At 33.5% G+C, this 72089-nt stretch overlaps 1 protein-coding gene across 2 annotated transcripts; it reads left to right on the plus strand.

Moving 5' to 3' along the window:
• The first annotated feature begins 24099 nt into the window (after positions 1 to 24099).
• Positions 24100 to 38228, plus strand: LOC107874325. 2 transcript variants are annotated; one of them, XM_047414743.1, is made up of 13 exons: positions 24100 to 25996; positions 26319 to 26451; positions 30873 to 30946; positions 31035 to 31068; positions 32077 to 32135; positions 32264 to 32378; positions 32482 to 32519; positions 32667 to 32764; positions 32844 to 33498; positions 33593 to 34391; positions 34497 to 34568; positions 34806 to 34884; positions 38076 to 38228. In XM_047414743.1, the coding sequence occupies exons 2-9, from the start codon at positions 26401 to 26403 to the stop codon at positions 32906 to 32908; spliced, it is 534 nt and encodes a 177-aa protein (XP_047270699.1). In that variant the 5' UTR covers positions 24100 to 25996; positions 26319 to 26400; the 3' UTR covers positions 32909 to 33498; positions 33593 to 34391; positions 34497 to 34568; positions 34806 to 34884; positions 38076 to 38228. The 2 variants fall into 2 exon arrangements, with proteins under 2 accessions (XP_047270699.1, XP_047270698.1); XM_047414742.1 differs by having other exon boundaries at positions 32844 to 34391.
• The last annotated feature ends 33861 nt before the right edge of the window (positions 38229 to 72089 follow it).

The raw sequence follows: 72089 nt of genomic DNA on the forward strand, positions 1-72089 counted from the left end.
AACTGAGCCTTTAGATCCCCTAATGTAGCCGGAGTCATTCTATAGGGAGGAATAGAAATAGGACAAGTACCTATCTCTTGATCAATATAAAATCAATGTCACAGTCTGATGGCATACCAGAAAAATCTACAGGAAAAAACTCTTGGAACTCACACACCATAGGAACTAACTCAATAGATGGGAACTTTGCATAAGTGTCCCAAAGATATGCTAGGAAGGCCAAACAATCTCTCCCAATTAACCTCATTGCATGTGATGAGGGGTGATTTTTCCACCCATTCTCACTAAATATTTGTGCACATTACCTTGTTTTAAATAAATGAATGAGACAAATTAGTGATAAAATTCACTAATATCAACTCTTTTCAAGCATAGAATTGAGGAGATCGAAAGATATAGATTGGGGCTAAAAATGATAAAAAGAGAGCAAACAAGAGTGCAACTGAAGACCTGGACTACATCAGCCTCAATTATCGCGACCACGATTCTTAATCTGCAATCGCGGTCAGTCAAGACGGTCAACACAATGCGGTTGCAGCATACGACCATGGTCGTATGGATACGGTCGCGGACAGTCACGCGCAATTGCGGCTCAGCGGGAATGTGCCTAGCGGAAGATCTATAAAAGTATAGAAGAATCCCAAGCCATATATAAGCAAAAACCCTTTCTTCTTTGGGAATTGCTTACCTCATAACTATTTTTTATTTGAAAGAAGGAAACCCTAATTAGGTAAGTGTGTACCTACTCTTGGAGGCTTAATTTCTTAGTGGTTTTGTGAAGAATGGATGTTTTGAGAAATCCCCATGGTATATTTCTCTTTATTTTCTTCATGAGTAGCTAAGTAATTTAGTCTTGGGATTATGTTGAACTAAAGTATAATTATGTGTGGTTGTTGTGTTTGTATGATTTTAGTTGTTGAGTATGGATTCCACTATTGCTTGAGCTTACTAGTTGGAATTTGATGCGTGAAAACTCCAAACTCTAGAAACCCTTTATCATCCTTGAAAGAGGGATGAAGGTGAATATTAGGTAACCTATAACATCCTTGAGAGAGGGTTATAGGGGATAAGGCAATGGTGGACAATTAAGTTTATGGTTTGCTACCTTTTGCAATCTTAGAAATAAATGTGATTGAAGTGTAAGCCATGTCAATAGCATCATCCTAGAAATAGGGATGTTTGATTGAGGTTTTGGGTGATTACGAATTGTACACTTGTTAGGTACTCGAAAGAGCCAATGGGTGAAATTGTTGTAGTTTTATTGAAAGATTGACTACAATGACTTTCAACCTAGCCTATCATTTGATCAACAACTAAAACTCATGCCAAGATGTCATTAACCCACACACTTTACTTTTAGGTAGACATGATCCCAAGACCCTCTCTATTCTTGATCTTAAAATCAAATGTATTGCATCCGTGTTTTTTTTGTTGACAAATCACCTCCAAGTCAAAATCCCCAATTTTATTTTACATGTCTTGTTTATTATCATTTAGGGTAAACGTGTAGTAATTTGAGCATCCATAGGGTTTGAAGTCTATAATTTACTCTTTGAGATTTGACCCCAATTCAAATTGGACTTGATAACGACCGTCTCACCCTTAAATTATGGGAGTGAGTTGAGTGTTATCAGCATGTAGAAAGGCAATAAGTTACACTAGCTCAGGACTATAATCACCCTCCCACTCAAGTCTATCCATTCCCGCCATAGCTACGATTACTGTCTTAGCATGACTGTCCACTATAGCATGATATTGAGACAACCAACTCATAGTCAAGATTATATCAAAATCTACCATGTCTAGAATCACTAAATTTGCCTAAGTTTGATACCCATAAACGTAACACAACAAGAATGATATACCCTATCAACAATAATAGAATCACCAATAGGAGTAGACACGTGAATTGGAAAGTCAAGTAATTCACACACCATGTCCAATCCCACAACAAAATTAGCAAATACAAATAAAAAAGTAAAGCAAGGATCAAATAATACAGTGGCCATCCGGTCACAGACAAGAATAGTACTTGTAATAACCGCGTTCGATGTCTCTACCTCGAGCCTTCCTAGAAAGACATAATATAGGCCCTACAACTAGTCTAAACATCACCCCTGCCAAGCTAAGAACTACCTCGATGGGGCTGATTACCACCCCTATCTTCCGTATGACTACCACGACCACCCTATAGATGACCTCTACCATTACCACCACCTCCCCTACCTGCTGGAATTAGATCTCTATAAGCCTGTTGCTAGCTAGACTGACCAAACTATATCACATTAGGACAAAACCTCTTGATGTAACCAACTCTGCTGCACTCATAACATATACAATCCAAGGTAGGTCGATGAGCTGACAAATATGAAGTGAGGTAACCACCAAAGTCTAAAAATGGTTTCCTAGCTCCTGATGGACCACCAACAGACACCTGCATCGCTGACTGAATAGGGCGGGCAGGCTATCCCTATGAACTCTGCCCCTAGAATTAAAACCACTGAAACTGCCTCCTCTGCGAGTCTTCTTTTCTGATGCCTTGGCATAACCCTCTTGCCTTACTTCCTCCACCTTCTTGACAAAATTAACCATTTCTTAGAAAAAACTACCTGAAAATATCATCTGAAGAGCAGAAAGCTGGATACTTGTATTCAAACCCTTCATAAAAAGACGGATCCTCTCCTCCTCAATTTTCATCAAATGAGATGTGAATCGAGACAATGAATGAAATTTGGCCTCATAGGCCACAACTAACATATTCTCCTGCTTAAGATTAGTAAACTCATCCCCTTTTCTATCTCTCAAAGTCTGAGGCACGTACTTCTTTAGAAAAACTGAGTCTAAGACAACAGAGGCAAACCTGCATCCCTACAATCTACATAAGCTCTCCACCACATCTAAGCATTTCCCTAAAACTGAAAAGTAGCCATTTCTACACCATACCTCTCAACCACACCCATCTTGTGAAGCCTCTCATGACAGTTAATAATAAAGTCATAGGCATACTCAGACTCAGTTCTATGAAAAATAGGAGGCTTCATCTTAATGAACTTACAGAATAAATCATACTCATCTAGAGTCATCACCGAACCTGCTACCTATCTCAAAAAATATCTGACCCTGTCACCTCTTCCATTCGAGAAGCTACTGTAAAAGCATGTTATAACCCTGGATGCTAAACTACGAGTGTTGTGGGCATAGTCCCTGTTCCTGCGAAACTATTTAGAAAACTTAGAACCTACTGAATCACAGCGAAAGACATCTGAATTAGAGTTGCACCTCCTTGAACTGGCGTAACCCCATCATGAACCGACATTCTCTCATTCGGTACTAGCATGGCTCTATTCCCTGTCATCCCAAGCATATCTTTATGTGAGGGAGGAGATACTGGCCTCTCTCTAGCTGGTCTCGCAGCCTGACCTCTGCCACTGTTGGGTGCAGCTCTTCATCCTATCCCTCGTCCTTCACTTGCCTGTTCTCTAACCCAAACTGCAGCCTCAGTAGTCGGTTCAGCCACCTCAACTCTTGCTTTATTCTTTCGTGTTCTTACTATTTGTGATAATAAGAGTGAAAAAACTCAGATACCAATTGGAATCGTCAGATACCAATTAGAATCGTCAGATACCAATTGAAATCAAGTAATAGCACGTAAAAAGGAAGAATCTGAATTTTCCTAGTGTCCTATATCCTCTCAAAGAAACGTACAAACATCTTTGTACCATTCTGCAAGGCTCTACTAGACATGTTCTTGTACGATGAGATCAACGAACCTAGCGCTCTGATACCAACTTTGTCATGACCCAAATGGCCATGAGTAGCACCCACCCAAATCTTTCTGTGGAGAACCATCTAAATTAAACCATTACCCAATCACTTAGTCAATATTAAAACAATATTATCATAAGACCATCTTAATAACAATAATCTGGAGCTAATCATTATTAATGCAAAATTTAAAAAAACTACTCACTGAAATCCCGAAGACCCAAAAGTCATAACTCCTGACATAAATCATGTCTAAAAGAGATATCCAGAAATAAAGTAAATAAAGAATGTTTCATTGTCCAAAAGATAGACAAGAACAAATAGGATGACCCATGGTATCCTGGAGACGGAGTGCTCACCCTTAGATTAAGATCTGCTATCAAACTCTAGAGGTGAGGTCATCTCTGAGCCTCAGAAACACTTTCTGTACTCAACAAAAGAAGATTACAGGGTAGTATCAGTACAAACCACTATATACTGGTAGGTATCATAGGCCAACTCAATTTAATAGCATGTACACAACACAAATCAAATAACAAGTAGATAGATATCATCACATAACGAATATCCAATGAATCAACAATACAAAAACAACAGGCAAACAGTGCTCACAAATAAGCCACATAACCATCAAGAGTATCAACCATATTGTAAACATCCACAAAATTAATAACAATACCATAATTAGCAACTACATACTAATAAAACTCATAATTAGAACACCATTAGCTCGTTATCTGCTTAATAACCTGTACAACCTCTTAAATTCAACACAAATATGTACACACATGCTATGGCACTTATTTTTGCTGAAATAGTCATGGCCTACAGGGAACAATATATGTTCATGTACTATACTGGCGTGGTACCCGATCCTCAATAACAAGTAATATCAATATCATATTCGTACGATGTGGTACCCGATCCTCCATAAACAAGTAACATCAATATTATATTCGTACCGGCATGGTACCCGATCCTCTATAAACAAGTAATATCAATATACATATTCGTACTGATGCCGTACCCGATCCTCCATAAAAAAATAATATCAATATACATATCCGTACCAGCATAGTATTTGATCCTCCATAAATAAGTAATATCAATATACATATCCATACCGATGTGATACCTGATCCTCTATAAACAAGTAATATCAATATCATATCCATATTGCCGCAGTACTAGAGCCTCCATAACCATATTAGGTATGTTTTATCAAATTCACGCTACCCCTTAGGATACAATACAATGTACTAAGTTTACAAGTATACTTAAAGTCATAAGACAATTCCATCAAGTAAATTTTCAATAATTATTTGTACAAATCTCAGCAATTCAAATATCATCAATTTCAAGCATGTCTGAATACCAATCAACAATCATTCAATTTAGGAGCATACACACAATTAATCGAGTCTAAACTCCAACCATAACCAACCTCAACCAACGAATCCAAAAGTAGTTAGTCCACAGGCGCCCTACCCTTCCTCAAAGTTTTAGAATGTTCAAAATCTGTTCCAACATAACATATACTCCCCATAAAAATACGAATCTAATAACACCCATTTATAAATTCTTATTCTAAAAATCCTAAACCTAAACTTCAATTTCACTAATCCCACAAATTACAAAAATTAAATAAACATATATAATAATTCGTAAACCAGTGGCTTTCATAATAACATAGAAAACTTATATAGAACGTAGAACATAAATAAATCATTTTTGTATAATGCCAATAATTGGCTTATTATGATTTTCACCTAATTTTGCTCACCTGTACACATGCACCAGCAACTATAGCGTATACTATTAATTTAATATTAAAATATGAAAGAAACTGATTAAAGTTTATTAAGCACTACTGTCGTATCCATTTTCAATTGACCCCCGCCCCATTAATTCATAACCTTGTCAGTTGTAATATACCAGTGAACACAGTTAGTACTATTTTTTTTTAATTAACCTGAGGTATCGTGATCTTTCCTGCAATAGCGACAACAAACTGTTAATCTTCGTGTTCTCTCTTGTTGCCCTAATATCTTATGTTGCGATTATTATTATTGATAACTTTTATGTGCTTAAATATGTTTTATGTTTTTAATTGAACACACAAGTCAATAAATTATGACTTGGACCCATTAATTTCCTAATTAAATTCATTATTTAAAATACCCAAGACTTTGAATAGATCATCGAAATTTATCGAGACCTTGAGAAAATAATCCAAATAATGACTCAAATCACTTTCGTACATCTCAAAAATTGATACTATTCATATTGTGGATCATAAATTCACGTATATAAACTATGTGGAGAGCTAAAATAGGAAAATGAGAAAATTTTACAAACGGCGGGGTGGGTCGTTACACAAAGGTGTCACGATCGCGAAAAGGGTATCGTGATCATGACACTCTATCTGCAGTTCCAATCTCAATTGCGATAGGAATGTCATGATCGTGGGTGCACCAGCAGAGTGGTGCACCAGGTGGGGGCCTGGTGCATTCCAAGTCTCCACGGCTCCCTTGGGATTTATCTAAAATCTCAAATAAACTGTAACGCCTTAAAAATCTGTCCCGAAACGTCACACGGTGCTTAGGACCACAAGTGATCCTAAGTTAACCCTTCTACTAGCATAACTCATAATCAACTGAATGATATGCATAAAACGACTGAGTTTACTGCACGAAAACATAATAATGATGGAATCTGGAAAAAATACAATATCAATACAACTTTTACATTCTGATAAAGTCTGAAAGAGGGAATGAAAATACACAACTGACTCTAACTGACATCTGTGAAGCCTCTACTATACTGACTATAGATAGCTGGGACATGACCCCCAACTATCCCAAATCAATATGACTAAATAAATAAAATAAAATACTACTCAAGCTATATGACTGACTCGAGCCCTTGAATCAAGAGGACTCATCACCTGCTGACTGGAAGCTGCAATTTGTCTGAATATGGTATGCGTGCTACAACTGAACTGATACCTACATTATGAGACAATGTAGCACATAGATGTATATGTGGATCAGCACTTTGAGGATGTACTGAGTATAATGGGGGTGAAATGCATAAGTAGAACATCATATTATCATCATAATTTGTAAAATAATGCATGTTAAATGTAAATGACTCACATAAGCTAGAATGTCTAAAATACTAAAAATAATAATCATGAGAAACAAATCATACTTGTAAATCTAGTGAGCCATAACATTTAGTTCTAAAAGCTATGTTAATACTCTGTCTTCAAATCATATTGTCTAAGTCTAAAAGCTATGCTAATATTCTGTCTTCAAATCATATTGTCTAAGTATAGAAAGGACTTACTTCTAAGTCTGAAATCTGAAATCTGAAATTTGTAACTCGTATCTTTCTGTAAAGCATAATTTGAGTAAAACAGCGAGCCTTTACACATAGTTTTCTAAAATCTGGGAAATACTTTATCTTAGGGCTTAAAATCTTAAAACCATAACTTCCAAAACATATGTTTTTATCTTAAATCTTTAAATCAATAGACTGTTGAAGAGTGGGGGACGTCTGTTGGGAGGTTCTTCTAACCGATATACACCATGTTAGCATCCATGGAGTCCCATGACTGTCCCCCGTTAGGTAGGGTTGTTCTACCCTTGCCATAGGAATAGAACATTTTAATCTGTGTGATCACAATCTGAGTCGTTCACGTAGAAGTGAGAATAACCTGATAATCTATACCTACGGTGGCACATAGTTCTGGGGTATGAAACCGTACTACTCCCAATCTCATGCTCAAAATCTTAAGAAATCCACGTTAAAATTTACACAAAGGTTCACAGAAAGCCAACTATGCTTTGCTATTCTTTAAATCTCAAGTCTTCTGAAATAAAGTGGATTCTTTATCTAAAATCTTAAAATAATGTAGTCATTGGGTGCGTATAGCACTAACAATCTTGAAACAATAATCTTTAATTGGGATCTATTGATCCAAGCATCAATCTCATGCTGAAACATCTAAAAATTCAAACTTGATAATGTAAACATTCATAAATCATCTTAAAATTTGGAAATTTCAGCAATATGAATGGAAACATAAACATAATCATGTATTTCAACTTCTAAATCATGAAAAATCTCATAATCTTGCAAGGAATAATAGTGGGTATAAACCCTAACATGAATTTCATGGAAAATCATATAAATTGCAGTAAATTTGTAAATAAAATAAAGTTTTGGGCACAAGGATGAAAGAATTATCCTTATTCAAACCCCACACACCTCAATTGATGATCTTAGATGCTAAAACTTGAATCTTGGATCTCTATTGAGGCTTTGAAGATGAATTCTTAGAGTTCTTGTATTGGGAATCCTAAATCTTGAGTTTCCTTGAAGAATTAATGGAGGAATTTGAATTTCTTGGAGAGAAAGTTTAATCTTTAAGGTTTTCTTTTGAGAGTGAATAAATGAAAAATGAACATGATGAGCTTTGAATAGGTTAAATTCTCTGTTATTCATGGCCTAGGGCTTGGAAAAGACTAAAGAGTCTTTTTTAAACTTCAAGTCGGAACTAAAAAATGCAACATTTTTCCCAATTTGGTTGGCTACCACGACGCGCCACAATCGCGGTAGCTCACCGGAAAAGGATGAACGGAAACTAGGTGCTCACCGCGACGCCCCACAATCGCGGTGCCCCTTGGATTGCCATTTTGGCCCTTGGCGCAAAGCACCAAAATCACGGAGTCTCACTGGAATGGGACAATTGAGAAAATGGGCTTCTCCATGACTCAGGGCTATCGCGGAGGGCCACTGAAATTTTACAATTGGGAGTTTTGCCTTCTCCGCGACGCGCTGAGAGTCCAGGTGGTACACTGTTTTACTAAAAATGCTCTAACTTCTTCACCGAGTGTCGAAATTGGACGAATTTAGTATCGATGGAAAGCTTATTCAATTTCTCACACAATAAAAAGTCGAAATCTTAAAAATAACACATGAAATAAATGGTATTCATCTTTGAAGCAAATTCTTGACATTCTAGGGATGAATTTAAGCTAGAAAAAGTACGGGGTATCACACAAACTATGCTACCCTATCAAATGCGATTCTCCGACTCAATGACGATATCAAATTTTTAAAAAGATTATCATGTTCACAAAGTTGACCTCTAAAACCCAAAATCACAATTTTTTTAACAAAGGGTAGAAATGAGATTTAAAAGCCATAAAACTACGCCAACCATGTTACCATCCTAAAATCGACGTTTCGGATCTGTTGACGTAGTTCATTTTTTCATCTACTGCACAAATCAAAATATATCAACTGAAATCAACTATAAGGCTCTCAAAACCGTCAAAAACCACAATATCACATAAATGACAACAAAATACATTGGGAATCATGCCAATCATCCCCACACCACAGGAATACCACAACAAATTCACGGGAAGGGATAAATTAGTCAAATCACATAGAAACACATAATTCATCAAAATTCATATTGTTATAGAAAATTTTACTATATATATTAATACGCGCATAAAGTTTATATTCAAAGAAATGATTTTACCTTTCATGTATCCTCTTGGTGCAATGGTCCATCGTTTAGTCTACCTTCCTTGAGGTTGGGAGTTCAAACCCCATGCTTTGCTTTTTTCATAGTAACTTTTTTTTTTGGCAAAATTTTCTTAAAATGGTAAGTAAGTAGTATTGAACTCAAAAACTCTACTAGTTTAAACCTACGCCCAACGTATAGGGCAAGGATATATAATGTGCAAAATTATGTTAATAAATTTTTTAAATCATTTTATGTGAAATTCGACACTGCTTAGTGAAAATTCTATCTACGTCTCTGTTCTAGAGGTTTACAATTGAATAAATAGTTTGAGAGTAACTTATACATATAACATGAAAACAACTTCTGAAAAAAATGGAATAAAAACACATTTATTTAACTATCAAACTAATAGTATTGGAATAAGTTCAACGTACACATAAAAAGATGAAAATGTAAGGTATTATACCTTCTTCTATTTATTTATTCTCAGCCTTTGTTCCCCTTGAGGCTCCCCACTTTTCTGAATTCAATTGCTTATTAATGAGATAAGTACATATATATAAATTTTTTAAACTCTCCATTATTATTATTATTATTTTATTATTTTTATTATTTTTATTATTATTATACACATGAATCTACTTTTTCATATTTATAATACTAAGTAATTACAATGCATAACAGATTATATTTATTGAACAGTTTTAAATATTTATTGATTTATCAGAAAATATTTTTTTCTAACTGATTTAGTAGACTTAAATTTAGGAATTTACAATTATCATTACTCAATCAAATTATTTTTTTCTTTAATCTTTCAATATTTTTTTTTCTCTCTTCTAAAATATTTTTTATTCTAGAAAAGAAAAATAATATTTTCCTTCCCTCTCTTTAGCTTTTTATATAAAGTTATATACAAACATGTTTTAGCATGTGAATTGTGAATAAAATACGGAAACGGTAATATAGTTTTTTATGTGTATGAATTTGATCTATAAATTACTTTACTTAATCTTTTTATAACATGCTATATCAAATGCTTAATTTTATTTTCAGCACAACTTCGAAAACTCAAATTTTCACGTTTAAAATAACCAAAATTGGGGTTAGGGAAAGAGATGGAGAATCTAACCCTCACCAATAAGGTAAAAGTTCAGCAGGTAGTCAGCCAATGAAGCTATTAAGATTCCCTTTATATACATATACTAGTTGTAGGACTATTCAAAATCAAACCATAAACGATAAGCAAATCGTAAAATTGACTTATTGACTTATTCGTATTGAGTTATTAGATTAACAGTTGAGGAACAAATTAAAATTTTATAGTTAACGATTTATCAAAACAGAATAAATTACTTAATTTTCTTATTGGGTAAATTATTTACCCATTAAAAAACTATTATACTTATACTTTACTATTAGCTATATAAATTACTTATTATTCACCCTAAAGCTCCATTTAATATTCTACCGCTCCTTAAAATTGATTTGACCAAAATTAATTCGGGTGAAAATCATTTTCACCCCCCAACTTTGATTAAAAAATCAAACCCCCCCTCAACATTGAACAATAATCATACCCCCCCTTTATCCTATGTAATGTATATTTTGTCCTTGTAATTTTAATCCTATATTTATGTAAAATCTTTTTATATTATATGTAATGAATATTATTTTAACATGGTTATTTGTAGCATTTTATTTAAATTTATTAACTTTATAAGCAAATTAATGTTTTTTTTTATAAACTTATCACAAAATCCAATGTTATTTTTTAAGATCGTTATTTTAGTATTATATGTATTAAAATGTCGTTTGGTGTGAGGTATAATTACAATAATTCAGAGATAAAGTTCATGATTATTTATCCTGCATTTAATTAGATGTATTAGGTAGTCTCAAAATTATTTGTCGCACTATTTATACCACAGTGATGAGATAAGTTATCACACATACATGTTAGTACAACTTATTTTGTGATAACTAATTTCGAAATAACTTGTTTCCAAACATCCCACCTCTAAGTGTGTATATATACATATGTATGTACATGCATGTGCGTATATTTTCGTGTTTTATCACTCTCTTACTAAATTCGTTTCATATTACTTAACTTTTTGTTGATATAACACGATCCTTAAGAAAATCTTACTTAGAGGTATATTTTGCTAAATTAAATTTATTAATGATAATTTGAAACTTTAAATTTATCTATATTGTTACTTTATATAGTTATTTAACACTAAAGGGTAGAAAAAAAAACATAATACAATTCTCTTGATTTCACAAATTGAGCAGATAATTTAAAACATCTATTTTTAGTATGAGAATCAAGTGATAAGAAACGATAGTATCTATTGTCTATATCAGTAAATAAGTGTGATTGTCATTAATAGAGTATTACAAATTTTATAATTTATATAAATAAATATAATCTTTAAAATTTAACCTTATTTTTATTCGAGAAAAATATCTAGTACCCCGAACTATGACCAAATTTGCTACGACACACGTTAACTTCACGGGGGCCCTATTACCCCTTAAACTAAATTTTAGCGTATTTTTGTCAATCTTTTTAGTTAACAAAATACCTTTTATCAATCATTTTAGATGGCATGACACCTTTGATGTGGACTCCATTTTATGTAATAATGGTGCCACATTAACACAAAAAACGACAAAACTACACTAAATTTGAGTTCAGGGGATAGTAGGATCCCTGTGAAGTTAAAGTGTGTCGTAACAACTTTGATCATAGTTCGGGGTGGTACAAAAGACTTATCGCTTTCATTTATTGTTTATATTTTCTGCATTGAAATATGTTTATAAAATTAGTATTACTTATTATTTTTATTTGTAAAATAAATATTATAGTTTTGATTATTATTAATAAAACTAATTTTCTTATCATGCTAATTTACTTCATAAAGATCATCATTAGCTTATATACTTAATTAGTATTTCTTACTTTTTCCTAGAAGATAATGTTTATGTTTTTATGAAAATTTTGTTATATGATTTTTTTTAAAAATGAAAATATGACGATTTTAAAGAAGTTAAAAAAAAAGAAAAAAAAATTGATGATAAAGGATAAAATAGGAATTCTATTTTATTATCTAATAATTATTTTGACGTACAGCTAGAATGAAGATAAGCATACCAGCACAAATTTTTTATCAAGAAATCATATAATTTATTAAGGAACTGTGAGTTATTCAGCCCAATCAATAATCTCACAACTAAGAATAGTTAGAAGGATATCTTTATACAATCAAATTAAACTCAAAAGGCAAGTTTGAAACATAACTTCATAAATTGTCAGAATTTCTTATTATAAGATGATGATCAAGAATTTTTGCAATGTTGAGAATAAAATGGTACAAAGACGACAAACTATATATAGCAAACAGTGAAGATCTTGAGTTAATCTTGGTAATTGTCATGCAATTATATTATTTTTTCTAACTAAAGGGTATAAAAACAGAAATATGCCGCAGAAAGAAAAATTCGATGAGACACATCTCTATAGCTTTAATATAAATTGAAGCAGTTGAAAATTTCCAATTTAACATGACATGTCAAGTAAAAGTTTAAAGATTCAGTCAGTAAAAAGAGGCAGAAAAAAATTTCAGTAACGAAAGAATTGAAGCATGTGGTACCACCTGCTCCTCCTGCACGCCCACCACCACCAGTAGTCTTCCTATAATGTAGGATAGCAGCAGCTGTAGCAGCCTCCCTTTGCGGTCCACCTCCACCCAAAGCCATTTACTCAATGTTTCAATATATGAATTAAAAAATTTTTAACAAGAAGAATCACAATAAACATTTAACGTACTAATATATTGCAACTCCTGAAACACAACGAACACATAAAAGACAGTAAACAACAAACAATCAAATAATTGAATAAAATGATCGACCGAAAGGAACACAGTAACTAACTATCACATTCAGGTATTCTAACAACACATAATAGTATGAAGATGATATATTCCTTCTGATAATTAAGCATCACAACCTCTAAACTCTAAAATGGATATATCAACTATCATTTAAAAGTTCAATGAACTCAACCATTACAGTCAAATTAGTCTCACATAGTTGAAACAAATGGGGCACTATTTAAGACATAATACACAGACAATATTAGACATTTTTAAAATAATACAATTTCGAATTATCATTTGCTACTGATCCTAAGGAATTGTCAATTATATTAAATATTTCAGCCGCCGCGTCACCAATTTCTCATGCATATGATAATAGAAATTTTAAAATTATCTATGCAATACGAGACAGTTAGAACTGCTATACATGTGTTTTTACCCATATTACGAAAATCATACTAATAAGAATTAACTCCAGCAGTGTACACTACTATATATATATATATATATTTGATAACCACGTGATTGGTTGTTATACTTTGTAAGCTAATGGACGAGCTACTAACATATGTAAGCTCAAGGCGGTATGCCTATAGTATAATTGCAATCCAATAGGAGGAAAATGCTCCATAGCTCCAGATGTTTTGACCAGAAAAGCTCAACATTTTATTTATTTATTTTTGTTTGAGTAAGGAATGACAGATATTTCTATTTTTGCTTCTGTATTGCTATTTTTTTACTTTACTTATTTGATTGACACATTATTATTTGACAGAGGTATAGAAGATAACATTTATCAATAGGGGAGAAAAGAGAGTCGATAGTAACATTCAAATCAATGATAAATATAAAATATATAGGTAATGAGAATTCAATGTTCATGTAAAAAAATAACTCTTTTGAATCAACGAGGAGGTTGATTTTGATGCATAATAATAAAAAAAGGCAGGTGATATCTATATCAGCTAACAAATCAACGGGAAGAATACCTTACGGAGAAATACTTTTTTTATGTCCTAAATATCAGTTGTTCTGATAATAATGGTGCTACTAAATGTCGCAGTATCAAGCATGTATATTAAATTAATCACTGGGTGCTGTTATTAAATGATTATTATTCAATTAAATTAGAGAAAGAATTTTGTAACAATAGACATTGATTATGCAGCCAGAAAAACAATTATGAGCAAGTCACAAAATGAGAAATAATAGAAAATAGAGATTAAAAGGACTCGTATAATTTTCTTGTTAGAGAGAAAATTAAATTTTGATTTAGAGGCTATTAATTTATATTTATTTATCTCAAATCCAACAACAAAAAACAAAAGGAGCTTTGAAACAAAAGAATTAGATTAAACTTGAAACTAATCAAAATCAAAATCAATGCAATCTTGTTCTATTTCACCGGTATAGTAACATCTTAAGTAAGAAAACAGACATGCATGCAATGAAGAGAACTACTAACATGAATGTATTCATGAGTACAACTACAAATATAAAATACCTCTTCATTCTGTAGTGTCATAAGTTTATATATCTTTTATATTTTTTTTTTTGTTTTTCAGAGGCATTTTTTATCAACAATCTGAAATTTGCAGGTTGACTCTTCTATTTTTAAAGTAATCGAATTGATATTAACTCTTTATGCCATGTCCAGCTAAATATAAAATTTAAATATAAATAAATAAATATAGATCAACATCATGGATAGAATGAGAATGATATAAAGTGTTAATTGAATAAACTTGAATATGTGAATTAACAGAAAAAAGTCTAAGCATAGTTCGAATAAGACAAAAAGAATAAAAAAAATAAAAAATAGATGAAAGAAAAATAAAAATATGTAGTGAAAGAAAAAATTTGAAGAAGCACATATGTGTAGCTTCAAAACTAGTAGAAACAGTTGACTCCAATTTAACACCCTCAATTTAATACTGCATGTCAAATAAAATTTTATAAATTCAATCTATATGATTAGATGAAAAAAATTCAATAACGACTAACATAACCCACAATAATTATTCCTTAAAAATTAACAAAGACAAAGAAAATAGAGAAAAAACCTACAAAGAAAAGAAAAGAGTAAACGAAAAAAAAAAAATTGTGCTCAAAACAAAGAATGAAGAAAAAGATGAAAAACATAAGTGGACCATCAAAGATACCTGAAGTCGAATTTCTTGGAAGGAAGAAGCTTAGTGAAGAAAGCAGGAGTGTTCTTTTGTGTTTAAATTAAAGGAAGAAAAAATGTTAAGAATTGTGTACTACTTTACTATTATTTAGAAAGAACAAAAAACATTCGAAAGGAAGGAAAAAAAAGATAGAGGAGAGAGGTAAAGGACGTTGAAGAAGTAACTTTTTAACACGTAATAGAGAAAAAAAATCCTCAAATAATGAAACAAAGGAGAATTAATTAAGAGTAACAAAAAAGAGTTTAAATGTAAAAAGCATAATTCAAATCTTAAATATTAGGTGTAGGTGGCAAGCTTATAATTAGACTTTAATAATAATAGACTTTCTTTAGAATAAGTACCCAAAATTTTATATTTTACACTTAAACCTAATTTTTAACTAAAATTCTAGTTTCTAAAAGAAATAAAATAGATTTTTTCTCCTTCTCTTTCAATGAATTTCTCCCACTTTCTTCTTCTTCTTCTCCTCTTCTCCTCCTCTATTTTGTTGTTCTCTTCTTGGTATTGTTTTGAGTTTCTTCTTTGAAGAATTTGAGAGCAATTTTTTTTGCAATTTTGATCTTTGAACTAAATTTTGATTGTGTAGTATTAGAAATTACTGAGCATATTTTCAATCATTGTGACAAATAAATTAGGTAGTTTGATTGTGTATTATTCATCTAAGTTTGAGTTTTATATTGTTGTTTCTATCATTGCTGAAGCATGTTTCAGCAACTACTACAACAACTGTTCAAACAGATGTGGCAACTAATGAAAAATATGCAACAACTGCTGAAAAATTTATTCAGCAAATACTTTATTAATTACAGCAACTATTGAAAAATAAGCCAGTTTCTGAATAATTTATTTAGTAAATGCTTCATTAAATGTAACAATAGCTTAAAATATGCAGTAATTGCTGAATAATTTATTCAACAAGTGATTTATCAATTGATGAAACAGAATGTTATAACAATTGAATAATCTATAACAACTGTTACAACACTTTTTTCAATTGCTGAAGCAGTTGTGGAATAAACCACAACAATTGTGATATTTTAGTACAATCCTTTTTCATTAATTTTTTAATTTTAAATTATAATATCTTCAGGGACCTTCAAGATCATTAATAGGGATAAAATAACATTAAGAATTGATTGTCACGGTGAATACAATATTTATATTTAGCATTGTAAAAATAAAAAAATAACTGAGATGATAGCAATAATCGTACATCAAAATTTTATTTATGATGATTTTTCAAACAAAATCATTACTTATTGTGAATTAAACTGTGAGATGGAAGATATTGTCATCACTTATGTTATAGTTGCGACGAAAAGCAACAATTAATGATCATCATATTTGTCGTTAAATATAATTGATCTAATCAATTAATATTAAACTAAATTAGTTGTTTTAATACGAAAATTGCTATGAAATGTTCAGAAACTAACAAAGTTGTTGAAGCTTAATTCAACAATTGCTATTAAATTTTCAGCAACTAACGTACTTGTTGTAGCAAAATTCAGCAATTGCTATGAAACATTCAATAACTAACAAATTTGTTGTAGCATACTTCAGCAACTGCTGCAAAATATTCAGGAACTAACGAACTTGTTATAGCAAATTTTAGCAATTATTATGAAATTCTAGCAATTAACTTATTTGCTATGGTAAACTCAATTTTGACCACAATCAAATCTAATTTTTATTTTTAAATTAGTCTGACACCATCCTATTATCATTAAATATAATTGATACAATCAATTGGTGATAAATTTTTTTTACTTAATTGATCATCTAGTATATCTTAAATTACTATCTAATTGTATAAGGTCACAATCAAATCTAACTTTTATTCTTAAATTAGACTAACACCACCCTATATATAACATTAAATATGATTGGTCCAATTATATTAATAATCATTTAGCACAATTTTAGTTGATCACATTTGCAATAGTTTTATTCATCGCCTAATATATCTCAAATTACTATCTCATTGTATTTGATAACTATAAAATCTAATTTTTGAACTTAAATTAGACATATATCACTATATTTATCATTAAATATGATTGATCCAAGCAATTAATGATCATTTAACTCAATTTTAGTTGATTACATTTGCAATAGTTTAATAGATCGTCTAGTATATCTCAAAGTACTTTCTCATTGTATTTGATAACTATAAATTTTAAGATTTGGACTTAAATTAGACTAATATCATCCTATTTATCATTAAATATGATTGATTCAATCAATTAATGATTATTTAACTCAATTTAGTTGTTTTAATACAACGATTGCCATAAATTGTTCAACAACTAACATATTTGTTGTAGCATAATTCAACAATTGCTATAAAATTTCAGCAACTACTGTACTTGATGTAACATATTTCAACAATTGCTATGAAATTTCTAACAACTATCGTACTTGCGTTAGCAAATTCGGTTAAGATCACAATCAAATCTATCTTTTATTCTTAAATTAGACTAACATCATACTATTATCACAAAATAAAATTGATTCAATCAATTAGTGATCATTTAACTTAATTTTAATTGATTACATTTGCAATAGTTTAATTGATCGTCTAACATATCTCAAATTATCCTCTCATTATATTTGATAACTATAAAATTCAACTTTTGAATTTAAATTAGACTAATATCACTCTATTTATTATTAAATGTTATTAATTCAATCAATTAATAATTATTTAACTCAAGTTTAATTGTTTTAATGTAATAATTGTTGTAAATGTTCAACAACTAACATACTTGTTGTAGCATTATTCCGCAATTGCTATAAAATTTTCAGCAACTAATGTACTTACTGTAGAATATTTTAACAATTGTTATGAAGTTCTTAGCAACTTACTTACTTGATGTAACAAGATTAATTAAGATCACAATCAAATCTAATTTTTATTCTTAAATTATGTACATCCTCGCTTAGTTCATCTCGAGGTCATTTAGACTCTCCACTAGACTATTCATGTGTAGTTTTATACGAATAAATATGTTCAAAGAACTCAGCATAATCTAATTCAATTACCGTATTTTTATTGATATCCGAATGTTCAAATTTATGAACCAAAACTGACATGCTTTACTATTTTTAGCCTATCCTTTGAACACGCAGTCTACTGTCTTAGGTCCTATCTTTACCTTTTTAGGCATAGAAACTTGGACTTTAGCTAGACACCCCCACACTTTGAAATATTTCAAGTTGGATTTCCTTCCTTTTTATTTTTTCATATGCAATTGATAGTGTCTTACTATGGGGCACTCTATTGAGTATTTGGTTAGCTGTAAAGATAACTTTCCCCCATGAGTTTTGCAGTAAACCTGAACTATAAGTAAGACATTCATCATTTCCTTTAAGGTTCGGTTCTTTCTTTCTGCAATTCCACTAAACAGGGGTAAATACGGGACAGTAATTTGATGGACAATTTCATTCTCTACACATATTTCCATAAATGGAGATTCATATTCTCCACCTATATCACTTCTTATCATTTTGATCTATTTCTCTAACTGATTTTCACGTCAATGAAAGTTATAAAATACCTTTTTTCCACCACGAGATGGTGTTGACTTCATATCACAAATATTAGTGTGGATTAAGTCTAAGGGATTGGAGTTCCTTTCAACGGACTTATACGGATGTTTAGCATACTTTTATTCCACACATGTTTGATTTTTTAATTTATTGTACTCAAAGTTTAGAAAAACGTTTAAGTTAATCAGGTTTCGCAAAGTTTTGTGATTGACATGTCCTAATCGTTCATGCCATAATTTATTAGACTCAAGCAAGTAAGAAGAACCATAACGTTTATTGATTTCAACTGTCATTACATTCATCTTGAAAAGGCCCTCAGTGAGGTAGCCTTCTCCTTAGTACATTTTCCCTTTACTAAGTACAATATTCTCTAAAACAAATACAGATTTGAATCTATGCATGTTAAGAAGTGATACAAAAATCAAGTTTTTCTTAACTCTGGTACATAAAGGACATTGTTGAGAGTCAACACTTTGCCTGACGCCATTTTCAAGAAAATTTTTGTCCCTTTAACTTTTGCAGTTGTGGAGTTTGCCATACATATCTTCTCTTCGCCTTGAGCGGGAGCATATATAGCAAACAACTCTTTATTGTACCAAACATGACGGGTGATATCGAAATCCATCCACCATTCTCTAGGATTTCCTACCAAGTTATATTCAGAAAGCATAACACATAGATCATTCATATCATTCTTAGATTTATCCATATTGGCTTGATCCTTCTTTTTGCCTTGCTTTGGGCACGACAATCTGTTGACTTGTGGACAATCTTGTCACAATTAAAGCACTTTCCCGTGAACTTCTTCTTAGGTGGATTGCTTTGTTGTCCATCTTTCTTCCACTTCTTTGAGTTGTTGGAGTCGTCTTCTATAATGCTGGCTATACTCATTGCAGAATTTTCTTTTGAACTCCTCTATGCAGTTTTGTTGTCTTCCTCAATGTGCAACCTCACAATGAGATCTTCAACTGTCATCTCCTTTTATTTGTGTTTCAAGTAATTTTTGAAGTCCTTCCACAAAGGTGGCAACTTCTCTATTATTACAGCAACTTAAAAGGCCTCGTTCACAACCAAACCTTCAATAAAGTTCATGTGAACATTGAGAACATATTTAACATTTTCAAATAAGGTATTCACTATATTCATACCTTCAACAATGAGATTGTGGATAATAACTTGCAATTCCTGTACTTGATATACGATAGTATTACTGTTAATAATTTTGTATTCAAGGAACCTTGACTTCTTAGTTCCAGCATCCTCAGTCATATATTTTCATTCCAGCATATTCCACAACTCTTTTAATGTCTTTATTTCATTGTACAAGTTGTATAATCGTCTTGGAGACCACTTAGGATATAATTCCTGCATAGGAAATCAAAATATTTTCATGCCTTAATTACAACGAACAGCTCCTTGTACGATGTTTCTTCGAGCAATTCTGGAGCATCTTTAGAAATAAATCTTTGAAGACACAAAGTTGTCAGATAGAAGAGCATTTTCTGCTGCCAGCGTTTAAAATCAACATCCAAGAAGTTTTTGAATTTCTCCGCAAGTGTTATTACATGCGGAGCACTCATACGACTAGTTGTAGCAACATTCATTGCTGCCACACTTGTCCCACCATCAGTTACATAACCATCAGTAGTCATTTTTTCTGTCACAAAAAGACAGTCATCTTTAGTATATCAAAATACTAATTACAAGTTTGTAGAACCTTTAGACCTACTTATTTCTAGTTTAACGATGAAGTTTTTATGTCTTCTAATCATTAACCGACTTACCTTTAACTTGTGATGAAATTTTTATTTCTTCAAATCACTTGTTAAGTTCAAACAACGTAGAAAGCATAAAACTTTAATCTCCAAAAACCAAACAATACAGATTACAATTAATTTCTTAAGATTGTTATTTTGGATACACAATCTGTATATTTCCACACAACACTTTAATCTACGTTCAAGACTATTTCAAGAACAACAATGAAGTTTAACACCTTCAACACAAGTTCAACATGAACTATCAAAGAAGTATATTTATTTAAAGAAATAAGATGAAGTAGAAGTAGAACCAAGTCCACGGAGTGTCCTTAAGGAATTAATTTTCCTCAAGTACCCGAGGTTGCAAAATTTTTCCTCCTATGATAAAATGGCTCATAATCTGAATGTAGTGGTACCTCAAACATTTATGTTCCTTGAACACACTCAACGGTTGATAATCACAAAGAGTTTTTGAAAGAAGAAGAGTGTTTTTCAGTACTCAAAATTAAGTGCATACTTGAGGAAAAGTTCAAGTATTTATAGCCATCAAGTGTCCCTTCAGAAAGGAAGCAATGGTTCATGGAAAAGTGTATCATTTTGGAACAGTCATATCTGTCCCTTCCAAAACAGCATGTCTTTTCTAAATAGTCATATCCAACCGAACAATCACCCCTTTTTCGAAATAGTATGTCTTTTCCTCGAAGGGTTGCGTCCCTAAAGAGGTGCGTTTCTGTATGCATTTGCATGGCTTTCATGGAGAAAATATTTTCGTTGGGTCTTTGGATTAAAAATTTCACTTATTTTTCCAAGTTTCAAATAAACTTTGTCTAAAAAATTAATCTTATTGATTATTTCACGAGACTGAATACGAGCAAGCGATGATGATAGCGCGAGACACCTATTGGTTCTTGCCTCACTATCCACTTGTAGGTGTGTTTCTTAATAAAAACACATGAAAGTTGCTTTCTCCCACCAATGTGGGAGAAGTAAACTTTCCTTTAGGTGAGTACACTTTCCTTTTAAGGAGCTCACTTTTTCTTCAATTATTCCCTCCATTTTTCATCCACACCTCCAATTGAACCCAATAAATAATACCCACAAATTTAAAATCCAAAGGAGAAATTGAAAAAGATGAAATCGTTTTCTTACAAAAGGAAGAAAAAATTCAAGAAATTTCTCCCACAAATTTCAAACCTAAAGGTGAAATTAAAGATGAAAGAAAACCAGTAAATACATGGGATTATGCAGATCTTTATGCAAGAAAGAAGGGTGTCTTTTCATCTTTGTGATGTATATGATATTTAAGAGAGAGAAAAAAAATTAATTTTAAGTAATTATTTAAAAGAAGAGGGATTTTAAGTAGTTAGGATAAGTTAAGTTGTGGTATTAAGTAATTTATCCTTATTTTTAAGCACTTTTGTTGTTTGTCAAACATCCAAATAAGTCCAAAAATGCTTTTAAGCTGGTTTGACCAGCTTTTAAGCTCATCCAAACACCCTCTTAAAGCTTAAGCCTATGCTTATATTTTGAAATTGAAACTTGCAAATTTAAGTCTTTGTAGTGTGATTTTTGGAATTTAATTTGAAGTTACGTTTATATAGATGTATTTAGTATTTTAGGACTTGAAATTTTTTAAAATTTTGTCCATGTAAGTCCCAAAATTGGTCAAACTCGGGTGTGGGTCAGCTTTTGGAACTAGAAAATATTTAAATACCAGATTTTTAAAATCTAATAAAATCTAAGGTCAAATAAATATTTAAAGATAAATTTTCAAAATCTATAATCAAACAAAACTAAAATTCAAATTCATATTAGAATTATTTTAATTTTCTTTATTTCGCACCATATATTATAAGTTATGAGAGGAGAATTAAGTTTGACATTTTCTAAATAAAAGCTGACTACTTCCCAAAGATTTGACTATACGAAGTATATATTAGTGGATGTATATACTGTCCCTCGTTATTAACGGCATGACAACACAACACATGGGAGTGTAACTCCCCTTAAAGCATACATACATATATACATAAGAGAAAGTTCAATGGACATGAAGATCAGTTGTATTAATGGGAAGCCATTTCATCTCCAAACGTAATGATTCTTCCAACTACGACTTCGTTAAGTTCTGTCCCTTCATCACTTAAATTTAAAGTTTTTTTTTTAAGTTCTTTACTAGAGTAGTACTCGTACTACTTTTGCTAATCATTTTTTAATTTTGCTTAGGTGAAAGTATGGCTAGGTGATAATGACGATCATTACTATGTTCTCTCCAGATTTTTGATGACCAGAATGTTGACCGTCACTAAGGTCCTTTTAAACTTCTTTTGTTTATCAATTTCTACATTTAGTTTAATTTGTTATCCTTGTACAGTGACTGACACTAGAGTCGTGCATGTTTACCATAATATTATATTCCTTCTATGGAAATTAAGTAGTCCATTCGATTCTTCCTTTCTATGCATTTACTGTACCCATTCTTCGAGATGATATATTAAATATACATGCACATAAGTATCTTTTCCCACCACATGAACTGTCATTACTTGTCGACCTGCTTCTATTCCTTCTTCCACCTAATGATTATGGAACAAGAACCGATCGACAAGATGATATCAACAAAACACCGTTCTCCACAACTCAATCATGTTAATTATATATATCGATCTATTATCATCTACCATTAAGTACACCTCATACATCAATAACTAAACCTTTTCTATCATTTTTCTATAATATAACAATCACAAACACTTCTTTTTACAGAAAAATAAAAAATTATGGATCTAGTACCTCCAAAAGTCAATGCATAATCTTAGCATTCAAAAAAGCATTATTGAATAACACTGTAGCATATTCAATTATTCAACCATGTATTTCATTTTAAAAAGTTCGGTGTTAGTCCGAAAGATACGCATTTATCTCTTTCAGTGCAACAACAAGATCTTATTTGTAACAAGCGATCCATTAAATTAGCAATGTATATTGTGTATTATCGACGATTTCTATATAAGGTGGCAATTACACATCCCAAACCCTGACGTTTGGTGTGAAGTATAAGGTATAATAATCCTGTGATAAAATATAAGATTATTTTATCTTACGTTTGGTTGAAGGTATTAATTAGTTCCAAAATTATTTTATATTTCGAGATAACTTCTTCCCAACCAAACTACCTCCAAGAAGTTGTGAAACAATTTTGTGCCTAATACTTGCTCTAGGAACGAAGTTTCTAAGACAATGCTAAAAAATGAAACAGTAATAACATAGTATATAGCATGGAAAACCTCCTTACTCAAGGGAATGACGAGCATTACCTATGATGTGTAAAATTTCAAACAACTTCATTAACTTAAAGAATAGTTCAAGATTACAACTCACCATCATAGAACCGAACTCAAACTTCTCTACTCAGCAGTTTACTAAACTGTTTGAAACCACAACTCTACTCTCTAAGAAGACAAACCCTCTTCTTGTTACAACGCCTCGATCACGCACAAACTCTCTTCTTTCAGTAACGAAAACATTACAACGCAGTGAAAATCCTATTACAAAAATAAATATCAAAACAATTCTAGATTCAAACTCCTATTCAAAACTCGCTGCTTTAGCTTTTCTTGCTGCTGCACTTTTTGCTACTGGAATACACCCTTGTGGGTGTGTGCAAAAAGCTGCTTGACTCTATCACCGCTTTTCCTTATATATCATCAGGATCTCCCCTAGGGTTTCCTTGTAGACGTTGTGTCCTACTACGAAAGGTTCTACAATTCCATCAAGGATATTCTGTTTTGTGCACTCTATTAGACGAAATAAACATTTGGGCCGAGATAAACATTTGGGCAGCAGTAAACAAGACCATAGGCCAACTTAGAATAGAAGGCTTCTTATTTTTAGCTTAGAAGAGAAGTTTGTTTTATTTTAGTATATTTAGTCTTTGTTTAGCTTAGTAGAGAAGATTCTTTAACTTGTATAAATAAAGATGATTGGTAAGGAATATGGAGGACAGAAAATTCCCAAACACTGTCTTTGTTTACATGTATCAGAGAGGCAGCTCGTTGCATATAAATCATCTTCTCGATTATCAATTTCCTTCATCTAACCTATCTCTACAATGGTAGATGAAGTCACTACTTCTTCAGCATCTTCTGAATGGTTATTATCTTCACCCTTAAGATTTACCTAGAATGGTCTTGGTTAACACTCCATTTGATGGAAAAGATTATCAAGGATGGAAGAGATCAGTGCTTATAGCACTGTCAGCCAAGAACAAACTTGGTTTTATCACTGGTACTGATACTTCACCAGATGCTCAATCTCCAGATCTGAAATCTTGGAGCAGATGCAATGACATGGTAATATCTTGGTTTTTTAACTCATATCGCTGATAGTGTTATATACTCTAGGACTGCTAAGGATTTATGAATGAGTCTAGAGCATAGATTTGGACAATCTAATGGAGCCAATTGTTTTACCTGCAAAAGGAACTAAATAGGTTAGTTCAAGAAATCATGACATTGCAGGATATTTCACTAAACTTAAGAGACTTTGGGGGTGATCTGGAGTCTTTCAAGTCTGATAAGTACATATGTGTGTGTAACTGTGAAGGTAAAGTGAAGCTAGAAAAAACTCTTGAAGATGAGAAGCTTATACAATTTTTAACGGGTGTGAATGATGTGTATGCTCAAGAAAGAGGAAACATCTTAATGATGAATCTGCTTCCCAACATAAATGTTGCTTACTCTCTGATTCTGCAAGATGAAAATCAGAGAGAGACCTATATGAGTAAGTTGATCCCAAATGATTCTTCTTCTTTTATGATAAGCAATGTGAATCAAAACAAATTTGACAAGAAAGTCCAGAAACCCCCTGGTGTTATTCCTAACTTTGGAACTAGATCATTCAATTATCCAAGGATGAACAATCATCAGCAATTACCCAAATACACAAGGACGAACCAGCCATAACAGAAATTTAGGGTTAAAAAGAAGTATAATCCTAATGTATCCTGTGATTTTTGTGGTAAGACTGGATATGTTGATGATGATTGTTTCAGGTTACATGGTTTTCCCGAAGATTTTCAGTTCACAAACAACAGAGATGGACAGGTTTCGATCAGAGAGAATGCTATTATGTCTGGAGAAGAAGGTGACAATGAGCATAAGATTGACATGGATTTAATCAATCAACATTTCACCAAAGAACAATTCAAGTATTTCATTCAAATGGCAAAACAGAAATCAACAGAGGGATCATCCATGAACAAGGGATCTGAGATAAATGCTAATGAAGTTCCTGGTACTGTGCTTAAACTGTGCTTAAATATATTGGAACTTGTCTTTCAGTATTTAATTCTGGAACATGGATAATAGACTCTAGTGCTTCTGAGCACATTTGTTACAACTCTAATTCTTTCTTTTCCATGACTGCTCTTAAAGTTCCTGTTTGCCCAACTCTCAATCCATCTTTGTGACTCACATAGGAAGTAATTCCTAATAACCTCACACTGCATAATGTTCTTTATGTTCCAAGTTTCAGATACAATCTGCTATCAATTCATAGATTTAATGTCCAATACAATTATACTCTATCTCTCACTTCTAATAGTTATGTCTTGTAGGACGCTTTAATGAAGAGGCCTCAAGCTTTTGGTGAAGTAAAGGAAGGTCTATACTTGCTTCAAATTATTCCTAAGGAGACTAATGGGAACCAAGAGATTTACAAGGATTCTAAAGTCCTTTCTAACTTTAACAGTACTGTTTCTAGTCCCAGTTCAGTTTCACATAGTTTTCCAGTATGTTCCAATGTTAATTCTGATATAAGGTTATGGCATGTAAGACTTGGGCATTTGCCTTATTCATCAATGAAAAAAGTCCATTTCCTTAAAATTTCCTTTAATTATGATTGTCATTGTGAAATCTATCATTTAGCTAGGCAAGCTAGATTACCTTTTCCTATCAGTCAAGTTACTTCTCAACCTATTTTTGATCCTGTTCATGTAGACACTTCGGGTCCTACAAGTCACCTACTCATAACAATTATAGGTATTTTTTTACAATAGTAGATGACTACAGTAGATAAACCTAGACATACCTGCTAGCAACTAAGAGCAATGCATTTTCTGTTATGCAATGTTTCTTGAAAATGACTGAAAGATAATTTCACAAAAGGGTAAAGATTATAAGATTTGATAATGCAATGGAGTTGGGTAAGAGTACAGAGGCATCAAAGTTTTTAACATCTCAAGGAATCATACATCAGACATCTTATGTTGCTACTCCACAACAAAATAGGGTAGCTGAGAGGAAGCACAGACACTTGCTTGAAATTGGTAGGGCTTTGATGTTTCAATCTAGAGTTCCTATGATTTATTAGGGTGAGTGTATCCTTACTGCCACCTACTTGATCAACAAATTACCCTCTAAGGTTCTTCAAGGTAAAACACCCTATGAAGTTTTGTTTGGAAAACCACCATCTTATCAGTTATTGAAATGTTTTGGTTGTTTGTGCTTCGCAAACACCTTGTCACATGGGAGAGGAAAATTTATCTTAGAGCTACTAGGTGTGTATTCTTAGGGTATCCCAATAATCAAAAGGGATACAAACTCCTTGACCTATCTTCTGATAAATTCTTTGTGTCCAGAGATGTCCATTTCCTTGAAGATGTTTTTCCTTTTGCTGCAGATTGTTCCCATATCACCTCCTCTATTTTTCCTATTGCTACAAGGAAAGATCATTACTTCATTCCCTCTCCTTCTATTGGTTCAAATTCACCACCTTCTAATTCTCAAGACAGATCCAGTTCTCCTCTTAATTCATCATCTGATTCATCCACACCAATATCTTCTGAATCTGCTGATTTATAACCCTCTCCGCCTCCTAGGAGATATCAGAGGACAAACATTAGGAATTTACTTTCTTACTTAAAAGATTACATTTGCAATATTGTTTATCGAAGTGATGTTACTGACTCATATTTTACTGTGCCTGCTACCCCTGTTTGTTTGTCTGTCTCTGCCTTATCAACTCCCAATTGGGTTGTTCTCAATTCTATTTCCTTTATTACTGAACCTAGCAGCTATTCACAAGCTTGTACCCATCCTGGTTGGGTACAAGCAATGAAGGATGAGATTGATGCCCTACTACTCAATCAAACCTGGGAAGTTGTCCATTTACCACAAGGCAGAAAGGCATTACCTTGTAAGTAGGTGTATAAAGTTAAACAACATGCAGATGACACTCTTGAGAGATTGAAGGCTAAATTGGTAATTCGAGGTGACATTAAGAAAAGGAGGTTGATTTTAATGAAACCTTCTCCTCAGTGGTCAAAATAACCACTATCAGATGTATTTTAGCAATTGCAGCCAAGAAAAGGTGGGATGTTTCCCAATTTGATATGAACAAGGCCTTTTTGTAAGGAAATTTGTAAAAAGAGGTCTATATAAAATTTTCAGTTAGTCTAGATCCACCTCAACCTAACATGGTTTGTCGACTCAAGAAGTCTCTTTATGGATTGAAGCAAGCTTCCAGGCAATGGTATGCCCGGCTTGCAGGGGCTTTAAATTTCAAAGGTTATACAGCTTCACTTAATGACTATTTCTTATTCTTTAAAAACTCAAGGGATTCTATTTCAATTGTTGCAGTGTACGTTGATAATATCTTAATTATAGAAGATGCTACCGATGAAATAAAAGAACTCAAGGCTTTCTTTCAAGCTGAGTTCAAGATTAAAAATCTAGGTCCTTTGCATTATTTTTTAGGAATGAAAGTTTTAAGAGAGGACCAAGGAATTATTCTGAGCCAACGGAAGTATACCTTAGACTTGCTTAATGAATTTGATGTTTCCCATCTTCCTCCAACTTTCTCTCCGATGGATCCTACAGTGAAATTCCCTGCAAAATCCACCAATCTCATGTCAGATCCCAGTCTTTATAGATATCTCATTGGAAAGCTCAATTATTTAACTCATACAAGACCAGATCTATGTTTTGCTGTATTGACCCTTAGTTAGTATATGTAACAACCTAGTCTTGACCATTACAAAGCAGGCCTGAGAGTGCTCAGTTACTTGAGAACTTACCCAAACAAAGGGATATTCCTTAATGCTTCTTCATCCTTTTCTCTTCATGCCTACTGCGATGCCGACTGGGATTCCTGTCGGACTACACGCCGATCGGTTAGTGGATTTTTCATCAGCTTGGGTGGTTCACCAATTTCTTGGAAGTCGAAGAAGCAATCCTCCGTCTCTCTTTCATCTGCAGAAGTAGAATATCGCTCAATACATGATTGGTTTCTGAATTGACCTGGTTAACAAGATTACTCACTGATCTGACAATCCCTTCACCAATTCTAATTTCAATTCACTCTGACAGTCAAGCAACCTTACATATAGCTCGAAATCTGGTTTTCCATGAGCGAACGAAGCATGTCGAACTTGACTGCCACTTTGTTCGTCAACAATATCTCTCCGGCTTGATATCTCTTTCTTTTGTTCCATCTAAAGATCAACTCGCTGACATCTTCACCAAATCCCTTGCCGGACCTCCTCACCATCAGAATTTGTGCAAGTTGGGTGTCACTTCTTTCCTCTCCAACTTGAGGGAATGTTAGACGAAATAAACATTTGGGCCGAGATAAACATTTGGGCAACAACAAACAAGACCATGGGCCAATTTAGAATAGAAGGCTTCTTATTTTTAGCTTAGAAGAGAAGTTTCTTTTATTTTAGTATATTTAGTCTTTGTTTAGCTTAGTAGAGAAGATTTTTTAACTTGTATAAATAAAGATGATTGGTAAAGAATATGAAGAGCAGAAAATTCCCAAACACTGTCTTTGTTTGCACACTCCAATTCCATATGTGGTCACTCTTGCTGATACCTTTTTCCTTTTCTAAAGGATTTCCCTTTTTGAGATATTACATGCCTCAGCTCCGCTGCTCATCTGTAGAAACACAAACAACCAAATAGTGAACCTGGTTCACAAATGAACCTTGGTGCCTTGTTAGCATTCGAAATATCAAGGCCAATTTCCTAACCAGTTGCATATACATTACTTCGCTAAATAGAATTTCTCTCAGAATTCTTTAGAATTTCATGTACTGATTCTTAGATGCCTGTTATATATGGTAGAATATTCATGTGGGAATTTGTCAGATTCAAACATGTTTTACACGCGCTATCACGTTCTTTCTTTCTTATAGTAAACCAATTTGCATCACAATGCCTACTATATATATATGTCCGTTGCCCTTTCATTAGTGGCGACAAATAAAGATATTTAATCCTTAGCTTGTTTATCTATTAGGTTTTAGTTCTTATCGTTGCTAAGGCGTAGAACAATTTGGTAGCTCTTAAGCTCATAACCTAGAAGTCACGGGGTCAAATCATATCTCCATCACATGATTTATATAAATATCAAATAGGAATTGAAAACTAGTTCACAACAAGATCGATGTGAATGGAGACAATTTTTTTTTTTTTTTACTTAACTTTACTTCTTCAGAAATTTACCAAAAGAAAGGATTTTTTTCTTGTTGATTGATTATTAACTATTCAATTTAAATGAAATATTACACTATAAGATGCATTTTGGTTTTCAAATCAGATATCTCATAACTTCGAATTCAAATTCGCAAGAACAAGGGAGTCGTCAAAGATTTAGAATGGAGAGAGTGAAATATATATGTGATTGGGTCTTCCAATTGCAAAGGAATGATCTGTTCAGTTAACTGATTAAATGGCAAGCAACAAAAGATGAAAAACACTAATGAACGCCTTACCTTTCACGTGAATATTAAAATAATCAATAGTTTGTTATTTGACCAATCAAATTTGAAACAGATATCATCATTGATGTAAAGCACAAGTATTCTTATACAGACGTATTCATATACATACTGTTCTACCTGTTGAGATAATTTTTCTTACTACCTGCTCTAAGGTTATTATCTACTCTGCTGGCGAAACAAGAATTTCCATTATAATATTCTTATTTCACTACAAAATAAGATATTTTATCAGATTAAATTAGATCATTTTGACTGTTAAATAGCCCGCCCTTGCTAGTAGCCATGACAGTTTGAATTCCTGAAATGAATGGCCTTACTACCTAACGTTTTCCCTATAACTATATAGTATGGAATTTGGAGTTAATATGCACTTTGGCATGTTTGCAGATACCAAATCATGTGGCGGTTAAAATAGCCCTTGATCTTAGAAAGCTTCTCGTTGACAACAGCCTTCTTGATGTGTATGACGTTGTAACTTATATCTTATTTTCAGTTCAATGTTTTATGTACTTCATCTGCACAACTAATTGTTTACCCCTTCTTGTGCAGCTCACAAACAGATTTGGAGGCAAACTTGTTTAAGGTATCTCATATTTTTTGTGTTTTCTTTGGTCCTCTTTCACTCAGTTTTTGATCCTCAAATAATGTCTGTATGATTGCTTCTACTCATTCCATCCCCTTTATCTTGAGATGTGGCTTTTTCCTTGATGACTTCGACATTGCAAATGCAAAGCGAACATGCCTCTCATTTTACTAGAATGTTGGATACAGTCTTTTGGCTTTTTCTGTTGGTTATCCTCAGGAGTCTCTTTTATAGGCCCGAAAATATGGCATTGCTTCATAATGATGAGAAACAACATATAAAACTCCTTCGTTCCCATTTAAGTGAACTCTCTCCTCTCAAGAAACTTGTTTAGAAAATTATTTTATTGGCATCTTTAACTTGGAAATGCAGTTAGAACAGTCAAATCAGAGGAGAACTTCTGATGCGAAGCAAGTATAAGTCAAATCAGGAGCGTATCTTCTTTAGGCATTTTATGGTCCTTTCCACTGATATTCAATAATCATCTTTGACACCAAAATGTCCAGTAAACAAAGGAAGAAAGGCTTGCCTAGATCTCCATTGAAAAACTTTTAAAGTGTATAAACCCTCATGATCTTGCAATCTGACAAAGAAAAACATGTTCTGCTGTCAGAGAACTACCTTTATTCAACATAGGGTAAGAGGTCACTTGTTTTATTCTTTCTCCCATGAAAATTGACAACCATTTCCATAAGAAATCATTGCGGAACCTGTTATCCTCAACCAAAAGAATTTAACAAGGACAAATCATGCACTTTGATTTAGATCCAGTTTCTGCATTTTCTTAACAATAGTCGGATACACATCTCGTTCTAGTTTATGTTAATTCAAAAAAGGTCAGATAAAATGCAGAAATTATTTCGAACAATTTCCATATTTTCTTACTCCTTAACTTTATAAACATCTCATTCTAGTTCAACTTCAAACTTCCTTGGCTTTCCTTCTGGTTTGAATTTTTTCGAAGTTTGAGTGGAAGACATACACTGAATTTCATTGAATCACGTGCAGCTTATGGAGTGGAGAGCTTTCGGAGAAGAATATATAAAACGTTATAAAATGACGACAAGGTGAAGGATATTTTCTGTTATGATTTCTAATTTATACCATTTTTACATTCTTAGAATTCATATTTATGGTACTACCTGTTTTGGGAAGATTTTAATCACATCCACCCTTTTTCTGAAAATCTCCTTAGATTTCATCACCAAAGAGTTCCTCTTGTAATTCTTGTTTGTGGAACTGCCTGTGTTGGGAAGTCTACTATTGCTACTCTACTTGCACAACGGCTGAACTTGCCAAATGTCTTGCAGGTATCTTATAAATATCTTCGTTTTGCTTCCATATATTTTATTAGGAAGTCGAAGCATGCACTCTCCCACTTGCTTATCTATCCGTGTGTATTTTTTCTGACAGACAGAAATGGTGTATGAATTGCTGGGCACATCGACAGAGTATGTGCTGTCTCTGCAGAATTAGTTTTTTCGGTTTTAATATATTTTACTTGCAATTATTCTATTGTCAAGTCTGTTGACATAGTTACTCAAATGTTCTCTGAGAATTCTCAAATGTTTCTTATACACCGTGCAAATTTATGTCAGTGCACCTTTGACGTCTTCACCAGTATGGACACGTGACTTCAGCTCATCAGAGGATCTAATCACTGAATTTTGCAGAGAATGCAGAATTATATGGAAAGGTAATCTGAGATCTATTAGTATAAGTATCCGATTCAGAGCGTATCAAGGAATTTGATCTATATTTCACCATTTATTTAGGTTTGGCTGGCGATTTGAGAAAAGCAACAAATGATGGTAAACCAATTATAATTGAGGTATGCTAATTTCCCCCCACGCTTATTGTTTTCTGAAGTGCCCTTGCTGTTTTTCTTTTCCCTTTTTTCTTCCAAGCTTTGTTTGAACTCTTTGATTGGTAAAGGTGGAATACAAGTAGCAGACAGTGAGTCCTTATAATCAAATTCCTTGTATAACATCAGCTTATTCAACAATTAAAGCCAATATGAAGTTTCCTTTTGCTTCCATATGCAAATTTTTGAAAAATATAACATCTTGTTTAATAATTGATAGCAGTACCAGTAATGAAGTTTCCTTTTGCCTCGACCATCCAGTGATCTCTCTTTGATGGTAAAAAAATGATGGCAGGGAATACATTTAGATCCTAGAATATACCTTATGGAAGAAAATCATAAATTACTACCACCACCCAACGCAGACCACAAAAAAACAAACTTTTCGAAGGTAAAGGACCACAAGGAAAGTGAAAGAAATCACATCAATGGACTTGGAAGCCAGACTGGCGGTAAATATTGCTATCTTGAGAACGGTAGTACGGAGGGAGCATCTTCTGAGTTGGACAAACTAACAGATTCTCTGAAATCCATGAATATTTTCGAGAAAATATCTGAAAATCCAGGTTCATCTTGCAGCAACTTTGCCACTTAAAATGTTCAGAAAATATCATGCACTCAATAAGTTCTCCTTTTCTTTTCCATTTAAATTCTTCGCAGGACCGAAGCCTCCTAATGAATTTTATGACCATTGCTGGTGAAACAGTTAAAGATTTAGGAGCAGACCAAATTCCCGCTCTGAAAAGACAAACTTTGTGTGATCTACCAATATTTGTTCCTATTGTTATAAAGATGGCTGACTTTGACCATAAGGTGGTTTAAATTCTATTAGCTTGTTTCTTTCATACAAGTGAATAGAGCTCTTTACTACTGAATTTATGAAACAATCTTCTTATACTCGAAGTCAAGGAGATCATGTCGTTGTCTTACATTTCAATGTATCCTCTTTCCCCACCCATTTCAATCATTCCCAATGGCTTTTTCCATCTATCCATGTTCTCTTTCTTGTTATTAGTGTAATATGCAAGTAAAATAAGTCCTACATATTATCTTATACTGAAATGTGTGACACAAAGGAATAGGACTGCTCCTCGATATTCTATTTTGGTGCTCAACTTATTGAGGAAGTTTTCGACTTTTAATAAATAACCAGGCATTTCTTGAGGAGTGGGTAGCTACTTGTACATTCAGGGATAAGCTTCCTGCTCAGGTTTCAAATTCTTTTAAGCTTTCTATATAATTTGGTGCCTGATCTTGTCAGTCTTTGATACATGTCCCATATTTATATATTTACGATGAAAATAAACATAATGTATTTGTATGCTTATGAACCTTTTCCCTTTTTGTGTTTCTTTTCTTAAGCTGTTAGTTCACTTGTGTAACTTCTTTCCAGGATAAAGACAAAGTGATAACTAACTTGCTGACTATTCAGGACTACTTGTGTTCATTTACATCACAGGTATGATGCTCATTTTCTGTTTGTTTTCATTTGAAATTCTTTATGGTGAAGATTCAATTATTATTCACAAATTTTACCCTGTGAAGCTGTATTCTTTCTGAACAGGGTTTGACTGTTGACGTACCAGCTGCAACATTTCCACAGACACTGGATTGGCTGCATAACTATCTTCTTCAGGTAATTTTCTGTGGTAGTATTCTTTTCCAATGGTTTGTTTTGTTGGTTATATCACTGGTTGATTTCTGATTTCATTTAGAAAAGTTGGTATTGATTTGTATGGAAATTTAAAAACCTGAAAAAGAATAGATATAAAATGCTGGTCAAAATGGTTGTACGCCTGAGACATAGTCACATAGGGACTGGCTGGAGAATGAATTGATTGTTCACAACAAAATTTCTTCTTCCTACTTACAGTGTCTTGAGCAAGGTTTCTAGGGGAAATCATGAGCAGAAGTCCAAGGGTTGACTACTAACCATATTCTTAATGAATAAGGTACTTATTTAACTATTGTGTCTACGGTCTTTGAGGATATACTTTGTTTTTTTGTTAACTCACACCAGGGGTAGATTCCTTTTGATTAGAAGCTATCTCTAGTATGTTCTGGTGCATTCACCATAATGCAATATCATTATCTATTTGTAAAACTTTGGGCTGTTAGAAGTCTAAGGTGCTAAGTTTGATGTGTATAATAACATTTTTATGCTAGCCAGATAGGTTGCCTCCTTATATATGTGTGGCAACCCATTGAGAGGAAGGCAAAGATATTTTTCCTCCAGACAAGCCACTGGAGTATTAGAAGGATAACAATGGTCACTAAATATTTATTAAGGAGGTTGGAATTGAAGTGGAAGTGTTTGGAAGTTAAATGATAATCTTAGAAACAACAAGTATTGGAACATTTACAGACAAGTTAGCGATCTAGAGAGAGAAACAAGGTCTAACTTCAAAGAGTAGAATCCACAATACATGAAGAAACTGACCATGTTTTTCTGAAGGAAAATTGTAGCCCTTAAAGCCTAGTGTTTGACATTTCAAGTAGTTCGCCGTTTAGCCTCTTATACTTGCAGAGGAATGAACTTTGACGCCAGTTAAATGAGGTGGTGTGCGGCGTCTAAGGTCTTTTTGGCCAAGAAAATTTCTGGAAACTTGATACTTGAAACTTGGGCTTGGAACCAATTGAATTGAAAGGTCGGAACAAAGTTTCACGCATTTAAACCCTTCCAATGAGACCCAGACCATCAAATGGTTTAAGTGAATGAATTGTGAAGGCATATGATTTGAGAAACACACAAAAGTTAGCAAATGGAACCATAAGCCTATATATTGCCGATGACAATGAAGAGTTCGGTTAGAGCCCTCATATGTGTTGTGTCAATATAGAGTAAGTGGAGGCTAACCCTTGAATTGATTTTTTCCTACAATTTAGTGAATGCTACGTGCTTTGTTAATAAGTGAAATGGTTGTCTCATTGTTAGCTATGTATATGTTTGGACATGCATTTTCATGTAAGACAGCCTTAAATGGTACTCTATAAAAGAAGACATGAATTACTCCAAGGAATTAATTGGACAACTGTTGACTAAGTTAAACCTTCATATGTTATGTATGACTTGTTATGACCCATGTTTACAAGTGATAATTGATAACTGTAAGTTTGAATGCAACAAATGGCTAAGTTTGGCTAAACTTTGCACTATATGCATGTGTGATGGGAATACATGCTTGGTTGCTCTTTCTCTGTCCCTCCCTCACGCAACCCCCACCCATGTGTCGTTATCATTATAGATGAGTGATTGCGCAATTGTAAGTTAGCCATATCTCAAAACAAAAAAAAAACCAGTATTCACTTTTCACCATAGAGGCACAATATATATATGTTATCTATTTGGTCACCAACCCTACAAAGGAGTGAGATGGCTTGAACATTATTTGGCCACAATCACCGATAAAGGGGTGAGATGGATTACTAACTTGTCATCATCATGATAAAGGAGTGAGATGACAACCATCTTTGCCAACAAAGAAGTGCAATCATTCCTTTCAGTTTTATGTGCTTGAAATATTCTTACTTGCCTTTAGTTGGACTAGTGATAATGTGCTAACATATGAATTAATGTATACATATATGTGACATGATGCAATAGACATCAAGGCACTGTTAGGGTTTTTGGCCTGATTTGTTTACTATATTTAAGTTTTACTTTTTCTTAGAAGGAAAATAAAAGTTACTATAATTACTTTTACTTTTTCCGAAAGAAAAAATATAATTCTTTTCCATATTTGGCTAACTTCTTTCTTGTTGGAAAGGTTTTGGACATCTATAAATAGAAGCCCCTTCTCATACCAAAACAATAGAATCCATAATATAAGTCTTTTAAGAGTTTCGTTTAGGGAGAGATTTTCTCTCTCATTAGTTTTATGCTTTTTAATATTATTTTTAATATTAGGTTTTATATGTAGGCCAATTGGCATTGGCCAAATCATATAATAAAATTATGTTTTTAGTATTGTTTTTCGTTGTTATCTTATTTATCGTCTCATAGTTTGCAACTAATAGCTTCCACATGACGCCCTCTCGATCTCGAACCCAACAAGTGGTATCAGAGCTTACGGTTCAATGGTCCAACGGTGTGGTGAGACGGGATTAAACAGGTTCAAAGCGGTTTCAAAATCAAGCTGCAACCAATTTGATGATAATGAAGATATATGTCCAAAAGCTACATGTGGAGATAATTGTCAATCATATTTTCAACAATCCTGTTGTCACATATTTGAAAATAAAACTCATTTTTAACCCTGCAAAAGGGCTCCAATATTTTTAACCCCAAAAGGGCTAATATATTTTTTTAACTCCAAAAGCTCAATTTTTAAATATGTCAAATAGCAGTGATATATGAAAAATATATATGAAGAACGAAGATCATGCACAAGAAGAAGGAGGATCAAGAATATTTTGAAGAAAATCAAGCCAGAAAGTGAAGATTTGTTTGTGTTTTTGCCCTATTTTCTTACTATATTTAAGTTTTACTTTTTCTTAGAAGGAAAATAAAAGTTACTATAATTACTTTTACTTTCCTGGAAAGAAAAAATATAATTCTTTTTCATATTTGATTAAACCAAAACAATAACATCCACAATGTAGTCTTTTAAGAGTTTCGTTTAGGGGAGATTTTTTCTCTCATTAGTTTTATGTTTTTTAATATTCTTTTTAATATTAGGTTTTATATGTAGGCCAATTGGCCAAATCATATAATAAAATTATGTTTTTAGTATTGTTTTTCATTGTCATCTTATTTATCGTCTCATAATTTACAACTAATAGCTTTCGCATGACGCCCTCTCGATTTCGAACCCAACAGGCACCTCCTTGACACCACAACAAATATGGGAAATGCAATTTAGAATAGTAAGGCTTATTGGATATAATTTATGAAGTTTGACTACGATGCATGTTCAAATGCTTTCACGGGTGATAGTGATGTGATATATAAGTTTGTGTGTATAAAAAATTACAAATATGTATAAATTTTATATTTCATGATTCCGTTTGAGTTGCAGGTTGACTTTGTTGAGGCGACGATACTTTCCCATAAAGTTATAGCTTGTCCAGATGGTTATGGAGATTGAATATATCTTACTGATTTGTTGAACTTATTCCTTAATTTTCTCTTACTATTTTACAGGTTTTGGGAAAAGATAAGAGTACGAGATTAACCAACCTGTCTCTGAACTGTAGTGTTGAGCCTCTTTTTATCTTTAATATATGTCTTGTACAATATAAAGTATGTTATGAATGGGCCTAGACCCGTATTATAAATATGGTGTCTTTCATGAGCATTACGATTATGCGAATTGTGGTTATGCTCAAGGCAAAGACTGTATTTCTCATATCCAATTCTATGGATCCGTTTCTCATTTCCTTCTTTTGGTTATCCTTTCATAGATCTCTTATTTCTCAGTTAATTGTTATTCTTGTTGTTGGGCCGTGGCCTATGTTCCAGCCAACGGTCCATGGCTTAATCCTATTCTCTTTTGGTTTCCAATCCTATTTGGAAAAGGATTCAGATTTCTATTCCTATTTTGAGTTGGTTTGGCTTTAGGAAAAGAGCCACTCATCATCTATAAATAGGACTATTCGAGTGGAAATTATTCATGCTCATTGGTATTTGTCTTTGAGAGATATTAGCACATAAGAGAGATTTTTGAGAGAGCTTTCACCAAAGAGAGAAGATAGAGTTTAGTTGCTGCAATTTTTCTTCTCCGACCAGCCAACTCAAAATCATGTTTACCGGCTCATCACCGTTGGATTGGGCTGAAATTTTGAATGAGTGTTTGTAACATCTTACTGTTTGATTTGAACGGCGAGATCAGATTTTGAGGTTCACAGCGTGTGGTTTTGAGTCTCAAACAGTAGCTCTATTTCGGGTGATTTCTCTTGATTTACTTTTATTGGTGTAGCTATTGCCTCTCCGTGTTTGATTCTTGTTGTGTGGCCATTCGAATAATATTTGTAACTCTCTTATTGTTATAGTGGAGCAATTTGGATTTCTTTGATTTCTTAGTTGTTATCTTCGATTTGAAGGGTTTTTCCATGTTAAACCTGATGTTTTTTACTTTCCTTGTTTTCGTATTTATCTCTTTTCGTCATAACAAGTGGTATCGGAGCTTTGGTTATCTATCAAGGATTTTGGGATGGAGGTAAATATGGGCAAGATGGTATGTTCAAATGGAAGCAATTACAACATATGGAAGTGCAAGATGAAAAATCTTCTATTTGTGAAGAAGATGCATCTTCCCGTTTTTGTTGATTATAAACTTGAGAATATAACTGATGATAATTGAGATTTTGAGCACCAACAAGTATGTGGAGATATAAGGCAATGGGTTGAAGATAATGTCCGCAATCATATTGTGAATGAGACAGATACTAGAACATTGTGAAAAAAGTTGGATACACTTTATGCTTCAAAAACATGCAATAATAAGTTGTTCTTACTAAAACATTTGATGACCTTTAAATACAAGGAGGCAATACTATTCTTGACCATATAAATGATTTTTAAGGTGTCCTTGATCAACTTTATGAATGGGTGTTAAGTTTTGACGATGAGATACAACAATATTGGCTTCTGAATACTCTATTAGATTCTTAAGAGACTCTTCGTGTTTCCTTAACAAATTTAGCTCCTGGTGGCCAGGTGACTATGGAATTTTCCAAAAGTGGTGTTTTGAATGAAGAAGTAAGGAAAAAATCTCAAGGCTCATCCTCACACTCAGACATTCTGTTTACATAAGACCCAGGGAGAGACAACAAAAAAAGCAAGAATTCGAGGTAAAAGCAGAAACAAGTTATGGTCAGGGTATGAGAGTCGTTCATGCTATCATTGTGGAAAGAAAGGACATTAAAAAGTTTTGCATATATTAAAGCAAGATACTAGAGAAGGAAAAAGAAAGAAAATAATGGAAATAATGTTGTTGTTGTTGTCCTAGATGACCTTCTCTTTGCTTGTGATAAAAATGTCATCAATTTTGTATCCTATGATACTAGTTGGATAGTAGATTCTGAAGCTACATCTCATGTCACACCGAGGAAAGACTTTTTTTCATCTTATACTCCCATTAACTATAGAGTTTTAAAGATGTAATGCTGGTGAGGTCGAGGTGCTTAGTTTTGGCACGATCTGTTTGATGACTAATATTGATACAACGTTAGTCCTTCAGAATGTCAAACATGCTCCAGACATTCCTCTAAACTTAATATCTGTAAGGCAACTAGATGATGATGTCTATCATAATGACTTGTTCAATGGCCAATAGAAGCTCACCAAAGGCGCATTAGTTGTAACTCGAGGAAGAAAGTATTCTAACTTCTATGTGACTCAAGGATCTATCCTCAATGACTGTGAATTTTATGGAAAGTGACACTTTATTAGAATTTTGTCACAAGAGGCTCAGTCATATGAGTGAGAGGGGAATCACATGTTTGGATAAGAAGAAACTGCTTGCTGGTATGAAACAAGCAAAGGTGAAAAGATGTGTTCATTGATTAGCTGGACAACAAAAGAGAGTTTTTTTTTCACGACCATTCTCCCTCAAGAAAGCCTGAATTATTGGAGATAGTGCATTCTAATTTATGTGGTCCTTTTAAAGTGAAGTCACAAGGTGGAATACTTTACTTAGTGACTTTCATTGATGATCATTCTCGCAAGCTTTGGGTATATCCTTTAAAATTCAAAGATCAAGTACTTGATATGTTTAAGGACTTTCAAGCTTTATCTAAGAGACAAATAGAGAAGAAGCTAAAATGTATTCACACTGACAATATCGGTGAATATATTGGTCCTTTTGATAACTGTTGCAAATTATAAGGAATTCGTCATTAGAGAACTTCACCCAAGATGCCTCAATTGAATGGTTTGGCAGAAAGGCTGAACAAAACTCTAGTTGAGAGAGCTAGATGTGTACTTTTAGAGGCTAAACTTCCAAATTTCTTTTGGGAGGAAGAATTTAATATTATTGCTTATGTTATCAATTTGTCTCCTGCAGTTGCTTTGAATGGTGATTTTCCAAATAGAGTTTGGTTTGCTAAGGATGTTTCCTATAATCACTTGAAAGTCTTTGGGTGTAAAGCTTATGTGCATGTTCCAAAAGATGAGGATGTCAAAACTAAGTAGTGCATTCTATTGGTTATGGTCAAGATGAGTTTGGATATCTTTTTTATGATCCAATTGATAAGAAGCTTATTAGAAGTCGTGATGCAGTGTTCTTTGAAGACCAAACTATTAAAGATAATGACAAGACTAAGAAAATAAATTTTTAGAATAATGAGAGCTTAGTAGGTGTTATCCAATTCCTATTACTGATACATCTATTGCACATGATGGAATCTAAGACAGTAGTGCAGATGATGATCAAGAGGATGTAGAACCTACAGATGATTTGATTAATGATGTTGTGGTTGATCAACAACCAACTCCTTTTCAGGTAACTACTTCAGATGTTCCTGAAACCTCTTGCAGAAGATATTTTAGAGAGAAGCAAAAATCAACACGTTATTTTCCAAATGAGTATGTATTTTTGACAGACATGGGAGAACTTGGAGATTATGATGAAGCCATAAAAATATTCACAGAGATGAGTGGGTAGAAGCTAGAAATATGAAATGAAGTCACTCTATAAGAATGACGTATTTTTTACAAACATGGGAGAACCTGGAGATTATGATGAAGCCATACAAAATATTCACAGAGATGAGTGGGTAGAAGCTATGAATATGAAATGAAGTCACTCCATGAGAATGACACATATGAGTTAGTAGAATTACCGAAAGGTAAGAAAGCTCTAACAAACAAATGGATCTTTAGAGTAAAGCAAAAGCAACATACCTCTACGCCTAGGTATAAGGAGACACTAGTTCTCAAAGGCTTTGGCCAGATAAAAGAAGTTGAATTTGATAAACTTTTCTCTCCTATCGCAAAAATATCTTCTATTTGTATGGTACTAGGCTTAGCTACTAGACTAGATTTAGTGGTTGAGCAGATGAATGTCAAGACTGCTTTTCTTCACGGTGATTTAGATGAAGAGATTTATATGGAGTAGTCTGAAGGTTTTGTAGTCAAAGGAAAGAATATTATGTCTGCAAATTGAGAAAGAGCTTGTATGGCTTGAAACAAGCTTCAAGACAATGATACTTGAAGTTTGAATCTGTCATAGAAAAGCAAGGATACATGAAACTTCTTCAAATTACTGTGTATTCTTTCAGAAGTCCTCTGGTGATGATTTTATTATTTTACTACTTTATGTTGATGATATGCTGATTGTTGGCAGAAATAAATCTAGAATTGCAGTCCTTAAGAAAGAGTTAAGCAAATCTTTTGCGATGAAGGACTTGAGACCAGCAAGGAAAATTCTAGTCATCCAAATATACAAAGATAGAGATAAAAAAGAGTTATCATTATCCCAGAAGCAGTACATTGAGAAGGTACTGAAGAGGTTCAATATGATAGAAGCAAAAGTGATTAGTACTCCTCTTGCTAAACAATTCAAATTGATTATGACCCAAAGTCCATTTACTAATGAAGAGAAGAAAGAGATGTCTTGTATTTCTTACTCCTCTGCAGTTGGAAGCTTGATATATGCTATGGTTTGCACTAGACCAGATGTTGCACTTGATATTGGGACTATTAGCAGATTTCTTTCTAATCCTAGAAAGAAACATTGAGATACTTTAAAATGAATACTAAGATATTTGAAGGGTAATGCAGATATGAAGTTGTGCTTTGGTAGTGGCACGCATGAACTTGTTTGCTACACAGATTCTAATTTGGGAGGTAATCTTGACAACTCAAGATCCACTTCTGATTATTTGATCACTTTTGTAGGGGGAGCTATTTCATGGCAATCAAGATTAGAGAAGTGAATAGCTCTATCCATAACTGAAGCCGAATATATTGCTATCACTGAAGGCGATAAAGAATTGTTTTGGATAAAGAAATTTATGAAAGATCTTGACTTTGAGCAATTAAGGTTCATCTTATTTTATGATAATCAAAGTGTTATTCATCTCACCAAGCACTTCACTTTTCATTCTAAGTCCAAGCATATTAGTAGAAAGTATCATTGAATTAGAATGGTCGTGGAAGAAAAATTATTTGAGGTTGATAAGATACACATTGATGAGAATCCTTCAGATGTACTAACAAAGGTGGTGATTGTAGAGAAGCATGAGTATTGTAGAACTTTGGCAGCCATGAAGTCTGTCATGAGTTCCTCCGCTAGAAAAGCCATTTGGCCCCTTGGCTGGAGGGGGAGTTTGTTGAGCCGTGGCCCATGTTCCAGCCAAAGGACCATGGCCTAATCCTATTCTCTTTTGGTTTCCAATCCTATTCGTAAAAGGATTCAAATTTCTCTTCCTATTTTGAGTTGGTTCAACTTTAGGAAAAGCACCACCCATCTATAAATAGGACTATTTGAGAGGGAATTATCCATGCTCATTGGTATATGTCTTTGAGAGACATTAGCACATAAGAGAGGTTTTTGAGAGAGCTTTCACCAAAGAGAGAAGAGAGAAAGAGAGTTTAGTTGCTGCAATTTTTCTTCACCGACCAGCCAACTTCAAATCACGTTTTCTGACTCATTCACCATTAGATCGGGCTGAAATTTTGACTGAGAGTTCCTAACTTCTTGACGTTTTATTTGAATGGTGGAGATCAGATTTGGGGGTTCACAACATTTGATTTTGAGTTTTGAACAGTAGCTCTGTTTTGAGTGATTTCTCTTGATTTACTTTTATTGATGTGGCTTTTGCTTCTCCGTGTTTGGTTCTTGTTGTATATCCATTCAGAGAATATTTGTAACCTTCTTATTGTTATAGTGGAGCAATTTGGATCTCTGTGATCCCTTGGTTGTTACCTTCGACTTGAAGGATTTTTCCACATTAAACTTGGTGTTCTTTACTTTCTTTGTTTTTGTATTTACCTCTTTCCATCATAACACTTGTTTCGTTAGTAGTTCACATATTCCGTTCAGTGATTATAATATACTTCAGTGTTTGTGTTAGAAGTTGGGTTTGTTCCAAAGTAGTTGCAACATAAGTCTCTTGAGGAGACTATATGTGCATATATTTGACACTTTCAAACTATTTTGGATGCTTATGCTTTATGTTGCATAATGATTCAGGCCGCTTACTTCCCCATTTTCATGTGAATGATGGTACAAAGTTATTAGGAACTCCACAAAGGTTCTATGCTATCATGTATACGAGAAGGGATATAAACAATACGCTTTGTTAAATAATGTACACATTTTTTCTGTATGTGTTTGTAATTACTTATTTGTTAGGATTCCTGGTACTACATGTAAACTGTGTATAAATAATTTTACATACATAATGAGAAATATTACTACAGTTTCATAACCTTTACATGGTGCTAGATCAAAGGTTACATCACTGAAACCCCTGTTGTTGGCGATCCCTCCTTCCTTCTATAGTCATGCCAGAAAACTCGGGAACTGGTGATAGGCTTACAACTGTCGTAAATGCTATCGGTACTGTGATTCTTGCTTCAGGCGCACCATCATCGTATTCTCCCATGCCAAATATATCTCATCAGATACCTTACTCCACTAATTTTCTATTATGAAAGATGCAATTTTATACCCGTTATTAGAAGATGTGCTCTCAAACATCATATTGGTAGATCTACCATTGTACCAGATTGCTTTCTTGCAGATAACCAGGTGAACCTTGCTTTTATGTTTTGGGTTCGTCAAGACCAAAGGATACTCAGTTGGTTTCTTGCGTCTCTCGTTTGTTTTATAATCAATCCTCCCTCAAATTTATGTACCAAAATGGTTCGTTAAGCTTGGGATAAATTGGTCATGGCCTATGCCAGTGTCCAAACCCAAGAAGCGTGAGCAAAATCTCAATTATATAACCTTCAACGTGGCACTGATAGAATATGTTGAGCTAAGAGCCATGAGCTAGAGAGCTACGAGGTAGGATAAAAATATGAAGTTTTGACGGTTGACAAATATTTAGAAAACATAACAAATATATGAAATTGTTAGAATTTGCAGCTTAAGAGAAGGAAAAGATAAAGTTCAACAGTAGCTTTTCATTCATTCATCTTACAAAAAACTACACTTATAAGCTTCATGAGTCTTACAAGACACACTTCATAAATCTTACAAGACACTATCTTAAAATAAGGACTACCATTTATTTTTTAAAATAAAACTAAACATAATATTAAAAGAAACTTTTAAACAAAAGAATATCAAGAAAAATCTCATATTCTAACACTCCTTGAAATTTTTCTTGGACACTCCCAGCTTAGCCCTTAGAACTTCAAATTTCCCCTTAGAAAGAGTCTTGGTCAAAATGTCTACAATCTGCTGATCGGAGCTGCAATGAACTAGATTAACTTCGCCATCCTTCTCTGCTTGCCTGATAGCGTGAAACTTCACATTTATATGTTTGCTACGACCATGTTGCACTGGATTTTTGTCCATAGAAATTGATGACTTATCGTCAACCTTAATGATAGTAGCTTTAAACTAGTTTTTCTTTAGATGACGCAGAATTTTTCGTAACCATTAAGCCTGATTAGTTGCACTAACAACAGCGATGTATTCTGCTTCTGAAGATGATTGAGCTACCACATCTTGCTTCCTTGAATTCCATGAGAACATGCCTGAACCAAGTGTAAAAGCATATCCAAAAGTACTTTTCATATCAACACTTCTTGCCCAATCACTGTCTGCATAACCCATCAATTGCCCTTGCTCTTCCCTTTTAAACCAAATACCATAATCAACAGTTCCCTTGATATACCTCAATGTTCTTTTAGCAATACCAAGATGCCGCGAACATGAGATCAGGTCTTGTTGCTGTCAAATATAGAAAACTACCAATTAGACTTCTGTAAACTGTTGGATCAGCCCTATCACCTCCTTCAGACTTCGAGATCTTCTCATTGTGAACTAGTGGATTCGATACAGGCTTACACCTCTCCATCTTGAACTTTTAAGAATATCCCATGCATATTTTCTCTGAGAAATGAAGATTCCATCACTAGCTTAATGAATCTCCATTTCTTGCTTGAATTGATTCACCATAGCTTCATTGCTTCCGATTACCAGAAGATCATCAACATAGAGTGATACCACAAGCACATCTCCACCTTTAGAATTCTTCACAGACAAAGTGACTTTATTTTCACTTCTTTTGAAGCCACAATAAATGGGATGATCACTAATCTTACTGTACCATGCTCGAGGAGCTTGTTTAATAAATACAACGCCTTATGTAATCTGTAGATTTTATCCTCCATTCCTTCAACTTAAAAGCCTTTTGGTTGGTCGACATAAATTTATTCCAGTAATTGCCCATTTAAGAATGCCGACTTCACATCCAGATAATACAACTTCCAATTTGATTGAGCTACCAAAGAAAATAGAAGTCGTATCATGTCTTGCAACAGGTGCAAATGTGTCTCCATAGTCCAGACCTGCAACTTGCGCATAACCTTTCACAACAAGCCTTGCTTTGTATTTATTAATTGAACTGTCTGGATTAAGTTTAGTTCTATAAACCCATTTCACCCCTATTACATTCTTGTCTTTGAGTTTATCAACCGGCTTTCAAGTGTCATTCTTCTCTATCATATCAATCTCCTCCTTCATGGCTTCAATCCAAACTTTATGTTTTGATGCTTCTTAATAGGTATTGGGTGTTATACCCCATTTTAACACGGGTCATAACGAGATACAACATATTGAAAACCTCTAAATAAAATTAAGGAAGTCGTCACCTAATTAGTTCTATGGTGAATTAGGACACCTATTATAACCTATGTGATTAAAGAAATTAAAGACTTCATTTTAAGGTCTACGCTACTTAAAATTCTAGATAAGGATTCTAATTATCCTAAAGGGAAGGAATTAGGCGAAGAATCCGCTATCTATGATTAACCGGTCAAACTTAGATTAGATAATGCAATCAAACATTAAACTAAGATATAAATAAGGTATTAAAAATATATTATATACATCTTATTAACATAAAATATGCCAATTATTAAGAAAGATTGAAAACTTTAGAAGAATTTACCCACTTATCGAAAATTATCCAAAGATAACTCCTAAAATAAATCAATCTTATTGTTGTCAAGAGAAAGTTATTTAAAATTAATTCTTTACAAAATCTTTCAAAATGGTTAATTTTATTAAGAACTCCTCATTTTTTAATTCTAAAAAAAAAGACTCTTTTGCATTTTTTAAATCAAATTTCATAAAAAAGTTAATTATCCTACACTAAGTGAATAGATAAAATATATAATGTCTTGAGAATTTATTATTTGTTACGATACGAATAGAAAATAATACTCTTTTTATTCATTAGAAATCCTAAAAGGGGTTCGCAAAGTGCCATATTTTATTTAAAATTAATAAAAAAGAAATTTGATTTATCATATCCAAAGTTAGTAAAGCCGATTTCCGAGTTTAGCGATGATGAATTCGCCTACCACAAGAACCTATATTTTATTAATTCAACATTAGTAACTAATGAGAAAATAATTTAAATTTTAAAGATAAAACCATTTATTCTAAAAAATATGCTATCGCCTATCAAGTTTTAATCTGTAATGACATAAACTAAATATCGAAGCCTAATGATTATGCTAAGTATAAAATCTAATGGGCAAGAAGGGAATAACTAAATTTTCACTATCCAAATTAAAAATTCACGATTCATGTACAATCTTAAAACAAAAATAACTTACATTTTTGTTTTTACCAAAAATCAGGATGAATGAAAGAAGAATGATGGATATGAAATAAAGGGACAAATTTTGTAAGTCTCGCATTCTGTGAGCACGAAACTGTCGTATTTTGAAAGGTGAGAATTAAGACAACCATATTCTCAAACTTAATCTTTGGAAAAAAATGGTCATCTAATCAAATTGAACAACTTTGAATTGGTCCTAATCTGACTAAACAAAAAATTAACTGGCATAGAATGACACTAAACTTAATCTAGACAAGTTAATCAACATGTTGGTATTTCACAATCTTGTGATCATGACTATTACACGGTCAGGAGTAGTTTGTTGGTAATTAATTAATTATGCAGATTGAAAACAACCTCTCACTAAATAAACCTTAGTTTAATCATAAATTGAGGAAAGCAACAATTATTGTGTGAATAGTGAATACTAACCAATCAAGCCAGGATATTTATATAGTTAAGATTCTTTAATCACAACAACAACAATATTAGAATGATTAAATCACCCATATACACAAATTTTGCAGACTATGTTACACACAAGCAACTTCAACAATTATATTATTTTTACGTAACAACAAAACATAGGCTCGAAAGCAAGAAGCTCATGCTCATGCACATAATAAATGAAGACGGGGGAGAAACTTTCACGTTTTAATGTCTGGACGCAAATGACTGGTTTAAAAATTATGTCTCATATCACTCACCTATTTTATTAAACAGGAAAAAAATATTTATTGAATCAAAAGAAAATGATACGGGAGAGCATTTTGTACTTAATCTATGGATTCAAAAGAAAGCAACAACAATATAAGTTCACAACTATAGCAAAGTCACATATTTGTCGATCAAGAGTAGATGAAGGAAAGTTAGATAGGAGGAGGGATTTACACATTTGAAATAACATAGACTTCAACCTAAACCATATTCATGAAATCCATTTAGAGACAATGAATGCACGTATATAATATGTGCATACAAATAAATCCTAGGCCCCAAAACATTAAGGTCCATACTTTCAGGTCCAGACCAATAAAATTTGGGTCACAACTCTAACAATCTCCACCTTGACACTAATTTTAATTCAGAACTCAAATCCATTTCAAGACAAACTCTCCATCTCTTCCACACAAGCCCCTAAGGACACATCTTAACAGCTAACACTAACCAAGTCCAAGCAATGCTCAAACTTGGCACTTGGTAGTGTCTTGGTAATCATATCAGCAGGATTATCATGAGTACTAATCTTGCTCACCACAATATCACCACGAGCAATAATTTCACATATAAAATAATACCGAACATCGATGTGCTTTGTCCTCTCATGAAATATCTGAGCCTTCCTAAGGAAGATAACACTCTGACTGTTGCAAAAGACTGTAGTAATCTATAAGTCTTTGCTAAGTTCACCAAATAGACCCTTCAACCAAATAACTTCCTTGAAAACCTCTGTAATAGTCATATACTCTGCCTCAGTAGTTGACAAAGCAATCGTAGTCTGTAAGGTAGATTTCTAACCAATAGCACAACCACCAATGGTGAAAACATAGCATGTAAGGGATCTCCTTTTATCATGATCTTTTGGAAAATCAGAATCAATATACCCAATTACTCTATCTCTCTTTTGTCCAAACTGCAAATAAACATTAGCAGATCCATGCAAGTATCTGAAAATCCACTGAACTGCTTTTCAATGTTCTTTACCAAGATTTGCCATGTATTGCTAACTGCACTGACGGCATAAGATAAATCTGGTTGGGAACAAACCATCGCATACATAAAAGACCTGACAGCACTAGAGTATGAAATTTGAGACATATAGTCTTACCGGTGAGCTTCCAATAGAGTACTTATAGGTTTTGCATTTTGTATATTGAACCTATGAAGTACTTTCTCAATATACTTTTTCTGACTCAAGTATAACTTACAATTCTTTCCATCTCTCAGAATCTCCATGCCAAGAATCTTCTTTGCTACTTGATGATAGGCGAAATTACGCGCCTATATCAATATATTTTGCCCATATTTTAGCCTAGTTTCGAGAACTAATTATCTATTTCGTACACTTTTAGTCCTTTTTCCTGTAAATGAGCTAACAAATGTGATTAGGAAAGTTTCAGGTATAAATGATGCAAAATACAGCAATTTATGGCTTACTTGACGCAAAAGAAAGCTCACAAACGAGATGGAAAGGAGCTGGACGCATAAAGGACTAAATCTGCTGCATGGAAAATCTGTCCCGGGCTAAAACAGCATTTCTGAAGACTTTGGGACTTACAGACACAAAGCTGGATTTTTGCCATAATACATTAACCTAGTGCAATTAGGTTATGTGTTTCATCATTCTATTTGGATTATAATTTTGTAACCTTACCCTAGTACAATTGGGTCAAGGATTTCATTAGTATATTAGGATTTGGTTATTTATTTTATTAGTTTAGTAGGAGTAGGATAGGAGTATTATAAATACCCTATCATGTTAGAGATTTTAAAGGAGAGAGGGGAGACATTCTGACAATTTATTCATCTCCTTACAATTAAGACATCTTCCTACAACCCATTCTCAATTCTTCATTCTTCTACTCTTAAATTCCACAACAAGAGAATCGTTACTTGCTACGGAATCACTAAAACCACACGCCAAACACCTACTATTCACGCCATCCACCATGCAAAACGTGATATCCTTCGCATTCATGGGTAACTAAATCTCTTAGTTGGGGTTATGGAAGCCGAATGAGTTACTATCTATAGCTATGAGTTTGTGAGTTCAAGACAAGTATATTGCTTATATCATTATTCTCTTCATCTTAAATCTACATTCTTTGCGGTTCAAACACAAGAACACGCCATTCTAACATCTAACCTGTTCGAGAGAAAGGTTATTTGTCTAGAAAAGAAGACGCATAGACCAACGCCAGTCTAACATCTGACTTGTTCGAGAGAAAAGTTATTTGTCTGGAAAAGAGATAATGTCAAGGTAGTAGGACACCCTTTCCTATTAAAAAGCTAGTGCCGTACCTGGACTAACTTCTTGGAGAATTCGTACCGTTAGTCACGCTTTAAGCTCGAGAGAGTTAAAGTGAAATAGTCCTTGTTTAGGTCGAGAGACGCTTGGATTTACCATCGACTACAATTCTCTATAAGCAATTACATGTCAAGACTCTACACACTCATAGCCAATAGAGACGTATACCTCAGAAGGTGGACATAACCCCAACGCCTCAATTCTCATTGTTTACAACACACGTGACAAACTCTCTTTATTTTGCTATTTTCAGTTCTTACATTCTTGTTTTGGTTACATACTACAATCCCCCCTTTCCTACGAGACTTGCACTAAAAGTCTAGTAATTTCTCTTGCTTGTTGGCCAAGCTATTCTCTGTGGGATCGATACCCAACCCAGGTTGGGTTCTATATTTGCTAACGACCGCTTTACACTCCCACGAGAGCTGTAGATTGAGCGTTATCACTACTCCTAGATTCTTCATATCAAACTCCTTACTGAGCTGAGCTTTGACTTTTATTCTCTCTCTCATATCCTTTACTACAATCAACATATCATCAACATACAAGAGAAGATACACGAATGAACCATCACTTACCTACTTAAAGTAGACACAACTATCATAGCTGCTCCTCTGAAACATATGAGAGGTCATAATCAAACCTCTTATACCACTGCCTGGGCGACTGCTTTAAGCCATAAAGAGAATTTTTCAGCAAGCATACATAGTCCTCCTTTCCTGAGACTACAAAACCCTCTGATTGCTACATATAGATATCCTCCTCAAGTTCTCTATGTAAGAATATAGTTTTGACATCCAACTGCTCAAGATCAAGATTATGCATGACCACAATATTGAACTATACTTTACAACTGGAGAAAACATATCTGTGAAGTCAATACCTGGAACCTGACTATAACCTTTAGCAACTAGTCTAGCTTTATACCTAGCATCTTCAACTCCCGATATTCCTTCTTTCTTTTTGAATACCCACTTGCAATCTCACCAGATTCCATGTGTCATTCTAATGAAGTGATTCTATCTCTTCCTGCATAGCAATCATCCATCAGCCAGAATCATCACGACTAACTGCCTCTGAGTAAGAAGAAGGTTCTTTATTAAAGTTAATACCTTCTGCTACATTCAATGCATAAGTAATCAAATCAATTTTAGCATATTTCTGAGGAGGTCTAATATCTCTTCTAGGCCTGTCTTTAGCAATAGAATATTGTGGCATCACTGGTGGTAAAGAAGAAATAGTACTACTCTGTATCTCCGATCTAGACTGAGAAGTAGGCACTAGTGTAGACTTTGCTCCAATTTGAAATTCAATGTGGGTGAATGACTTTTACTGATACATGTCACTAAGCTCATCTAGAGGTGAAACACTAGATTCGGAGGAAGCTTGAAGCATGGCAGTGTCATCAAACACAACATCCTTGCTAATTATAACCTTTCTGCTTTCTGGACAACAAAGCTTATAACCTTTAACACTAGGCATATAACCCATAAATAAGCACTTGACAGATCTAGGCTTCAACTTTTCATTATCAATATGAGCATACGCAGGACATCAAAATATCCTCAAATTAGAATAACTAGCAGGAGTACAAAACCATACCTCTTGTGGAGTTTTTTTATCAATCGCGACTGAGGGAGAGCGGTTAATAAGAAGACAAGTTATGAAAGAAGCTTCGGACCAAAAGGACTTGGGTAAACCAGCATTAGAGAGAATACAACACACCTTCTCCATTATAGTCCTATTCATTAGTTTAGCCACACCATTCTGCTGCGGAGTATGACGAACTGTCAATTGCCTCACAATTCCTTCTTACTTGCATAAAGCAGTAAATTCATTAGGACAGAACTCTAAACCATTATCGGTCCAAAGCCGTTTTACCTGCTTCCCTGTTTGCTTTTCAATCATAGTCTTCCACTCCTTGAAAGTAGGCAACACATCACTCTTTTGCTTCAGAAAGAACACCTAAACTTTTTTGGAATAGTCATCAATAATAGTCAACAAGTAATTAGCGCCTCCTCTAGAAGGTACTCTAGCAGGACCCTAGAGATCAAAATGAATGTAATTAAGTGTGCCCTTAGTTGAGTAGATGCCTTTATAGTGAATTTGACTCTCTCCTTCTTCTCGAAAACACAGTGCTCACAGAACTCCAATTTGCTAATACTCTGCCCATCAAGAAGTCCTCTCCTGCTTAGTTCATCCATCTCGTTTTCTCTTATATGACCCAAGCTCATATGCCAAAGTTTAGCAACGTCACTTTTTGATAGAAATGAGGTAGAAACAATTGCATCACCTATTACAGTAGAGCCTAACAGGACACATAAATTTGCAGACTTTCTCTGTCCCTTTATCACAACAAAAGCACCTTTTGTAACCTTTAGGATTCCATCTTTACCAGTGTACCTATAACCATTCGAATCAAGGGTACTAAAGGAAATAAGATTTTTCTTCAAGCCTAGGACATACCGCACATCACCGAGTGTCCTCACAAACCCATTAAATATCTCGATCTTGATTGTTCCAATTCTAGCTATCTTACAAGGTGTGTTATTTCCTATGAACAAAACACCTTTAGAGACTATTTCATATGTTGTAAACCAATCCCGATTATGACATATATGAAAGGTGCAAGCTGAATCAAGAATCCAATCCTCACAGGGTTTAGAGTTACCATCTGAAACTACCAAAAGTTATCCATCACTACCGCCATCTTCCACAAAACTGGCTTCACCAAACTTCTCTGGTTAGTTTTCCTTCTATTTTGGAGCTTCTCTTTTCTCTCTATTCTGTAGCTTCTAACACTCGAATTTGATATGGCCCTTCTTCTTGTAGTAATTACAGGTTTTATTTCTATTTTTAGATTTCGACCTATTCCTGTCATCACCCCCAGAATTCCTCTCATGATTTCTTTATCCTCGAATAATGTGACCATCTCCTTGAGTTTTCTACCCATTTAAAAGGTACTTCATCTTTTCCTTAGAGAACAACGCATCATAGACTTCATCAATCATTAGGGTATCACGACTATATAAAATCGTATCCCTAAAGGTTGTGTATGATATAGGCAGTGAACACAAAAAAATTAATCCTATATCTTCCTCATCGTACTTAACCTCTAGAGTCTCTAAATCAGAGATGATTTTCTTAAATACAAATAGGTGATCCTTCAAGGACGCACCCTCAGACATGCTATGGGAATAAAGTCATTTATTGAGATGCAACTTACTTGTTAGGATCTTTGTCATACACAATGATTCCAATTTTAACCATAAAGTAGCAGATGTGGTTTCCTTCAAAACATCCTGTAGAATCTGATTGGATAAATAAAGGTGGATCTGAGATAGAGCCTTTCGATCCTTACGTCATTTGTCTTTGTCCGTCCACGATGAGGGCATCTTCTCAAACCCTAATAAAGCATCATCCAAATCCATCTGCGTGAGCACAACCCACATCTTAACCTGCTATAATGAAAATCTGGTGTTGTAATCCAATAGAGGAATATCATACTTCATGGTTTCCATCCTCGAGAAAACTATCGAACAGGCTCTGATACTAGTTTGTTAAAAATCAGGCAGAAATAAAGCTAACCACAAGCAAAAAGAGAACAAGAACAAATAGATTTATGTGAAAACCCTTGAGGGAAAAACCACGGGCAGAGGCAGAGGATTTTTCACTATAATAAAAGGAGAGGAGTACAATGTGGAGAGACGTAATTTCTGAATTCACAAAACAACCCACTAAATGCACTAATATAATATGTTCATACAAATAAGTACTAGGCCCAAAAACATAAAGGTCCATACTTTCAGGTCTGAACCAACAAAATTTGGGTCACAACTTTAACAATTTGAATTAAAAAAGTGACAATTTGATGAAAGAAAATCACCCATTTCAGATGGATTTAGACTTGCTGAAGATTTAATTTTGACAAATTGAGTCCTTCAAGGTGAACACCTAATTGTTTGTTAAATCAAAGAGACAACACTCCAAAAAACCATTGAATGCTCATATATTTCTCTGCTTAGAGGTCTATAATGGAGAAAAAAGTTCCCTCTTTGGGTCTGTATTTTTAGAAAAAGTGAGGAAGGGAAAGTGATTGAGGTTATTCTGATGGATATATAAGTAGAGTAGAGGGAAAAAGGATACAGACGATGGGGGAGGTGGAAAATCCACCGAATTTCCTATTATCCAGCGGTTTGAGGGTTGTTCAGCATTGGCATTGCCATTGAGAGCTGTTTCTGTGTTGTTGAAATTGTACAGCGAATTGTTGTTGTTGTCGGTTGTTTAAGTCACAATGTTATATGTTGCAGTTGTGCGTATTATTGTACGCATAGAGACAGAGACATAGTAGTGGGTCGAGTAGAGGTGTATGTCCAGGCTGTAGATATTGTTGTTGATGTTTAGTCATCGTTGTTGGTGTATAGGTTGGGTTAAGGGAAGGGGGAAGAAAAGGAAATGGGCCGAATATGGGGTGGTATTGGGCTGCTGTTGATTAAATTTTAAAGGCTAAAATCAATTAAAGTGATTGGTCCAATCGAATAAGTTAATTAATCTAATTTTCCAAACCGATTTCACTTGACTAATTTAACGATGATTTAATTAATTTTCTTAGAAATATACGCGTATATATATAGTAAGTATTAAAATTAAATTTAAAAATATAATAATATAGTAAGTATTATGTTAATACGCTATCATATATTTATTTATTCATTTTAGAATGATAATTTAAAATATATTTTATTATTTATTTTTTATTAAATTTGTGAGATGTGATGTTTATAAGAAAAACATAATTTTCAAACTGTTAACAACAAAATATATTTTGAAATATATATATATATATATATATATATATATATATATTCAAATATCCTAACTTTTGAGAAATTAATTTTATGAAAAAAGGAGAGTCAAAATTGGGTGTCAACAACTTATTCCTCTTAGACCAAAGATGATGAAGAGAGTCATTGGGCGAGGATGTTGACGTAAATCAATTTTTTCTCGATTGTTAAATTTGATCGATTATGAAAAAGCTACACCAGAAAGGTGGAACAGTAAATCTAGAATTGACACAATTATGATTATGGATTCGACCAAACCCTAATTTCTGAGTCGCCTACATATCTCGGGTTTCACGAGAATTAGGTCGATATAGTTCAAAAGTCATGTTATGAAAAAATTTGGATAGAATCTCAAAATTGTCCCAATTTTAGATTTATGATGACACTGGAACATGAGGAAAGATTTGTGAAAAGGTTTAAAGTTATATAGAAAATTGTAAAAATTGAGTCGAATTGAGCTCTAAATCATCGACGCTCCTAGTGATGCTTGACATTCCGCTTGCTTGCCACAGTTCGCTGCTAAGAAATGCTTCCACGTTATGCTATGTCTTCTCTTTCTGCATATAAGTTTTGATTCCTGCCAAATCTTGATAGAAAATTTAGCAAATAATGTAAAGCATGAAAAAAATGTAAATAAAATTCTTACAAAAAGATTGTAAGACATATACGTCTATTGGCTGCTATTAGTCAAACATATGGTATCTTTAGATGTAACAAATTCAAATTATATGCTTGCAAAATTCATCAAACTAACTGAAGTATTAACATAATCGATGTTTAATAAAAATAAATGATAATTGAGCTTGATTTTAAGATGGCGTGCATTGTTTTGTTAAAAAATAAAATAGATAAATAAATAATAATTAAGGCTTTGCTAGAGGTTCAATTAGAGGCAAGTAAGCATAAATATTTAATTGAAAGCGGGCACATGCATAAATATCTTATTAGAGGGCAGACCATCCCAATATGTCCTATTTTAGGAATGACGAATTCAAAATGTCAATAAGTCCTATTTTAGGGTGGACCAACCCAAGGTTTCATCAAATTGAAAAGCAGTGCTTAATTAAAGACAAATGAGTAATTAAACATGATTTTTCAAAAAATTCAAAAGATAGCATACAGTGCATATCGAACTAAAATAAATAAATGATAAATGCATTGAAAAATGCTCAATCAAAGCCAAGCAATCATAAATATTCAATGAAAGAAAAACATGCATAATGTCTTATTAGAGGGCACACTAACTCAATTATATCATATTTTTAGGGTGGACGAACCCAACATATTCAATTTTAAGGTGAATGGACCCAACATGTCCTATTTTAGGGTGGACAGACCCGTAACATCCTATTTTAGGATGGACAAATCCAATGTGTCCTATTTTAGGGTGGACGAACCCAACGTATATTGCAAAGTTTCAAATATTAACACAATGCAAAGAGCTTGGTGTGATTTTCACTAACAATTTCAAAAAAATTTAATGGATAAAATACAGTGCATAACTAATCAAAATAATAATGATAGAAGCAAATAAATGATTAAGGCACTCTGAAATGTTCAAATAAAGGCAAGAAAGCATTTTAGTTGAAGGTGAATGTGCATAACTGTCTTATTTGAGGGTAGACTAACCCACTATATCCGATTTTAGGGTGGATGAACCCAACATATTCTAGTTTTGGGTGGACAAACCCATAGTGTCCTTTTTTAAGGTGGACAAACCCACAGTGTCCTATTTTAGGGTGGACAAACCCAATATATATTACAATTTTGCAAATATTAATGCTTGATGCAATTTTTTTGTTCTAGTAAAAACTCTCTGTAGTGTCCTTGTAGTATTGAAAATTTAAGCGCGGTGCCTGTGAGATAGCAAGTGTTAACGCTGCAATGCCACATTATGTGACTATTCATAACGTGGTACCCATAATTTAGGATTTTCCTTTTCGATGCATTTTTCTATGAGGAAGCTCCTACGCTCAAAGAGAATTGTAAGTTTTGAAATTTAGATCGCATTGTATTTTGCATCATTTTTGCATTGCATTTCTTGTGCTTTGCTAGAATGTGTTATCCTTCAAGAACAATCAACATCTGCATACTCGAAGAAAACTTGTTAGTATAAAAGAAATTGATTGCCTTACATTGAACCACAAAATTTTGACTTCGAATTTGTGCTTCTTGTAGTTATGGCATTATTGCGAGTGTGGCTTATGATCTTAAAAATATGCTTTGCCGAAATAGTGATAGGTCACCTGCATGGTTGTCCCAGTTTTGGCTATGGGAAAAATGAAATTTTATAATATCATGACCGAACCCAGAATAGGCACCTACGTATCCCGTTGCTAACAGGAATTAGACCCAACGTAGTTCATAAAAAGTATGGACAGGATTGTGAAACAATAGCTACTTATATAGGAGGAAAATAAGAGTGATACTAAGTTACAAAATGGTAGCTACTAATAGAGAAACAAAAGAGAAGATGGTTTTACAAAATGGCAGCTACTCATAAAGGAGGGAAAAGGAAGATGATATTCTCAAGTCGCAAAATGATGCCCGTATCAGTCTTCTAGATTTGTTGCCCTTTTTCTCTTCAAATGCCTTGGTTCCAATTTCGATGGATCACTCTTAACAAAAATTGTGCCTTTGTTTGCGTAATTATCATTTGTGATTGGAGTCTTTTCTTGCAGCTTTATCTTTCCACTTTCAATAAGACTTTGAATATTGAAACTTAGTGTTGCCCAATATTCAGTGTCATGTCCTTGAATGTTTGAATGATAGGCATAACTTTTGGATAAATCAAAGTTAGGAGATGGATACTTAGGTATGAATCACTTTTTGGGTTGTAGAAGTCCCTTAGTTCTCAATCTCTCAAATATATCAACCAATGGCTCACCTAAAGGAGTAAAGGAGAAAGATTTCATTTTCTTCTGTGGTCGCGAGGTAGATTGTGCTTGGTGAAATTGTTGCTAGGAGCTATTATGAGAATTTTGATGACAAAAAGGCTGGAGATGATCATTGCAAAGGCTAGAAAAAGCACGACACTACAAAAACTGGTGACCTGGAGGGCATTGCGATTGATGCACAAAAGCTGAGTTATTTACATTTTGTGAATTTCTTGATGTCTTTGATTGGATGACTCGTGTTGCTTCTGTAAATTTTCCTTCTTGAATGCCATTTTCTATCTCCTTACCAATTCAAATCAAATCGGAGAAGCTGTGTGCACAAGTTCCAATCAACTTATCATAAAATAGGCCTTCTTGAATTTAAATAAAGGCTGAGATCAATTCTTCCTCAGGAAGTGGAGGATGTATTTTTTGAAGCTTCTAATCGCCATCGCATGTCATACTCTTGAAAGGATTCATGCGGCATCTTCTACACTTTGAGCAAGTCGGTCATGTGTAGATCACCTTCAATGTTAAACTCATATTTCCTTACAAAGTCACGAGCCATATATTCCCATGTGCGCCATTAACTAAACTCTTGCTTGGTATACTAAGAAAGTGCCAATCCTGATAAACTTTGAATGAATAGTCTTATTCGTATGGCTTCACCATGTCCAATTCCAATTAATCTACTGCAGTAATCTTTCAAGTGAGCAATGGGATCTCCTTTCCCATTGAAAGTGTTAAATTTTGGTAGCTTATACCCTGACGGAAGCTCAACATTTGGGTGCACACACAAATCACCTTACTTTAGACTCTGATATTTTCTTAAGCACAACTCTTCATCAAGTGCTTTTCTCAGATTGTAAAGCTCTTTGCCCAAATTTTTGTGGTGGATTGACAGAATCTCCTTTCCATGTTTGGTATTTTGATAGAATGATAGTTGCTCATGCTTATTTTCCTTGAAAGGAAACACAATTATGGGAGAATAGATATTTGGCACTATAGTATGCTGGAAATTTTTTAGATTGGTAGTATATATTGATGGCATTTATGGAGAGATCGTATAAGCGGGAGTTGGACAAGGAGATATGGTTAAACAAATGTTTTGGTTGAGTTGGAAGTCGAGATGGTGGTAGGAAGAAGGCTAAAAACACTTGGTAGATTGACAAAAATGTTTCTTCGGACCACATTCTTCTTGCTATCATCATTCCATGCTTGCACTAAACCCAAACCGGTATTAAATGATTCACACCTATCTGTCATTATCGTCTCGTCCTCAGCGCAATTTCACAGTCAAAATAATGTTCAATGCCAGACAATCTCAAAATAAAAATAAAATTTTAACATAAAATGAAGTATTAGTACATGTGAAATGCATGTAATAGTAGTAGTAATAATAATAATAATAATAATAATAATAATAATATAATAATAATAATAATAATAATAATAATAATAATAATAATAATAATAATAGGAAGAAGAATAAGAATAATAATAAAATTTTGAGGAAAAAGATTAATCCGTGATGAGCTTAAGTAAGAGGTCTAGACTAGAAAAGACGATCTTAGTTGCAGAATGAGTGGATCAAGAGACTTCTTAGCGATTAGGCTTTAACGCTTGAGATGTAAAAGGAGAATATCAATAGATTTGGAGTAGTAATCGGAAAAAAGGTTGACCCATGTTGAACACCAAAGCTTGACTCTAGCTTGATCATTATACTTGCTAACCTTGACGTATCCCAAAATTTGCCCCAGTCTATAGACAATTATAACAATGATGCCTTATCTTGCGTGCCAAAATCTTGTCCCAGTCTTTAGGATGTTTTGATGATGATGCCTCGATTACAATGTCAAGGTTTTGTTCCAGTCGTCTTCCTTCCTTTTTTGGGGAGAGGGAAAAATAAAATATAATAAAGGGACCGAGCCTTATGTAAGCTACCTACGTATCCTATGTCCGACAGGAAATCAGGTCGAACGTAGTTCCAATTACATGCAAAAAGGATGTTTAAATCCTACGCTAATATGATTGAGTCCCTATGTGGGCTGCCTACGTATCCACCAAGGAAATCAGGTCAACCATAGTTCGACTTACATAAAACAAAATACATACAAGAAAATTTAAAAACGTATTACAATAATACATAATTGTTCCAAAAAAGATGCTACCCAAAAATTAATAATCCTTCTACATAAGTCCTAGATGACATATTTTAACTGGATCCTACTACACCTTAATCGCCATGCTCAAGGAAACCATTGTTGGAGTTCTGCCAGGTTCGATTGTAAGTAATTGCAAAAATTGCAGGAAAGGATGAGCTTGGTTCTTTTCCTTTTGGACCCTTAGAAAACTCTGCAGACTTCCTTTTAAACGAACCAACCCCTCTAGAAATACTGCTGAAAGACCTATGTTGCCTGACAAAATCATCGACAAGGTTGTCCCAAGAAGACCATTTCTACATACATTGCATTATATACCACATCAAAGCTGGACCTGTAAGTGTCCTAACAAAGAGTCTCATCTTCAATTCATTGTCTTTTTGAATATTTCTCACCCAATCAACATATGCCTTTAGGTGGTCTACGGAATTTCCTGCCCCGTCATACATCAGAATATTTTCATAATCCATCTCAAAAGGTAAAGCAAGCTCATTTGTAAAGAATATATGATTAGTCTCAATATTAAAATGTCTTTCACCATTTTCTCCATTTTTGCTCGTCTCTGCCAAGTTGTTGAATGCCTTTTTTCGCGAGAATGAGGGCATGTTAGAGAAAAATTGGTCATTATAATCAAAAGTGGGTGCTGTAGTGCCAAAAGGCGGGTATGCTTCTGAGCCTTCAAAGGTGGGAAGTATAGCAGCGCCGAAGGGTGAGTATGGTTCTGAGACTTCAGTGAATGAGTTATTAAGGTCGACTATCATTTCTTTCATGCTATCAATTTCTTGCTTCATTGTGACACTTTTGTATCAAGCTTAGCAACTTTATCTTGATAGGACTCTAGTTTTTCACCATCGAATTCATCCTCACTAAGGTCAATCACCATAATTTGGTCGGCCATATCATCCTTGAATTACCTTTGGTGCTCAACTTAAGTCAACCTTTGGAAGAAAAATGAAACATTCGGTAAGCATTGAATTGAAAGAGTTAAAAGTAAAGAATTTTAGAAAGTGATTAAAAAGAACCTAACAGATTCAGTCCTATAAAGGCCTATATAAACTCGAGATAATAAGCTCTAGATAATAATTAATAAGGAAAAAAGCTCACGAAGATTGTATTTTGATAAGTCAAAGGATTGTGAATGACCAAAATTCTAATTTAGCATCGTTGGGTCAAAACTTATTGAGGATGAAAATTTTTGATTGATTTACGTGCTAAAGCTTGAATTTAAAATGAGTGCGGAAAGTCAATTCCTATAATCCCAAGATAGGAACGACACAAGCATATTGAACGAGTGAAACTTTAAAGTAGTACCAAACTTGAGTCGTTGTCCTAAAATAATTTAACGAAGAAAGTTGAACAAATAAAGTCAAGTGCGATTGGACGATTTGTGTAAATAAATTTGGGCATCTACCAATTTAAGAAGCAATAAATGGCCTGAAGGTCAATAAAAGGTCAAAAGAATTTAAGAGTATGAGTAAGAATTTCACTACGTAGATCGGCACTGCATAGATACTACGAAGACAAAATTAATAGGCTAAATATTCCGTCGCTACAAGTAGAAGATTACACTCGTAAAGAAAGGATTTAGCAGAGTTTTAAAAGGTAGAAAATATAATAGTTTGAGTTTTGACACGAGTCTAGCAAAATTTTAAATGAATGATGTAGAAAAAGTAGACAGGAAAGATATTTGCAAAGAATTATGCCCACGTTAATAGAGTAGAATGAAGTTTTAACAAAATCTCGAAGAAGAATTGAAAATAATGACGAATCAAACTCATTGAAAAATTAAAGAAAGAATGTGAACCCTATTGAAGATTGTCAAACAAAAATGGAGGACAACCTTAATTGAAATACTAGGGATTTGATGGCCTTTAGATAATTTCCTAAATAATGCTCTAGAATCGCTAAAATACGTTAAGTGCACCAGTGTTACAATAATAGAATTTTAAAGAAATGTCATAATGTAAAAATGCAACAAACAACAATGTAAAATTAATTTTCATTGAACAAAAGGTAAAATTAATTTTCATTGAACAAAAGGGCAAAACAAATGTGAAGTTAGCAAATAAATATCAAGTCAAATGAATTCATTTAGATATTCACAGAATAGATAACACAAATATGTTAAATAACACGTCCTGATATGCAGGTGACTCCTTTATGTGGGAGGTAGGACTAAGCACCAAATATTAGTTGAGATTTTGATAAATTAATCTAAGATTTAATTAATGACATTACTCGAGTTTGGAGTTAGAATTTTCCAAACTCAATTTGGTCAAATTTTGACTTGGATCAATTTATCATTATCTCTACGCATAATATGAAGGTCATCATTGTACCGTGAACCCTTTTGACATATGGGCGTTTTCTAAATTTGTGGAATGACACCATAGGTCAAACCACCTATGGCTTATGCATGCATAGCCTAAATCAAGGGTGACAATGCTCTATCTTAAGTTTTTCTAAGATTTGGATAGACACGGACTTGGATTTCCTATATGAGAAGACACATGGTTCCACGGCAGTAAAACTCCCACTCACCCCACGTATACGCAACTCTCTAAAATAGGTGATTTGAAAGAATTTTGGAAAAGTACAATGTACAATCCGCGTGTACAATGTGGGTGAGTGTCAATTTTTCGAAGTGGAGAAAATATGAACGGAATGCCAATTTATATAAAGCGGTAAACAAGTAAGCAATTTATACAAAACAATAGAAAATAAACAATTTATGTCATACAAACATGATAAGTTAATACAAATAGGGCGAAATAATTAACAATATATAAAAAACATAATTATTAACCTAAGTTTGTTATGGTTAAGAACCTAATAATCCTCAGTAAAGTCGCCAAACTGTTATACCTCATTTTAACACGGGTCATAACGAGGTACAACATATTAGAAACCTCTAAATAAAATTAAGGAAGTCGCCACCTAATTAGTTCTATGGTGAATTAGGACACCTATTATAACCTATGTGATTAAAGAAATTAAAGACTTCATTTTAAGGTCTATGCTACTTAAAATTCTAGGTAAGGATTCTAATTATCCTAAAGAGAAAAGATTAGGCACCTTAAAAGATCCGCTATCTACGGTTAACCAGCAAAACTTAGATTAGATAATGAAATCAAACATTAAATTAAGAAAGATATAAATAAGGTATTAAAAATATATTATATATATCTTATTAACATAAAATATGCTAATTATTAAGAAAGATTGAAAACTTTAGAAGAATTTACTCATTTATCGAAAATTATCCAAAGATAACTCCTAAAACAAATCAACCTTATTGTTGTCGAGAGAAAGTTATTTAAAATTAATTCTTTTCAAAATTTTTCAAAAAAGTTAATTATATTAAGAACTACTCATTTTTTAATTCTAAAAAAATAACTCTCTTACATTTTTATGATCAAATTTCATAAAAAAGTTAATTATCCTATACTAAGTGAATAGATAAAATATATAATGTCTTGAGAATTTATTATTTATTTCGATACAAATAGAAAATAATAAACTATTTTTTATTCATTAGAAATCCTAAAAGGGATTCGCGAAGTGCCATCTTTTTATTTAAAATTAATAAAAAAAATTTGATTTGTCATATCCAAAGTTAGTAAAGCCGATTTTCGAGTCTAGCGATGTTGAATTCGCCTACCGCAAGAACCTATATTTTATTAATTCGGCATTAGTAACTAATGACAAACTCATTTAAATTTTAAAGATAGGATCATTTATTCTAAAAAATATGCTATCGCCTATCAAGTTTTAACCTTTAATGACATAAATTAAATATCGAAACCTAGTGATTATGCTAAGTATAAATCTAATGGGCAAGAAGGGAACAACTAAATTTTCGCTATCCAAATTAAGAATTCACACTAATTCAAATAAAAATATATAAACACAAATTTTACATAATAGCATGCGAAATGCTGAATAATAACAAGAAGTATCTATAAAGGAAGAATAAAGCAAGCAAAAGGATAAGAAGAACTAGACTGCCAGATGGGAATATGTAATGCGATATTTGTTCGCTTCTCTGATTTGGATAAAGATGGAGTCGAGCCATGAGACCCCAAACGCACTCTTGAGTGTACATGATTAAAAAAATAAAAATAAAATAAAAAGATAAAAATTAGAAGTCATGTTGACTAATCAGATCAATAAAGATGTCTTATAAGAATAATACACAAAATGGGACTAAGCACAAAGTAACTCCTAGAATTCAAAGAACTTATCACGAAAATTGTTTCATGCATACAAATGCGCATAAAATATTTTTTTTCTTAGAATGCAATGCATATGCATGGCAAGATTTCCAATCACTTGAAAACTACTTCAAGAAGAAATATCGTAGCATCTAATTTATAAATATACTGAAATAATTTGAGAGGACTTAGGGTTAGATAACAAAGTTTTCATTGCAAGAGCCAAAAAAAAAATAGTCATACAAAACAGTAAACACAAAGCAAGTGAGAAAGAGCAGCCCCCCATGTTCTAAAAAAAATATTTTTTACACCTAACATGGTGGAAATAAGGAGGAAGAAAAAAAGGACCAGAACCCTTTAGAAACCTTTCGAATTTAAAGATGCACACAACAAAGCATCGTTCTCCGACCAAACTTTGACACAACACATTCACGAATAACAAAGGAATATTTGACATCTTTATAGTGAAAAATTCTTCAATCTTGAATAGTGACACATCAAACTTAAATATAAAATGGAGGAAATAATAATTTTAGATATTCATAGCATCCCCATATTGTATGAAACAAAGCAAGAGCGGAGAAGCAAACATCACATCAAAAACAACCCCATATAAAATGAGACGAAATGAGTAGCGTAGAGGCAAGACAAGACGATTCATGTACAATCTTAAAACAAAAATAACTTACATTTTTTTTTTTACCAAAAATCAGGATGAATGAAAGAAGGATGATGGATATGAAATAAAGGGACAAATTTTGTAAGGGACAAATTTTTTAAGTCTCGCATTCTGTGAGCATGAAACTGTTGTATTTTGAAAGGTGAAAATCAAGACAACCATATTCTCAAACTTTATCCGTGAAAAAAATGGCTATCTAATCAAATTGAACAACTTTGAATTGGTACAAAAAACAAATAATTAACTGGAATAGAATGGCACTAAACTTAAGCTAGACAAGTTAATAAAAATGTTGGTATTTCACAATCTTGTGATCATGATTATTACACGGTCAGGAGTAGTTTGCTGGTAATTAGTTAATTACACAGATTGAAATCAACCTCCCACTGAATAAACCTTAGTTTAATCATAAATTGAGGAAAACAACAATTACTGTGTGAATAGTGAATACTAGCCAATCAAGCCAGGACAATTATATAGTTAAGATTCTTTAATCACGACAACAACAATATTAGAATGATAAAATCACCCATATACATAAATTTTGCCGACCATGTTACACATAAGCAACTTCAACAATTATAATATTTTCATGTAACGACACAACATAGGCTCGAAAGCAAGAAACTCATGCTCGTGGACATATATTAAATGAAGACAGGGGAGAGAAACTTTCACGTTTTAATGTCTGGACGCAAATGACCAGTCTAAAAATTATGTCTCATATCACTAACCTATTTTATTAAATAGGAAAAAAATGCTTATTAAATCAAAAAAAATGATACGGGAGTGAATTTTTTACTTAATCTATGGATTCAAAAGAAAGAAACAACAACATAAGTTCACAACTATAGCAAAGTCACATATCTGTCGATCAAGAGTAGATGGAGGAAAGTTAAATAGAAGGAGGGATTTACACATTTGAAATAACATAGACTTCAAACTAAATCGTATTCATGAAATCCATTTAGATATAATGAACAAAAATTCCATGACCGAGCTCAAAACAAACATGTTGTTGTTGTTGTTGTTGCTATTGCTGTTGTTGTTGCTGCTGCTGCTGTTGCTGCTCTTGTTGGTGTTGCTGCTCTTGTTGTTGTTGTTTCTCTTGTTGTTCTTCTTGTTGTTGTTGTTGCTGTTGTTGTTATTATTGTTGTTGTTGCTGTTATTGCTGTTGTTGCTGTTGTTGTTGCTATTATTGCTGTTGTTGCTGTTGTTGTTGCTGTTGCTACTGTTGTTGTTGTTGTTTTTGTTTTTGTTGTTGTTGTTAGAAGTTTATTTCTTGTTCACAAAGTCGATGAAAACAAAAACAATTTAGAATTTAAAAAAAGAACTGCATATTCGCCATCCAAGCAGGAAGGAAAAGGAATGGAGAATCAAATAAAGAGGGTTGATTCGCACCACCATAAACAATGGATAGCAAAACCTCCTTAACCAAACTTTAAGCAAAAAATCATGTATTCACCAACAAATCCACTTCCAAAAACAACAACAACAAAATATATTCCATTTATCCAGAATCGACAATGACGACAACACAAGTTTAACCAAATTTAAGAAAAATTGTATATTCTCATAAGTCAAAGAAAACAAAAGAGGTGAATTCGTACCTTTTCTGGGGCAGCAGCAAACTAGGAAGCCAAGGCGAAGAGCAATTCTATCACTAACGACGACTCCAAATTTGAATGATGAAAAGTAATGATGAGAGCGGCGTAAGTAAATTGAAACCAATAAAATAGATAACTTGGTGAATCGGAGAGTGAGATAAAACTTAGAAAATTTCCAATTTCTCTATCATTTCCCACCCTCTCCAGAAAGGTAAAAACGAAGCCCCTTTTATATGTAAATTGGAACGGCCTTTTTAGAAGCCTTGTAATTTCAAAATTTGAATTAAAAAAGTGACAATTTGATGGAAGAAAATCACCCTTTTTAGATGGGATTTGAAAGATTGAGACGTATTGGAGATTTGATTTTGACAAATTGAGTCCTTCAAGGTGAACAACTAATTATTTGTTGAATCAAAGAGACAACACTCCAAAAAACCATTGAATGCTCATATATTTCTCTGTTCAGAGGTCTATAATGGAGAAAAAAGTTCTCTTTTTGGGTCTGCATTTTCAAAAAAAGTGAGAAAGAGAAAGAGATTGAGGTGATTCTGATGGAGAGATAGAAGTAGAGTAGAGGGAAAAAGGATACATACAAGGGGGGAGGGGGAAAATCCATCAGGTTTCCTATTATCCGGTGGTTTGAGGGTTGTTTGGCGTTGTACGACGAATTGATGTTGTTATCGGTTGTTTAAGTCACAACATTATATGTTGTAGTTGTGCGTGTTATTGTATGCATAGAGAAAGAGACATAGTAGTGGGCCGGGTAGAGGTGTATGTTTGGGCTGCAGATATTGTTGTTGATGTTGGGCTATTTTTGTTGGTGTACAGGTTGGGTTAAAGAAAGGGGGAAGAAAAGGAAATGGACCGAATATGGGGTGGTATTGGGCTGGTGTTAATTTTAAAGGCTAAAATTAATTAAAGTGATTGCCCAATCGGATAAGTTAATTAATATAATTTTCCAAATCAATTTCACTTGACTAATTTAATGATGCTTTAATTAATTTTCTCATAAATATATTGTAACGAACTGAGACTACCCTCTAGTCATCACATGGTGCTTACAACTCCGAAGGACCACAAGCTAACCCATGACTGATATCTACTATAAGCACTGAATAATAATACTAAAATTAATGCATAAAAATGGGTTGAAATGCTATAAGGTTCAAAACATCTAAAATACTAATACAATATAACATCTGAAAAACTGAATACTGCTTGAACTACCTCTAACTAAATCTGTCTGAAAAGTGGAGTTGATGGGACAAGCCCCCAACTAACTCCGATTATTGAGCTACTGCTAACTGAAATACTAACATAAAAAGCATATCCTCAATAGATGAGGACTCACTACTAAATTTTCTACTAAGCTACTGCTAACTAAAATACTGAAATAAAACATATATCCTTGATAGATGAGGATTCACTACTAAATCATAAATCATAAATCTTGTATTTTAAAAAAAGATTCTTAGGCTTCATGGAAGGTAAGGAACTAAGGATGAACATCTACATACCTTAATTTGATGAGTTCTTGGAGAAATTCTTGGGATTGACCTTGATTCTTGAGATCTAGGGTTTATTTTTTTGAGAGAGAATTATCTTTTGATCTTGGAAAAAAGTGAATAATGAAGGGTTTAAACGTTTTTAGAGCTTAAATCCCACATATGGGCGAAATAAAATCATGGGAAAGGACTGTTTTAACCTTGGGTGCAACTTTAATTTTTCATGAAATTTCCCGATTTGGACCCCTGGCGCGATGCGCCACTATCGCGCCAAGCCACTGGAAAATTACATGGTGGCGTGATGCGGTGGAATTGCGTTGCCACCTTGGTTGTGACCTGAAAGTTCATCGCGATGCGGTGGTATCGCGTTGGAACACTGAAAAAGGATAATTCTGAAATTGAACCTTGGCGCGAAGCACCAATATCATGGAGGCTCACTGGTTTTTGACAATTGCCTTTTTGGCTGGCTCCGCGACAGGCTGATAGCTCAGGTGGTACACTGTCTTACTAAAATGGCTCTAATTCTTCACCCGGGTGTCGGATTTAGGCAGATTTCGTATCGATAGAAAGCTTATTCAATTTTTCACACAACAAAAAGTCAAAATCTTGAAGATTCCACATGCATAAAAGTGTATTCATCTTTAAATCAAATCTTTGACATTTTTAGGACGAATTTAAGCTAGGTATAAGTATGGGGTGTTACATATACGCGTATATATATAGTATGTGTTAAAAATTAAATAAAAAAATATAATAATATAGTAAGTATTTTGTTAATACGCTATCATATATTTATTTATTAATTTTAGAATGATAATTTAAAATATATTTTATTATTTATTTTTGATTAAATTTGTAAGATGCGATGTTAATAAGAAAAACATAATTTTCAAACTTTTAACGTCAAAATATACTTTGAAATACATAACTATATATATATATATATATATATTCAAAAATCCTAAGTTTTGAGAAATTAATTTTATGAAAAAGGAGAGTCAAAATTGGGTGTCAACATTGTGTTCCAAGATTGCAACATTGCATCTTTCATATATCTCGGAAAAGGGGCCTTGTCTTCAAAATTGGTGAATCAAGTGAGGATTCACCATCTGATTCTTCAGCTTCTTCTAGATTTTCAGAGCCAAATGGTTGTGTTTCAGGCAGAGGATTCAAGTTCAAATAACCTGTATTTTCTTTCTCAACTTGCTCCTTATCCCAATTCCAATAAGCATGCTCATCCACCACTACATCTCTTGTGATGGATATTCCTTTTGTTTGCAAGTTGAAAACTCTATAACCTTTGGCTTGCAATGAATAACCAATAAAGATTCCCAATTCACCTTTTGGTTCAAGCTTGTTTCTTCTCACTGAAGGAACATGAGGATAACATATTGAACCAAAGATTTTTAAGTGCTTGGTAGATGGTATTTTTCCACTCCATTCCTTAATAGGAGTTTTATCATCCACGACTTTGGTGGTAGCCTATTCAACAAATAAACTGAAGTAGAAACAGCTTCTGCCCAAAAACTTTGGGGTAGTTTCTTTTTAAGAAACAAACATCTAGCCATTTCAACTATTCTTCTGTTCTTCCTCTCCGAGATCTATTCTGTTATGGTGAATAGCTTACTGTCAGCTTGTGATCATTCCCTGCATCTTCACAATACTTATTGACCTCATTTGAAGTATATTCACCTCTATTTTCTGACCTTAAAGCCTTTAGCTTGCAGTCACTCTATTTTTCATTGAAAGCGTTAAACTTCTTGAAAACTGAAAATACTTGAGACTTGTTACTCAAAAAATACACCCATGTCATCTTTTTAAGTCATCAATAAACAACACAAAATATTTATTTTGACCCAAGGATGATGTCTTCATAGGTCCATATACATCAGTGTGAACAAGTTCAAGCTTTTCAGTTGGCCTCCAAGTACTTTTAGAAATTGCTTTCCTGTGAACCTTACCCATCTAACATGACCCGCAAACTTCTTTAGATAGTGAGATCTCAGGTAAATCCTTAGTTAAGCCCTTCTCATACATAGACCTTAAAGTGGCATAGTTAAAATTCCCATATCTTCTATGCCACAACAATGAATCGTCTAATCTTACAAAATTGGCACTATCAAACTTTCCATCTACTGGAAATATCCTATCTACCATTTATACTTTGTCAATTAAAGTATCATCAGTATTAAAAATCAAATAATGTTTTCCCTTAAAAAGTAAGGAGTAACCTTTAGACATCATTTGGCCAACACTCAACATACATGCTAAAAAGGGAACATACAACACATCTTGTATAAGCTTTGTACCTTATTTAGTTTGAAAGGAAACTGAACCCTTTCCATGTGCTTCTAATGTTGCACCATTTCCCATCCTAACCTTAGCTTTAAGTGACTTTTCAAGTGTGTGAAACATGATCTCATTATATGACGTGTGACTAGTACATCCACTATCTAGGAACCATTTTGATTGGTTGGTTGTTCTTTCTTCATGAGTAGCCATAAACAAGCTTTCTTCCTTTTCTGACTCTTCAGTAAAATTTGCCTGCTGAACATATTGTTGTGGCTGATTCTGCTTGGCCCTAAAATTCTTCTCAATATGACCTATTTTTCTACAAAATCTACACTGAATCGATGGCTTTTCTTTGAACCAGCAATCTTTTTCTTGATAGTTGGTTCTTTTATAGTGGACGCAAGGTGGAAACTTTCCTTTCTGTGAAGATTCTATCCATGGCTTTCTCTTTGCTGCTTTATCTCCTTCCATCCTCCTATTGTCCTTCATAGGTTGCTTGCCTTTGTGCTTTGCTTAAATGCCACTTCTTCCAAAGGCGTACCTGCATTCTATTTTGGGGTACTTCGGCACCCACTAAACTCGATGTGGAATAGGTATAATTACATAGAAAATATATGAAAATAGGTATAAAATATATAAAAGCACCCACTATAACGAAATATTGGTTGGGTAAATTGGCATTTGGGTTGATCTTAAGGTGCTTCATTGGAAGGAGGTCCTGGGTTCAAACCTCATTGAGGTGATTTTCTTTTTAAAAATTTTTAAGAATTCACTATCCTTAAATCCTGGGTCCGCCACTGACTTCTTCTACTTCTTCATCTCTTATAATTTTTCTTTGTTCTTGGGCTTGCAACTTGCTAATCAGCTCTGTGATGGATAAAGTCTTCAAATCACAAGATTCCTCTATTGCTAAAATCTTAGACTCGAACCTTGTTAGTAAGCTTATCATCATCTTCTCCACCACCTTTGAATCTGGAAAAGTTTCACCAAATAATCTTACCTTGTTTATAATTTCAAGAAGTTTGGTAGAGTACTCCTTCACGGTATCTTCTTTTTTCATCCTAAACATCTTAAATTCTCTTTTGAGAGTTAAGAGTTTGACAGTTTTCACTCTGTTACTTGCATCGAACTCCTCTTTTAGCTCCTCCCATACTTCTTTAGGTGTTTCACAAGCCATTATTCTAGTGAAAATCACATCT

Source organism: Capsicum annuum, chromosome 6 (assembly GCF_002878395.1).
Source record: "Capsicum annuum cultivar UCD-10X-F1 chromosome 6, UCD10Xv1.1, whole genome shotgun sequence".
Taxonomy (NCBI): domain Eukaryota; kingdom Viridiplantae; phylum Streptophyta; class Magnoliopsida; order Solanales; family Solanaceae; genus Capsicum; species Capsicum annuum.

Coding starts and splice junctions, on each gene's coding strand:
- LOC107874325 (XM_047414742.1), top strand. CDS start 26,401: ATGGGAACCAAGAGATTTACAAGGATTCTAAAGTCCTTTCTAACTTTA. Junction 31,069..32,076: donor TGGAGGCAAACTTGTTTAAG/GTATCTCATATT, acceptor AATCACGTGCAG/CTTATGGAGTGGAGAGCTTT. Junction 32,136..32,263: donor CGTTATAAAATGACGACAAG/GTGAAGGATATT, acceptor AAATCTCCTTAG/ATTTCATCACCAAAGAGTTC.